The sequence below is a fragment of the Megascapheus bottae genome, unplaced genomic scaffold (genome assembly GCF_031878675.1).
Source record: "Megascapheus bottae isolate mThoBot1 unplaced genomic scaffold, mThoBot2.hap1 HAP1_SCAFFOLD_50, whole genome shotgun sequence".
In the NCBI taxonomy this organism is placed as follows: Eukaryota; Metazoa; Chordata; class Mammalia; order Rodentia; family Geomyidae; genus Megascapheus; species Megascapheus bottae.
This window is the reverse complement of record NW_028327837.1, coordinates 97,449-169,537: the sequence shown is the minus strand read 5'-3', so window position 1 is coordinate 169,537 and position 72,089 is coordinate 97,449. Positions and strand designations below refer to the sequence as shown.

Here is a 72,089-nt window from a genome sequence, read left to right as displayed (position 1 = left end):
GAAATGTAGGTGGTAGATCAGCTTGATTAATTCCATAGCAAGGGAAATGGAAGATAAGGAAACCCATAAAAACAGTGCTACCAGTGGTTTAGGAAAAGAATTTGTCAGTCTTGCATAAGTGGTTGTTTAGCACAGGTGAACATTTCATTGAAGTGAGAGGCCATATTTTTAGGAAAGCACACGAAATACCCCCTTGCATATACAGTATATGTAGAGTTAGTTTTCAGGCAGTTATAGCTATTTGGAGAGAAAAAGTAGGTTTTGGAATTCTCACAGTATTTGACTGTGTGCAATTTAATTATTGATGTTGATAATAACTAGCAGGATGCACATGGATGCACACAAGACAGCCCTAAGTGGTCAGATACCCAAATGTCGACAGACTTGTGTAGAAAGCTGTACAGAGACTAAGCACCATGTTTGTGGGAACCATTTGGAAGGTCAGGGAAGTGCAATTTTTTGTGCCATTCTTTTTGCAAATTGGGTGAAGGATTGAGACTCCAGAGGAGAGGGAGTTCTCTCTGTCCTGGGTAGCAGTGGAGAGTTCTCTGCTTCTGGCCTGCCACCCATTGGTACTCTCTGCAAGTAAGTCAGTAAAGACATCCACGATTGTTGAAAATAAGAAGGGAATAGAAGGAACAGAGGAAGCAGAATATTGGCTGTGATCTCCGGGTTGAGCTCCCTTGAATTGCATTGCATTGAAAGTCATACAAGATGGCATTATGTACTGTGGTAGGGGGAACAATTCTTCTATCTTGTGTGAAAACTTTACTTTTCTAAGTTCCATGTTTAAGTTCCTGAAGAGATTCAAATCCATTCTATTGTAAAATGGAAATACTGCTTTTCATTTAAGTACAGGTCTCCTACTTCACACCATAGTACCAGAGCAAATAGCTAGAGGGAACAGAAGAGCTGGAGATGGCGATGTAGCTCAAGTGGCAGAGCATGTTCCTCAGATGAACACAGTTATGGTTTTAGTACACAGCCTTGTAGAAACAGTTTGGTTTCTTCTAAATGTTCCAACTGATTTTCTGTGGCTGATTTTATATTATTTTATTTTTTAGAGATGACACAGCATTAACTGCCATTGCAGTTTGTGACCCAAGCATTAACATTTGGTGAGTTGAATTTTCTGTCATCTGAGTGTAAATTCACTTCTAGGGTGAGGTTAGTACCCAATCTATATGACAGCTGATCAGTGTCCTCATGTATCCTTCTCTTGTATTGAAACTAAATTGAAAATGATAGCGTCAGGCAGCAGATACTTGGTCATGGTATACTGTGAAGTAAAACATAGTAACCGTATCCTTATTTACCTATTCTCTACCTTATTTACCTATTTCCTGCAACTTGTACTGAGACAATGGAGGAGAGAGTCCCAGTCAGGAACAATGAGGTGGTCTCAGTGTTTCTGAGGTGAAAATGTTGGTGGGCCTCTTTCCTTCTCTAGAAATCTGGTACTTAGTAGACAGGCTCATTTTCAGGTATGATGAGAGTCCAGCTTTTAGGCTGTAGTTTCTTGTCTTTTGGTGAGAAGCAGTTAAGAAATCAGCCAAGTTAGTGACAGGAAGGAGAGAGAAGAGCAGACTTAGAAAGCTGAAAATCAGATTGTATAATGGATTGAGTTCTTCTGAAGTGAGTTGCATGTACAATTAAACTACATGATACCAATAATCAGTGTGTTAGGTTTAGTAAGAGAAAAATTCTTTGACCATGCATAAAAGCTTTCTTTTGAAGTGATAAATATGTAAACGTTTCCAGTTCTACAAATTTGTTAGTGTTAGGTTAACTTACTACCTTAAGTAAAAAAGTAAAACTATGATTGCACTTGGTATTTGACTGTATATAATTTAATGCTCTTTAGCTTGGATAAAAATGATCCAGCAGAATTTGGGACAGAAGAATTCAAGCAAAGGTCAGATATAGACATATAGGTCAACGTGTATAAGTATATGTTAGGAAACATATTGATCATTTCTGGGAAATTTCCAAGTATTGTCAGTGTATCTTCTGTCTGTCATATTATTCCTTTTTCATTTTGATGAATAAATGAGAAATGAGTTGCACAAAAGTGTTTTGCTATTGTAGGGAGCAGTGTATTAGGTTTACTAAGAGAGAAAAATTCTTTGACAATGCATAAAAGATTTCTTTTGAAATGATCAAATGTAACTCCCCTACCCCAAATTAAATTCCTTTGTTCATTTAGCTAAATATGTAAAAGTTTTGATTTCTACAAATTTGTTAGTCTTAGATTAACTTACTACACTGAGTGAAAACGTAAAACTATGATTGCACATGGTATTTGATTATCTATAATTTAATTCTCTTTAGCTTGGATAAAAATGACCCACCAGATCTTGGGACGGAAGAATTCAAGCAAAGGTCAGATATCTACAAGTAGATAAACATACATAAATATAAATGTTATGAAACAGATTGAGCATTTCTGGGTAGTTTCCAAATATTGTCAGTGTACCTTCTGCCTGTCAGATTGCCCCTTTTCCATTTTGATGAGTAAATGAGAAATGAGTTGCACAAAAGTGTTTTGCTATTGTAGGGAGCAGTGAAGGGAAACACCTAAAACCCCCCACATTGCCAGTGTATGAGATCCTACTACAAGTGGTTGTGTTCCTTTGGTCTGATGGCAAAGACACAGAATCCTATGCATTTATTTCCTGCCATAACAATTTCTTCACAGGTGAAGAAATACAAGTGTCAGATCGAAGTGGCTACATGTTTGTTCGGTCCTTTCCATATTCTGTTGGCTATGTCCAGTTCTTTGATGGTTATAGACTTTCTGTAGGCCTAGACCTTAAATTATACATATTATTTTCATTGTGCACTAATGCCAACTTTTCAAAACTGTGGTTGTAAGGTTTGTGACAGTGTGAGTACTTTATGGGCACCATTTCTATTGGATAGACAGATGGCTCCACAGCATTATGTCAAGCTCCTTACTGCTCACATCTGTGAATACAGGGTTTGTGAATAAATTTAGGTTTACAATGAAAGAGGTAGGAGACAGAGAGAGAGAGATCGATCATGTCCACACGTGTGTGGCAGAGTGGCAATATTCTGATACTATGGCTTCAAGTCAGGGCTCCAGGAATATTTTACTTTCTTGTTTATCACTGTATCTCTTCTTCCTCATTCACACATGCAATGCATTTTGCTCATTCAGTGGAGATGGACTTCTGCCAGAAGGAATACTCTGGAAGGCTTCATATTGCTATCCTCTGCTGTTCACTCCACTGTAGACAGAATCACACCTGTGAACCCAAGTCTACACATCCATCTACCATTCTGGTGAAATCCTAAGGGGAAGTGTTATTGAACAGGCAAGCCTTAGGTAGGAGGGATCACCATGCCATCACTACAGGAGTTGCAAGGACAGGGCTCTGAGTTCAGAGTTCAGTACTGGAGAGAAGTTTTGGCAGAGACAGAGGAGATAGAGGCATAGTACATTTGACAGAGCATCTGTGTAGCATGCACAAGCTATAGTTTTCTAACCTAATATTGTTATAAATACAACATTCCTTCCCACATTGTCCTACTTAGTTTTTATATGTTTCAATTTGTCCACAGCAAAGGCAGCAACTTAACCACGGTTGTTGTTCATTCAAACGAACATCAGTACTACGTGAGTTAATTTTTTTTTATTTGGGGGATCATGTATAGAGTGCTTATACTTATTTTCCCCAGATAGTAGGTGAATTTCTTCTCACACATTCATACGCCTATTTATGTTTTCATCCCATATGGCAAGGGACCTGGGAATCCTTTGCTGAAACCAAAAAGTAGGCCTAGCACCAGTAGCTAAGAGGTGATCCTTCCTTCTTTTGAATGCTTAAACCCTGAAAGGCCCACATTCATACTGAGGGGGAGCCTTACTTCTAGACTGCTTTTTCTTATTCCTATCTGAAGAGCAGGAGCAGCAGCAGGGAATATTAGATGATAATTAGATGATATGTAAGTCTTGAGTTCTTCTGAAGTGAGTTGAACGTGAACAAGAAGTCATTATCTACTAGAGTAGGTAGATTTGTTGGGTTATGGTATACTTTTCTTTCTCCCTCTCACTTTTTTTTTTTTTATTTTTTTTGGTAATTCATTGGCTTGAACTGGGTGCTGTCCCTAAGTTCTTCAGCTCAAGGCTATTAGTGCTCTACCGCTTGTGCCACAGCGCCACCTTTCGTTTTCTGGTGGTAAATTGGACAAAAGAGTCATGGATTTTCATGGCTGGGTTGGCTTTGAACCATGGTGCTCAGATCTCAGCCCCTGAGAGATTTGTGGATCACTTTCTTTTCTAATACCATTGAAGGGTTGGAGAAAGACTCAGTCATGACAATATGCTTCAAGTACATTGTTAACATTAGTAACATATTCCTCTAGAAAACATGACGTTTCCAACTTGTGAGTCTGTAATTGATTGGACCAAAGGAGCAGATCCGATGTGCAGAAAAGTAAAAGAAACAAAAATAGAGGTTACTGAGTCTGCACAGAACTGCATGTATAAGATCAAGATCATGCATGCATCCCTGATAGTTCAGAGCCCTGTCATTGTGAAATTAGTGTCTACAATGGCACTGTGTCTTGCTCTGCCACCATGCAAGACTTGTTCTTATCCAAGTCTGTTACACACTGAAAAGGCTCGACCTCGTGCCACACATAGTATTAGAGCAAGGTAGATATTTATAATGATGGCAATAAAAAGTTGGCACAAGGAGTGGAGAACCTGGAACTTAACTAGGAAGAAAGAGGAAATTTGGACTGAGAAAACAGAAGGCCATTAGGGAGAAAACACAAAAAGCTAAGAGCACTGCTTTCACTTAGTTGTAAGTCACGAACATAAAGATTTTGTTCTATCTAATTGTCTCAGATTAAATTTTTCCCTTCCCCTAATACTCACACTTATTTGCATGGAAAAGTGGTTGATAAGTTTCAAAGTGATGGATTGACATGGGAATAAATGTTCAATAGAGGGACTACACAAAAGTTCCTTGCTCCAACAGTCACTCTGATGATTTCCCCAGCATGTGAATGGAGGACACTGAAGTTTTCAGATCAGAAATGAGTCTGTAGCTACTTTTTCTCATCTAACTGTAGTTACTTGGAAAAACTGGAGGTTTTGATTAGATGTGAGGAAGGTCATGGATAGTCCACGAGCCCGCCTTCCCCTTAGTGATTTGAGGCCAAATTTCTTTGGTGGCTTGGTGAGTAATGTGGTTGTTTTCTCTTTTGGAGATGACCTTGCACCTGTCCTTCTTAATGACACACTGAACTAGAAACACACTCACTCCCAGAATGCCAGTCATGCTAACTGTCATTTTTGTGTCATCAAGTGTATTTCTTCATGGTCTGAAACTGTAAGGTTGCATTTATTTCAAATCAACGTGAGAAGAGAACCAGTTATAGGGAAAACAGTGCATGAATGTAGGACCTGCATCAGAATTTGACCCAGAATTTGAACTCTTCCGTATTCATGTGATATGTGACCATAGGTGTTTTTGTTACTTTAGCACAACTGCACATGATCCTTGTCCAGCACCTGATGATGGCAATGTGACAGAAAGGTAAGATATAAACCAAGACAAGTGTAGAGGTGGAAGTTTATGTTCATATTATATATATATATATATGTACAGACACATGTACTCATAAGGATGCACACACACATGGCTGGAGCTGAGCACTTGGACACAAAGAAACACCAACACCATGAAAGGACTGGTGGCAGGCGTGGTGCAGCGCATGGCAGAAAGTAAAGATCCTGTGTTGGAACACCAGTGCTGCTAGGAAAATGAAAGAAGCATACATCAGGAAGGGTCAGCCTGTCACACATGCCTCTCACATGGCTGTGTGGTGAGTGGAAGTTGGATGTGATCTCATTTAGAAGCCTGCTTGGGAAGGCACTTATCTCAAGCCGTATCATTTTTATTCTAATTAAATGGTGACCCAATTCACTTATCTTCTGATTTTAGCTACTAATATGTATGGTGTCATATGAAGTAGCAATATGACATGAGCAGTGAAAATCGATTGGTTCATATGTAATCAGTTTTTTGACTGAAAATTTATGCTAAAGAAAGAATCCTTTGTGGAGCAAAGTCAAGGATCACACATAAGCTCTTCTTTAACCAGTCCTAGGTCATCTTGTGAGCCTGTCTGCCTAATTCCACATTATGGTGAGATTTTTATGAATATGATGATACTTTTTCTTCCTATGGCATTTTGTCATCAGAGTCATGTAGTTTGGTTTCTCTTCACATTGTATAAATCTTTCACTTTTTAATAAAGATACTTTTATAATACTATTTTCTGAGGTCCTCATTGCTAGCCTATAAAGTCCTATTGTAGTAAAAATAAGAAGTTCAACAATACATCTTTCGGCATTTTGCTGCTGTTGTTAATCCATGGTCTCAAGGTACTCTGAGCTCTCCTGGAATGAACTTTCTTCTCCTGCGTTCAGTGTGTATTGATTACAGGCATGCAGAACTATAACCAGGTTGAAATCTTCTGTCTTCACAGGCCTGATATGATCAATTAGAATCATTTTCTAGAACAGATGACATGGTAGATTGCTACGTGTAAAGTTTAGAAGATCAGCTTGCTAGTTAAACATTAATTATAACTAACTTGACCCAAACTTACATGGTTTCTTTTGCATTCCTTTTTATTCTTTAGCAAAACTGAAGTAGAAACCAAAAGAGTACCTACAAGTGGATTACCAATTAAAATGTAAGATAGAAAGTACAGTGTGTGTGTGTGTGTGTGTGTGTGTGTGTGTGTGTGTGTGTGTGTGTGTGTGTTTAAAGAAGCAAACACGGAGATCACTGTATTGGCATCCAAGTGTCCACAGATTTCTTTCAACACTTTTCTTAAAGTCTTCTCACAATTAAGATTTTTTTTAAAGAATTATTCTTTATTTTTCAAAGAATTTTATTTTGAAAAGGTATACAGACTTGTTTATTTGCCTCATATTCAGAACAAAAAGAGCCAGGGCCCCACCCACTGATGCTGGTTGAGATGGAAGTGTAGCATTCCTGCCATTCTTACTGGCCCACAGCAATGGGAGAAAAGCCTGCTGTCAGGAGCAATAGCTCCTTAGTGTTCTGAGGCATGTAGTGGCATAGGCTTTCTCATGTTTTCTGGGGTTCTGTGTCTTCACACTTGGTTATTTTTAAATTAGCTGCACTGCTCCAGAAGCAATCAGAGGAACAATACTGGATCAAGTGTTGGGAGTCCTCATCCAATCCATCTGCTCATGTGATTCGGGTTCTACCAAACTATGTTATTGCTGTTCTTTTACTCTCAGAAACACATATGAGTCTGGATCTAGTTTGGTAACTGCCCTCTAGAGGTCCACCTTCTGTAAGTTGGGAGGCATGTGCTTTAAGGTGACATTTTTAAGATAAATGTCCTTGTGAGCCATGTGCCCTTTGGTGAAGGGCAATTCCTCTGGAGAAAGGCTGCAAGGTTCCCCTTCAGGATCCTGTCTTCTCCTTCTCTAGAATGTGAGGGAAAAACTTCTCTATCATTGTGAGTCAATACTGCAAGCAGCTGCTAAGGACATAACGGATTCTCTCCATCTCGATTTGACGTATACTAACTTTCAGATCTCCCTTTTTGGCTCTTTTGAGATTTTCTTCCATGTGATCCAGCTGTTCTGTGACGCATTCTACAATTTCACACTTGCTTTCCAGAAGTTCAGGAGCAAATTTTGCATCCTCCAGGCCTGCTCCAGCCTTTCCATGAGCTCTGCAAGAGTTAGGACCACCTCCTCACTGAGTCTTGCCCTATGAAATCCAGTTCCTCTGTCATCTTCTCTGAAACCAGGAACCTCACCTCCCGCCACCCAACTCCCGCACTCCTGCGGGAGATGGATGACAACCATGTTCGATCCTCTCTATAGAATCCACAACCGATTCAACCGATGACATATAGCCAATGGAAGCACATATCTGCCTAATATTCCACTCAACAGTCACAGAATAAGTATCATCCCAGTACTCCCCAAGCTTTCTCCAAAGGAAATAACATTTACAGCACAAAGGCAGAATTGTTCTTTTCCTTCTCTATTACAATGTAACTATACGAACGGTTTTCTTTGTAGAGTATAAAGGAAGTCTTAATAGATACACATAAGAAATGATTGGGGGAGCTCTGTTTAGTCTTTCGAAGAAATGCCATACTGCTTTCCATAGAGGTTGAAGGAATTTGAACTTCCACCAACAGTGGAGTAATGATCCCTCCTGTCCACATCCTCTCCAGCATCTGTTGTTATTAGATTTCTCAATCACGGCCATTCTAACTGGAGTGCGGTGGAACCTTAGAGTTGTTGTGATTTGCTTTTCTTTTATGGCCAGAGATGTCGAGCATTTCTTCATGTGTCCATAGGCCATTCATATTTCTTCTTCAGAGAAGACTCTTAAGTCTTTGGTTCGTCTGTTTACTAGATGGTTGTTTCTTTGGAGATTAGTTTTGAAGTGATTCATTTTTTTTGAGCTGTTAATACATTTTAGATGTGAGGCCTTTGTCTGTTGTATGGTTAGTGAAGATCTTCTTCCACTCTGTAGGTTGTCTAGTTAATTTTCTAGCTATGTCCTTTGCCATACAGAAGCTCTGCAGTTTAACGCAGTCCTACTTCTCTAGACATAGAGCTCCCCTATGATCCAGCAATTCCACTACTTGGCATCTACCCAAACATCCAGAAACAAAGACATACTAAAGCCACTAGCACAACGATGTTCATTGCAGCACTAGTTACCATAGCAAAGAGTGGAACCAACCCAGATGCCCCTCAGTTGATGAGTGGATCAACAAGATGTGGTATTTATACACAATGGAATTCTATGCTGCTGTCAGGAAGAACAACATCACCCCATTTGGAAGGAAATGGAAACACTTAGAAAAAATCATATTAAGTGAAGTAAGTCAGACTCAAAGAAACATAGGCTCTATGGTGTCCCTCATTTGTCATAATCAGTAGAAACCTTGAGCTCCCCTAGCAGAGATATACAATAGAACAAAACCTAGATACATAAGTCCATGTCATATGACACTAAATGAAAGGACCTCCAGGATATAGAAACAAAAGCCATATAATGAGTGATTGTTGTCCTTAATGTACTATGTTATGTCTCATCTCTTTTGCTGTCCCTTGGTTATCTCATATTGTTACAGTATTTCACCTTGTTATCTGATATATTGTATATACGTATATTTGGTTATTTGAAAACAGATAGGGAAGGGGGAAAACAAGATAATGTTCCGGGGGGAGGGGAGGGAAATGGGGACCAAGACATGAGAAAGGGTATCAATGTATGTGAAGTGATGCACCTTCAATCTGGTGAATATAATGTAACCCTTCTATTAATTACAAAAAATATATGGGAAAAAAGAAATGATTGTATTACTGCATGCTATCATCCCATGATGGAATTCCAGTAGAAATAGACAGCTAGATAAACTACAGAATATATTGAAATACATAGAAGTAGAACAAAACATTTTTGAACGGTTGGTTGATGGTTATTGGAGAAATATGGGGGGATATGTAATCAAGTCTAGAAGATACCTGGCAATGTGCTTTGTTTTCATCCTGTAGCGATATCTTGTCTGATACCACAACAAAACGTGATGAACTTAACAACAATGAAGGGTATGTTCTGAACATATATGCACCACTCACCTAGATATACTTATAGATATTAACATGAATGTAGGTACAGACACACATGAAAGTATAGTCAAAGAATGGAAAGTGATTTAGATTAGAGAACTTTCTTGTAAGTATTGATGACAATAAGGGATTTTTGATATTTTTCTAAGATGCATTGGATGTAATATCTGCAGCTACCTTTCTAAAACCTTAGCTGTCTTAAGAATAAATATCAAGAATTCTTCTTATTCCTAATCTATTGTGGTGGCCAAAGCCAATTCAGTGTTTTGATGGAAGCCCCAGCAGGGTAAGAAACTACTCTGCAGGTGCTCCATTATCTCCAGCTAGAGGATACAACACCAGCATTGATCCTCCTCCTCCTACACCACCACCTCCTCCTCCTCCTCCTCCTGCTCCTCCTCCTCCTCCTCTTCCTCCTTCTTCTTCCTCTTTCTCTCTCTCTCTTTCCCTCCCACCCTCCCTCCCCCTCTCTCTCTCCCTCCTCCCTCCCTTCCTCCCTCCCCCTTCTCTCTCTCCCTCCCTCCCTCCCCCCTCCCCCCTCTCTCTCTCCTTCCCTCCCTCCCTCCCTCCCCCCCCTCTCTCTCAGAATGAGAAAAGGCTAGTCCTTAGGGAAGTTTAAATTTGAAATATGTTTTCCTATAATGGCTCACCTCCAAGGTGTATTTCAAGCCTTAAACAAAATTCTGCCCAACTACGTGTCAGATGTGTATATCAAGAGATGATGAAGACACGAGAATCTTTTTGGGCCCGTGTTTATCCCCAATGTATCTCATTTCATTGCTCTGGGAATTGGGTTGGCCAATATATAATGACTTGACTTGGTTTCCAGTTGTTCATGGAGAACTGACAGCTGAGGACAGGCCCCTCTTATTGTATGTGCTTTATTTAGTGGATGAAAAGTCTTTTACCATCAAGTCAGGGTTAGAATTTTATGTGAAAGGTAAATATTACACTAAAGATTCAAAACTTGGTGTATGGTATATGTATGTTTGTTTCCTCATATATTCTGGATGTGAAGGTGAAAAACTCATGAAACATAAATGTAAATATTTTAGTTGTTTATTAAAAGCATTTCATTATAAAACTGGTGTAGAATATCCCTTTAAATTGATATTATATAGGACTTTGGTTTTGGTTAATCTTGTACAATGCATGCACTTTTGTTTGGATTTGCACCAAAGTTTCGGTTCCTAAGACCAACAGATTACAATTTTCCTAAAAAGGTAAAAAAGCCATATGAAGAGAGACAAAATGTGACTGATTTTATTTTTATTCACATTTTACAGCAACCACATGCAGAAAATTGCAAATAAAATTCTACTGTCTCTATCATTCAGGTGGGTAAGACTGTAGAAATACAAGCAATGAAGTATGTATATAAAATATAACATCAATATTTGAAGTGAAAAGAATCTAAGAAAGTCCAAACTGAGCAACAAGAGTTTCTACTGTTAAGATGTTGAAAAATAACCCGTGTGTGCCTTCATACTATAATCCAATTGATCTTGGAAAATTGTCTTAAGCTGGTCTTATAACTCAGAAAAAAATGGCATTTAAGCAAGTCTATGTAATGACATATGGCTATGTGTTTTTCTACTCATGAAAGTAAGTAAATATAAGTTGGGTGCTGGTGGCTCACATCTCTAATCCTTGCTGAAAGCTGAGGATTACCACTGGAAGCCAGCTTGGACAGGAAAGTTCTTGAGATTCTTATCTCAAATAAATGACCCAGAAAAAGCCAGAAGTGGCATTTTGGCTCAAGTGAGTTTGCTAGTCTTGAGCAAAAGCAGCTCAGGGACAGCACCTAGAGTACAAGGCTCAGGAATGGAAAAGGAAGAAGGAAAGACAGAAATACTGGAAGAATGAGAGGAGGGGTGTGAGGGAGAGGGAGATTGAGAGGGGGAGGGTGTGGGAGAGGGAGAGGGAGTGCAAGGAAGGAAGGAGGGAAGCAAGCAAGGAAGGAAAGTAGGAAAGAGGGAAAAGTATGGAGGGAGTGAGGAAAGAATGAAAGCAAAAAGAAAGGAAAGAATAACAAAGAAGTGTTAAACTTTTGGAAGTATAGGTTGTATTCTAATAACTCCCTTATTTATGTGATTCCTCCATTCTGGAAACACGTTCCTTAGGCTTCCACTCTACATATGAGAATAATTTTATACTGTGCCTTAGAGTACATAAAAATTAATAGTATTTTCATTTGAGTTTCAGTTTTAAAGACTTTGAAATCTTCTCAATTCATCGTCATAACGACATAAACGATACAATCAACCAATGGGTAGTTCGTTTAAAATATGTGACAGGAAGGCTTCAAAGCACTTAGAGTTCAATTCCATAAATATGTATGGAATTGAATTCTTTTTCATGTGTCCATAGCTGCGCAAGGAGCACCCCCAAATAAATAATCATATACATGTTAAAATCCTCAATAAAAATCTTAGGATCCAAGTGGGCATTAGTCATTTTAGGGCCTCATGCTTCCTGGACAGGCATTTTACTGACTGAACTAGACTTCTAGCCCTTCCTACTTTCTTATTTCTGAGGTAAGGTTTGGCTTTTTGCTGACTGGCCTGGACTTCAGTAGGAAGACTGAAGTTGCCTTATTGACCTGGCTGGGACAAGAGGCTCACATCATCACACCTAGCTTGTCTTGTTGAAGTGGGTTTGTGGAATTTCTTTGCTGGGGCTGGCCTTGACCTGGTATCCTCCTCAGTCTCATGAGTAGCTAATATCATAGCTATGAACCACCGCACACAGGCAGGTACTCCTTCAAGCGCTTAGGTCAGTTATGCCTTCACTGAGCTTTAACTATTACAGTCTGACAAAGATTCAGATTGATGACTTTTTATGTGCTAAAAGAAACTGATAGATTCATCTTCAGAATTTATCAATATTTAAAGAGTTTATACAGACAGACTAGTCGTTTCATTTCCATTTTTGTTCTAGCTTGCAGTTATTGTGTGGTTTCTACATACCCTCCAGTATACTGTTTAGGAGGGAATGTTGTTCACTATTCAGTGCTTCTATTGGATAAAAAACTGAACAATGTTTTTAGATAGGAATGCACTAATTCTTCATACCACTGGCCACGATAATCTTAAATAATGTCTTTTTAGCATCTGACATATAGTTTTAGGAATTGTTGAAATGTGGTGCCAAACTCTCATTGTCTTCATTTTAGGATTTTGGCAATACTACTGATTTCTGTCGATCTTGGTCTAATGGTAACAGATATTATAATTACGACCAGCAAACTACATATTCCATTAGAGTACAGAACAATTTCCCTTGTGATTGCTATATTTTTCCTTTTGGATGTTGTTCTACAAGTATTTGTGACAGGGTACTTTTTCTCTCTGAAGCCTAAATCTGAAGAACCCTACTGAGACTGGCTCCTCCACCAAGTAGCTCAGGCTCACTATTTCCCTTAACTGTGTGCTTGAAACTCCCATTTATCTCCTTGATTTACATAAAATAACATTTATTTGTCAGTCCTGGTGCTTGAACTCAGGGCCTGAGCGCTGTCCTTGGACATTTCTCAAGGCTAAAGAACTACCACTTGAGCCACAGCACCACTCCCAGTGTTTTTCTATGTATGTGGTGCCAAGGAATTGCACCAGGGACTTGGTGCATGATAGCAAACATTCTACTAGGACAAACTCCCAGCCAAATTTTTTTCAGGATACTAAATTAATTAGAAGATCAATCCAAACAAATGCGTGCCTCTTGAAAAGCATTCTTGAAACCAAAGCCCAAACCCAGATTTTCATTGAGTAGCTTTAATTAGTTTTATATTGCTTGAGACACTCTCATGGAGTAGTTGAGAAAAGTCTTTGAACAGATAAAGCTTAAAGGGATTTACCAAAAGGGACCAGGTAATTAATATGTCAATGTGTATGTTAAGAAGGAGAAGTATGAGTGCCAGGAGTCTGTCTTAATGGTGGAATGCCTGTCAAGCATGCAGAAAGACCCAAGTTCAATTCCTCGGTTCCACATATAGAAAAAGCCAGATGTGGTGCTGTGGCACAAGTAGTAAAGCTCTAACCTTGAGAAAGTCCAAGGACAGTGTTCAGGCCCTGAGTTGAAGCACCAGGACTTGAGAAAAAAAAGGAGAATAATCTGGGCCCAGTGTCTCATGCCTGTAATCCTAGCTACTCAGGAAACTGAGAACTGTGAATCACAGTTCCAAGCCATCCCAGGTGCTAAAGTCTGTGAGATTCCTATCTCCAGTTAACTACTAGAAAACCAGAAGTGTTTCTCTGGCTCAAGTGTTGCATGGTATCTTTGAGCTAAATAGCTCAGGGACAGTACCTAGTCCCAGAGTTCAAGCCCCATGACTGTTAAAAAATAGAAGGAGAAGTATATACTTGAGGTCTATAGATCAATACTTTGATTCTGACTGGAATTTCAAGTAATGATTGATAGTATGTGAAATACTAGATACTGCACTCTAAATAGTCCTGAGTTCATTGAAAGGAAAAGTTTCAATGAAAGCATCTGCAGGTGATGTGGAGATTGCTTATCATCTCATTAGTGAGATGTAGCAAGAAAGAAATAGATTGCTTCCCTCTCCTGCTTGCTGGTTTTCTGAAAAGTAGGATGGGTGAGGCAAGCCTTGGGGATGGGCTGCTGGGCGAGTCAGGCACTGGGTTTCCTAGCCTCCCTTTCTCCAAGTCATTTCAGAAGGCAGTGTATGTTCTTTCCTGAGGACTTGTTCTCCTTCTTCTCTTGAGCTAAGCAGAGTTATTCACTGCCAGGTTAGTCTGATCCTGACAGACTGCCTCAGAGTGTGAAGATGCTTTTCCTGGAGGACTAGTGCTCACTTCTGCAGGAGTCAGTGGTGGAAAGGAGTCTGGTAGATGGATGTCTGTCTTTGTCCTTTTAAGGACACAGCAGCCCCTTGGGATTCCATTGTGGGTGCAAGGACAGATTATGAGGTCAGAAGCGCAGTTCCTACCCATCTCATATGATACTCACATATTGATCTGGGGATAGTATGATGTACTGAAATTGTTGCTCAACAGAACTGTACACTTGCACTTGTCTTCTTCCAACTCCATTGGAGAAGGCAGTGCATACCTCTTGTCCAATGGCTGGGGTAGATGGCTTATCCATTAAGCTTTGATTGTCATCAGGTATGCAAGTATGTAATAATACAAATTTAGTACTTGAATACCTTCCACCAGTATTATGTTTTCTCTTTTCCAAATCCAGTCCATCCATTTCATAGAATCTATTACAATAACAATTTTAATGAAGTTGAGTCAAGTACTTTTTGCTCTAAAGATTTTCTTCTATCATCTTAAAGCAGATAACCATTTTTTTAAACTTTCTCTTAGAGGAAAAAGCATTATTTTTCAGATTTCCTCAATATTACAGATGCTGCCATCACTATCATTATTTTATTTATGGACATCACATACATATTCTTTAATGCTACATTTTTTAAAGATATCCAAAGGTAGGAAGCCCATGACTTAACTGTCACACTTTTCTTTCATTTGTTCCTTAATTTGTACTTATTCTTGTCTTAAATTGTGTATATTGAACTGATTTCTGTTTAAGTTCTGAACCTGATACTTTTTTTGAAAATAAAATATTAGGGATGATGACATGGATTGAGTGGTAGAGGCCTACTTAGCAAGTGTAAGAACCTGATTTCAAGGGACTGTAACACAAAAATGGAAGAACAAATGAAGGAAAAATGATACATTTTCATACCCTTGAGATCTAAAAAAAGACAGCATTTAAGGCCAGTTAAAGGTGTCTTCACTAAAGTACTTCCATTGGATATAGGAACTGGAACATCATTTTGAAATTCTCCCCTTGATGATCTACTAACCTGCTTTTCCTAATATTGCAAGTGTATTGACTTGAACATGTATGAAGTTTCAGTGGCTCTAGTTATACTTCTCTAAAAAATAGCCGATGGAAACCAGGAAATCCCGTATATGGCAACCCAGATAATGGATTTTTGCAATGGCAGTTTGGTAAAACGAAGAATGTTAAGGCAAAGTTAAAGCAGTAAGGGATTACTAAGTAATATGTGTATGGGTGTGGCTGTCTGTCTGTATCTGTGTCTGTGTCTGCCTCTGTCTCTATCTCCCTTTCCCTAAATGAGATAGAAAAATACCAATGTACACTGGAGGGCTAATGTTAGGAGGCTTTTAGCTATATTCATTAGAAGTCAACGAAATAGATACTTTCTTTACCAAAGTTTCTGAGAGGTCCAGTGTGATCCCCAAGTAAATATTGCTTTCACTAGGGTTTGGATCTGGAAAATAACCTCAATCCATATGGTCCTTCAATGGGCAACCTCAACACCACTTGAGACCTTGGTAGCAAGACAACACTTGAGGTAGCAGCTACAGCAGCTGAATCAAAATGGATCGGAGTCAGAGTCATGGTCATGGCCAGAGGTAGCATGAAGGATGATAAGGACAAGAAAAGGAAATATGAATTACCTGTACCAACTAGAGTGGAGAAATAGAAGAAGAAAACGAAGTGACCAGATGCTGCCAGCAAACTGCCACTGGTGACACCTTACACTCAGTGTCGCTTGAAATAACTGAAGTTAGAGATAATTAAAGATTATCTTCTCATGGAAGAAGAATTTCTTAGAAATCAGGAACAAATAAAGCTATTAGAAGCAAAGCAAGAGGAGGAAAGATGGAAGGTGGATGACCTGGGGGGGACCCTGATGTCGGTAGGCACCTTGGAAGAGGATCACTGATGACATTTGTGCCATGGTGTCCACATCTGTGGGCTCTGAGCACTGTGTCATCATCCTTTCCATCCTGGACAAGAACCTGCTGGAACCAGGCTGCTCAGTCTTGCTCAACCACAAAGTGCATGCGGTGATAGGGATGCTAATGGATGACACGGTCCCCCTGGTCACAGTGATGAAGGTGGAGAGGCTCCCCAGGAGACATATGCAGATATGGGTGGCTTAGACAACCAAATCCAGTATATTAAGGAATCTGAGGAATTGCCTCTCACTCATCCTGAATATTATGAAGAGATTGGTATAAAACATCCATCATTCTCTATAGGCCACCTGGCACAGGTAAAACTGTTGGCTAAAGCAGTAGGAAATGAAACATTGGCCACTTTCTTGAGAGAGGTGGGCTCACAACTTATTCAAAAGCACCTAGGCAACGGGCCCCTACTTGTATGGGAATTGTTTCGAGTTGCAGAAGAACACGAACCATCCATTGTGTTTATTGATTAAATTGATGTCATTGGCACCAGAATGTAAGATTTGGACTCTGGAGGTGAGAGAGAAGTTCAGAGAACCATGTTGGTGCTGTTAAGCCACTTGAATCGTTTTGATTCAAGGGGGGATGTGAAAGTGATCATGGCCCCAAACCAGATAGAAACTTTGGATCCAGCACTGATCACACCAGGCTTCATTGACAGAAAGATTGAGTTCCCCCTGCCAGATGAGAAAAAAAAATAAGCTCACCTTCCACATTCATAAAAGCATGACTGTCCTGGCAGACAACGTGACTCAAGATGACTTGATCAGGGCAAAGATGATCTCTCTGGGGCCAACAATAAGGCAATCTGTACGGAAGCTGGGCTGATGGCCTTGAGGGAACGCAGAATTAAAGTAACAAATGTAGACTTCAAAAAATCTAAAGAAAACCTTGTTTATTAAAAACAAGAAGGCACACCTGAGGGGCTCTATCTCTAGGAACCACAACTGCCTCAGGAAAGTGATGGGAGTTTTCCTGGCTCTCCATTGGGAAGCCATTAGTGCCTGCCCAGTGGAAACCATGGGTCAGATGATTTTACTAAAAATTCCCCTTTGTCTTAGGAAATGTGGCTTGTAGGTCTCACATCTGGCAATCTCTGTTGTCTATGCTGTGCAGCACTCTGCTTCCCAATAAAGTGCGTTTTTCAGAAAGAAAGATAGAAAGAAAGAAAGGAAAAAGAAAGGAGGAAGGAAAGAAGGAAGGAAGGAAGGAAGGAAAGAAGAAAGGAAGGAAGGACGGATGGACAGAAAGGAAGAAAGGAAGGAAGAAAAGAAGAAAGAAAGAGAGAGAGAGAAAGAAGAAAGAAAGAAAGGAAGAAAGAAAGAAGGAAAGAGAGAAAGAAAAGATGAAAGAAAGAAAGAACACATCAGCCTCCACCCTAGACCACTGAATTGGAAACTCTGGGATCTGTGAACCATGGTTGAAGCAGTTCTGCCAAATGAATCTTGTTGGACATGACCACACCTTTGTGTTTCTGAATGGAGGAGAAACACCAGCCAGTATGGTTGGGAAGTATTGCAACCTGTTCCCTGCCTGATATGCATGTACTAGCTGTAGGGAGCCTCTGTTACTAAAAGGAACAACACCAATGTACAAACAATCAGAGTCCATTTGGGGGGAAGATGAAAACTAAAATAGTCTATAAATCTGAATGAACTCATTACTGTTTGTCCAGACAGTAATTTCTCAATCTTAGCATTACTGATATTTTGAGAAGATAGTTATTACTTTGGTAGGGAAGAGAGGACAAAAACATCCTATCATTCTTCCTAGATTCATATTTATTGTAGGGTGTTTACTAGCAGTCCTAGATGTGATTAGCACCTGCATCCATTTGGTTGTGACCACCAAGTATGTCCATATGTTACCCAGTGTCCTCTGGGATGAGGGGTATAGCTGACTGTTAGAGCACTAGAGCAGAACGTGGAGGCCATGGGGGTGGTGCAGAGCAATGTAACATATGTACACAGATTTAAACGTATGTATTGATGAACTCTGCTCTTTCTGAACTAAAAGTATGTATCTATAAATTTTTAGAATGATTGTATTCTTTCGGCTTCTGAGGCTGATAACACTTATGAGGATCTTTTACCTTGCAACTCAGAAAAGACATCTAGAAAAATTAATCAGAAGACTGGTAAGTGGGCAGGACATGTTTGCTTCCCATCCTGGTAAAAGTTTTAGGTAACAATATCAAATTCTTTGTGGTTGACTTCTGTTTTACAGCTTCATCATTTTTGTTCCTCCCAGGTGTCTGGCAATAAGAGACGATATGCCAAGGATGGATTTGACCTAGATTTAACTTACATCACTGGTTTGTGAAACTTAACTGTTGATTGACTTCTCTTAATTATATTACTGTTTTTTGAAACTTGTCATGTGATTGACTTATGTTTAATCCACATTTTCCTTTGAAGTAAGAATATTCCCTTTGATTTTCCCAAACTACAATGTTTTTTATCTAAGGCACATTGGTTTGAGCTTTTTGTTTTTGATTTGTTACTACGTTGGCTTCTTTGGTGGTTCTGGGAAAAGAACTCAGTCTCTTGCTTGCTTGGGAGGCTCTCCTACTTCTGCCACACCACTAGCCCTTTTTATGTAATTGTTATTTTCAAGGTAGGCTCTTGCTTTCTGTCCCAGCTTTTCTGTGCTCCAGTTCTTCTACTTGTATACCATTGCACCAAGCCATTTATTGACATGAAGTCTTTCCATGTTCCTCAGATCTTTGCCTCCTGAATAGCTGATTTCCAAGATTGAGCCAAAAATGCCTAGCTTTTTTGCTTTCTCTCTCTTCTTTTTTGTTTCTCTTCTTTCTTCCTTTCTCTGTCTTGCTCACCTTCTCTTCTTTCTTCTTTCCTTCCTTCCTTTCCATACTCTCAAAGTATTTTTCTCAATGATTTCATAGGCTACTGTGTTATGGTAATATATTGGTAGATTACATCTGGGCACAGATAATCTCATTCATTTCAAACCAAGACTCCCTGGTGGTTAGACAGTAAATACGGTGCAATTTCAAGTGGCTCCATTAAAATTTCACTTATTATTTATTCAGTTTTGTTAGCTATCTAAGCATCCAAGGGAAAGAGACCTTAATCTTCTAAAATCCCAGAGAACAAGTACATTATCCATGAGGTCAGGTTTGCTAAGGGAAGAGGGCTTCAAACACTAAGTTCCAGTTGAGCCTAAGGGTATTATGATATTGCATAGCTTATTTATTTACTTTTGTAATGTATTGTCAGTCCTGGGGCTTGAACTCAGAACTTGGGAACTGTCCTTGAGCTTCTTTTGCTCAAGGCTAGCACTTTACCAGTAGAGCCACACTGCCACTTCTGGTGTTTTCTGTTTATGTTGTCCTGAGGAATCCAACTCAGAGTGTTTTTGCATGCAAGTCAAACGCTCTGCCACAAAATCACCTCCCTAGACCTCTATTGCTTTATCTTAATGCATCATCTTGGTTATGTCACTATCATATCAACTCTTCTTGTACGCTGAGAAAAGAACCTGGATAGATGTACAAATAATTTTTGTTATTGTTGTTCCCATCTGTACTGAATTTCCTAATAGGGATTCTTTTGCCAGGACAGTTCCTGGCACTGAATTCAAGCCCCAGGATTGGTAAAAAAAATATATATATATATATATATAGTTTAAGAGAAAATACAGAACCTCACGCATCATTAGAAAAATACAGGTGGAAACTACAATGTGATATCACTGCAACATTCCAACAAGCATGGCAATTATTGAATAGATAAGAGATAACACATGCTAGTAAACCTGTGGAGAAAGATGGCCTTTGACAAGCTATTGATGGGGATACCAATTAGCATAACCATTCTAGAAAACTGTGTGAAGATTCTCAAACAAATCACCCTTCAATGATCCTGGCATCCAATCATACCTCGACTGGGTATTGATGCGACTTTAAGAGATCATTATGTGGCAGAGACGTATGCACCCGTGGTTAATAGCTCACTGCCCAGCAGTGAATAGCCAAGGGATGAAATGCACCTCTTCAGTGTCCATCCAACGTGAATGGTGTGGCACCTCTAATGATAGCACATTGTTTACTCCTGCAAACAACTATCTTTGTCAGCAACACAAAAGGAGAAGTTATATGTTAAAAAAATAAGCCAAATGGCAAGTATGGAATATGCGAAATAGCAAAGCATTGATTTCAAAGAAGGTGAGCCTAGACTAGTGAATACCAGAAACTTGGGTGCGTCAGAAGGAGGAAGGTTTGGAAAAAGGTTGATCAATGAGCAAGAGATTATAATGACATAAGAGGTAACTTTTCACTCAGCTGTTGCACAGTAGATTGATTACATACAACAGCATTGTGTTATATATTAATGAAGAAGAAAGGATTTTAAAGTTTCACTATGATGTTATCTAATGCTTGACATAATAGTTGTATTTAACCTGATTTATGTACATACATGTGTGTGTTTTTGTGTGTGTATATGTATATACATGTGTGTGTCTCAAAATCTCATGTGGTACTTATTAATATGCATGATATTTATTCTTCTGTATGTATCAATAAATAACAACACGGTACCACATACCTAGAAAAAAGGCGGAAGTGGTAGTGAGGCTGAAGTGGTAGAGCTCTAGCCTTGAGAAAGTCCTAGGACAGTGCTCAGTCCCTGAGCTCAATCCCAGGACTGGCAAAAAACAACAACAGCAACAATAAAACAATGGGTGCTTAATTGAAAAACCATAATTATGTAATGCATGCTTATATAAATAAACCTTTACTGATGCAGACTCCACATTGCCCTCATGTTACATTTGCCTATTAATGCAATTATGTATGAGGGCGTGCAATGAACACAACTATCAAATTGTTGACAATGTTCTGGCATTTATATTCACTTTCCAAACACTGAAAGTGTTCTTTTGAGTATTCATTACCATAGACCAGTTTTAATGTTTCTTGAGTTTCTCATAGTAGAATCATATGGTAGCTCTTTTGTAACTGTGTTTCTATCAGCAAAATAAATTCTAGGTTTGTGCCCTGGTTGTTCTTTTAAAAATAGGATTAATATTTATAGATCTGTGGAAAATGCACACACAGAAAATATAGTGTTATATACTGCTCCAAAGAGTCATGAAATGCATTATATTCTGCAAATCCATTTGGTAGAAAGGAAAATGTGCAAATATGACAAAATAAACCTAGAGGAAGTGTAAATTTGGCAGCTGGAAGTTTTTGAGGGGACATTTTATAGCTCATATGACTTTAAATATTTGAGTTTGAAAACAATAAGGGTAAACATTGTACTTTGTGTTGATCTGTACATCATAAACATAACACTGAACAAACTTAATTCCTGAGGAGGCTAAGCAGGTCATATGCTCCTGCTTGTCCTTCAAAGGGAAGAAGGTTTCAGCATTGTATTTTGAACAACACTGAATATAGAAAGAAAAGGGTCAGAGTGCAGATGTGTGGGACACAACCACAGTTACTGGAGAAACAAACACAGTGAGGAAGCATCAACAAGTCTGGCCACTTCTGTATGCAGTCAGGCCATGTCCCTTTGCCTCTAAGTCAAGTAAAAGCTACTTTTGCTGGAAAATACAATGTGTTCTTGATCTTAGCCATGCTCTCTTGCAGTCACTTCATAGATATCTAGGGATCCAGGAAGAACAGGATTTATAAAACTGCAAAAGGCAGACTGCTTTCCAAACACAATGCCTTTTCTTGTCATCTTGAAGAGAAAAATCCAGAACTATAAACACTGGCCAGGCCCCAGAGACAAAGGCTAAGGGCAGGTCATTCAGACTGAGACTTGGACAGATTTAACATGCCTACCTTAATGCCTCCAGCACCTTCCTGTTTAATATGAGGGTCTATCTGGAGATAGACAAGAATTAGAAGGCATGAATGCTTGGCTGCTTTGTCCTTCAGAACAAGGGGGGAGCTAGTGTATACTCTTAGGTCAAAAGAAGCATTTCACAGACTTGAAGAAGAAGAAAATCAGAAGATTAAAGCTGTGACAAAAGCGTTTTCAAAAGTAGACAGCATGTTTTACTAGTATCTTTAAGTAGTTGTACAAAGGAGCCGCCTTCAACAATATAGTTTAGGAATGTATTTATCCTTTTTAGGAAGTGGCTCGTTTCTTCAACACCAGACATTATTTTGTATACAACCTTTGTAGTATGTATATCACTTTAATATATTTGCTACTGTAGATATGTAAGAAAGTCACCTTGGGCATCTTTCATTTCATCGTAAATATTACATAGTAAGAAGTCAGATCAGAAATCTCTGTATTGCGCTGGTGCTGTGTGGTAGGAAAAGTGAGCTTGGCAGCACAACATTCCCTAAGAGAGAGATGGGCCAGTGAGAGCGAAGAGGCAGACTTGCAGAGGAAGTGCTCAGGAAAGATCTGCTCGTGCTCTTATGCTCAATCAACTCTTCCTGCCTTTCATGCCAGATTGTATCACAGACAATTCAGCAAGTATGTTCTATGATCCACCAGAAAGGGTTGGTGATGAGAACAAGGCGCGTGATGAGAAACGACAAAAGAAAACAGAAGAAAGAGAAGAATGTGCCCCCAGTTTCTCTGCTGTGTCTGTCTTCAGTTTTTCTCCTGTCTAGACATTAACACCTGTCTAGATTTTTTTTATGGTGGTGTGGGGTTTTTTTGTACTTTATTTAGGGTTAATGTATAGAGGGGTTACAGTTAGATTTTTTTAGGTAATGGTTACATTACTTCTCAAACCGTGATACCCCTTCTCATGTTTTTGTCTCCCTTTCACTGCCCCCTGATTTCCCAATCATGATTTTTATGTACATTTTATTGTCAGAATAAACATTTAATGATGTTTTCAGGGACTGAGCATTTAGACAGCACCATTAACCTCTGCTTAGTGGTACCTATGTAGTATTGTCGATTAAGCAGTCTAGAAAATAGAATAAGCAGAATGCAGGATGATAGGATATGCAGTCTAGAAGATCGAATAATCACTCTGTTAGAAGGTTGAAGGTAAGGAATATGAAGCATGAGCTGATTTTAGATTACTTGGGATGAAAAAGTCTTTAAGGACAAGAATCTGTCCCTAACGTCCTTCATGTCTCTTTGGCTCTTTTGTCCACTGGTCTGCTTGTGTTCCTCTCTGGACCTTTGTGCTGGTGATGTTAAAAATCCTTTTAGAACAATGGAAAGGAGATAAGAATTCCTAAGAGAAATTTTAAACTTCGTTCCTAACTTTCATGTCAGTAGGTATACAGCTCTGTCACATATCTCATTTCTTCTAGGCGAACGGTCTTATGACCCCAAGTATTTTCATCACCGTGTGCATAGAATAATGATAGATGATCACAATGTCCCCACTCTTGAGTAAGTCTGATGCCACACTGATGGTCAGAAAAGCACTAAATTCACTGGGCTTGAAATTTGGGAATGAATTTTAATTAACTAAAAATCCTTATTAAACCAGAGAGATGGTCCCAAGCTCCTTGAGCTGATTCAAAACTTTGGAAGGGTAGCAGGGTATAAAATTAACCCTCAAAAATCAACTGCCTTCCTCTACGCCAACAGTGAGAAGAATGAGGCAACAATCAGGAAAGCAACTCCTTTTGCAATAGCCTCAATGAAAATAAAGTACCTAGGAATTACCTGAACTAAGAACGTAAAGGACCTTTTGGATGAAAACTTTAAAACTCTGAAAAAGGAAATTAATGCTTGAAGTCTTGAACTGTATCCCACATAGCAAGTGAACTAGAAAATAACCCACAAAACCACAGGAAACACTGGTGTAGATTCATAAGGCATGAACTCTTGTTCATCCTTTCATAAAACCTTTGTTTAGCAGAGGTGAACACTTAAATGGAGCAAGAAAACTCATTTCTAGGAAAAGGCAGGAAATTCAGCCTTGTAGAGTCAGTTTTTGGTGAATTATAGGCATTTGGGAAGGACAAGTAGGTGTAGAAATTCACATAGTATTTGACTGTGTAGAATTCAACAATTCAGTGCTGATAATAAGGAGCAGAGTACACATACATCCAGAGGAGTCAGCCAAAAAAGTTCAGACACCTGAATATAGATAGAATGTGTATAAAGATGCACTGAAAACAAGCACCAAGATTGTGAGGAACTAGTTTGAAGGCCACAGCAGTGCAGCTTTTGTCTGTGCCATTCTGCCCTTTGACAAGTTGGGTGAATGACTGAGACACCAGTGAGGAGATGCAGTTCTTCTTCTACTGAGCAGAGAAGAGAACTCTTAAAAAATCCTCATCAAACCACCTGTGTATGAAACCCAATTCGAGGGGTTGTATGCATTTTCTAGAGTACAAGAAGAAATAATCACCAAGTAAGTGCCTATGCACTAACAATTTACATCACAGCACTGGGGGATACGGGTCTCCAAGGAGTAATGTCCTCAGTTGGTGTCTGGACCTAAACACCCGATGAGTCCATGTCCTTGTCATCTCAGTGCTTTAGAATATTGTGACAATACCAGTATACAAGACAGAGTATTGGTATCACCATGTCCTCGTGTTCTATTTTGAAACTTAATTGGAAAGTTCAAGGCTCTGAGTTCATATCTCACCACCGGAGAGAAGTGGTAGAGGGGTAACCTAAGCTGGAGATGTCGCTCAACTGGCAGACCACATGCCTAGCATGCACACGGCCATGCCTTCAATACACAGCACTGTAGACAAAAAGTGTGATTTCTCTGATATTGTCCAAATTAACGTTTTGTGTATTTGCAATGTTGAAAATGTGGACAATATACTCACAAATATTATCATATACTGAACTGCCCAGCCAAATACCTGGCATATCCATGTACTTGTCCTCTGAGTGTTAAGCCATTCTGGAATATAACAATACATAGTATACTCGAAAGCCTGTCCATATCTTGCTCAGGGATGCAATTATGTTCAATTTTGAAATGAAACAGAAACAGTAGACAAAGTCAAAGACATTTTCCGTTGTGATGTCAAGTACTTGCAACCACAATGCTTAGTCAGATAATCACAGTCTGTGTATGCCACTCACAATAAGTCCTGGGACGTGACAAAGATTTCAGATGAGGAAGAGCTATTTGACCTTGCGTCAATCCCTCATACCCCAGGACTCTGCAGCTTGAAATGCTAAGCATCACTTTGGATGGAGTCCTGCATTCCACCTGCAGATGCTTTTATCCATCAGAGCGGCAGGACAGACAGCCAACACTAGAGCAAACAAGAAATAGAGAAGACATAGAAGCAGAAATTTAGATGTTATATCATATTGAACTCCTATTAGCACATGAAATGCAAAATACATAAAGCAACAAAAGCACAATGAACACTGAATTAGGTTAGCTAGGAAAGTAATATGTCTCAATCTTGCATAAAAGCTTTGTTTTGGAGAGTTTACATTTTAACTTTTGCTAGAAGAAGCTTCATTTCTAGACAAAAGCAGGAAATACCCTTTGCATTTACAGTATGTAAAGTTGGTATTAGGTGCACTATTGCTAACATCAATGAAAAACCAAGTCTATGAATTCACATGGTCCTTGACTGTGTATAGTTTAATCATGTAGCACAGATGAAAATGAACAGCCGGGCACTGATGGCTCATGATTGCACTCCTATCTACTCAGGAGCCTAAGCTCTGAGGATCAGAGTTCAAAACAACCAGGCAAGAAATCTGAGAGACTCTTTTCTCCAGTAAACCATCAGAAAACTTAAAATGATGCTGAGGTTCAAAGCAATAGAGTACTATCCTTGAGCTGATGAACTGAGACAACACCCAGGCCATGAGTTCAAGGCCCATGACTTAATCAAACAAAAATGAACCATACTTGTGAAGTCTTCCATCAAAGGCTAGATATCTGCATATAAATACACATGTGTATAAAGATATGTAGAGACCAAGGAGCTATTTTCAAAGTCATAGCAGTGCAGCTGTTGTGAATGAATGAGAAACAGTGAGCAGACACCTTCTCAGAGGAAGAGGTAAGAATGACAAAGAAAAAGAGGATGTGCAATCCACCATCCCTAGCCATAAAGGAAATGCAAATCAAAATGTCTCTAAGATTCCATCTTATTCCAGTTACATTGCCCAACATTAGGAGTTAGAACAACAAATGCTGGGGGGATTTGAGGGAAAAGGAATCCTATTTCACTGTAAACTAATACAACCGCTTTGGACAGCAGTCTAGAGGTTCCTCAAAAAAATCCCTTAACTGTGACCTAGCCATATCATTTCAGGGCATCTATCCAGAAAAACACAAGCCAGAACACTGTAAATACAGTTGCACCTCTATGTTCATTTTTGTAATATTCATAATAGCCCAGTTATGGGAACAGTCCAGATGGCCTACAGTGGTGAGTGGATCCAAGTGATGCAATACTGATACACAATGTAGTTTTACACTGCCATTAAAAATTATGTAATTTGGGGTCGGGTGTTTGGCCTAGTGGTAGAATGCTTGCCCAGGATGCACAAAGACCTGGGTTCAATTCCTTGGTACTACATATATGGAAAAGCCAGAAGTGGTGCTATGGCTCAAGTGTTAGAGCACTATCTTTGATTAAAAAGCCAAAGGACAATGCTCAGGCCCTGCGTTCAAACACAGAACTGACCAAAAAATAAAATAAAAGAATGTAATTTGGGAGCCTGGAGTGTGGCCTAGTGGTAGAGTGTTCACCTACCATGTACAAAGCCCTGAGTTCAATTCCTTAGTATCTCATATTAGAAAAAAGCTGGAAGTGGTGCTGTGGCTCTAGTGGTAGCGTGCTAGCCTCAAAAATCCCAAGGACACTGCCCAGGCTCTGAACTGAAGCTCCAGGAATGGCAAAAAAAAATCTGTCATTTGCGAGTTAATGGATGGGCCCAGAACAAATCATATTAAGTGAAGATAAGTCAAGTTCAGAAAGACAAATGACACATAGGCAGAGAATAAATCTAAAATACATGGTGACATGATAAGTCATAGAGGACTCTGGTCAATCATATATCGTTAGACCAAAGCAGGCGCTCTTGGAGGAGGAACAAAGAGCCTCTCTGCTTCTGTCTATGGGGAGGATAAGGGAGGTACACAAAAGTGGAAGGACAGAGAGTGAACAAATGAAGTAGTGATATTCAGTAGAAATCATGTAGAAAATGAACTATATAACTCGTGGAAGGGAACAGAGGTGAAATATGGGAGAGAATAAAGGAGGGGATGTCATTATCTAAAGACAAATATATTCATTACCTGACTTGTGATATGGTAACCCCTCTGTATATCACCTATATAATAAAAAGAAAATTGCAAAAGCAGCAAGAAAGCACAACACAAAAAGCTGCCACTCTAAACACTTAAACAGAAAGGTTCCATTGTTGAACTGATGTTGCAAAACTAAATGGGTCTATCACAAATCTGTCAAACACAAAGACATAGAAAAATGATGAAAAAATTATAAGCAACTACTTTATATGAGAACAAATCGCACTAATCATTTAGCTGTAGAGAAATACTAACCAGAATGTATGATCTAGGAAGTCATATAATGTCAAGAGTCATATGTACTTTTTAATTACATAACAATATTGCATTCTTATATTTTTGAATGGGAAAGATTGGATAGTAATATTCACAAAAGACATGTGGAAAATAATGATGGGCAAGTAGAAATCCATACTACCTGTAAAGAGGCTTGTGTGTGTATATGCATGTGTACATGCACATGTATATATGTTTATATGTATATATGTATATATGTACGTATATATGTGTATATATGTAGGCAAGTATGTCTGTGGCCCACTGAATACACACAAAGAAAGCCAGAAGTTGGCATGTAGGAAGATCATAATGAGGACTAATCTTACACAGAGTGTCACTGTCTATATTTCTGCATAGTCATATTGTAGTATATGCTTGCACTATTGTATCTTTAGGAGTTCTCTGAAAAAAAGTGTAAAAGGTTATTAGTCAAATCTTTACTTTTCCCAGTAAAATGAAAGGTTGGAGATAAATGAGCACCTAATATGCATAGATACAAGGGGGTTAATACTAATTTGTTGTAATCACATATATATGAAATATGTGTGGACATATGTATCTTGGTGTTTTTCTTTGGATATGTATGTACATTTTCATACATGAGCCTCTATCTATGTATATATTATACATATTATACCCACAACACAGATTACAGTATTATATAAGATATGCTATATGTAATACCTAATATAAACCAGATTTACTATATATACGGTACATATAAGCATATGTAGTATATATTCACACACAAAATACTCAGAATGTGGAATTTGCATTGGGGAAGTTCATATATAAAAACTGCAGTACAGATATCACTGTCCCCATTTTTGCATGTTCATTGTAGCATGAGATGTACCTTTCTGATTTATTTGGATAAATGTATAACATGTTAAAAGACAGCATTGTCTTTCTTCTAGTTTTTTAGCTACATTATGCTTTTTGACCATTGCAAATTAAGTGTAGTGATCTGAATGTATCGTTGGCATTTCTATGTGAGCTTAGTCACATGTCACTGATTGCTATTAAAAAACTTTCAGAATTATACCTACTTTCTGTTTCAAAATTATCTGATTAGTTCAAATAAGTTGCCTTACTTCTACTTCATTATTTTGTGGAAGCTGCTTTAAAGCATTAAGGGCTATTGCATCTGACGCAGCTTCCACAGAAAGTTAAAATATTTCAATTTCCAATATACTTATGGGGTCAAGAAACACAAAAATGTATCTTTTCTCATTGTACCTTTGTGCTTATATTAGCACTATTCAAAAGAGCTGAAGCTGGGCACTGGTGACTCACGCCTGCCATGCTAGCTACTCAGGAGACTGAGATCTGAGGATCACTATGCAAAGCCAGCCTAGGCAGGAAATCCATGAGACTCTGATCTCCAATTAATCACCAGAAAAACGGAAGTGGCACTGAAACTCAAAGTGATAGAGCCCTAGCCTTGAGCAGAACAGCTCAGGGAAAGAGCCCAGGCCCAGAGTTAAAACCCCATGACCCACAAAAAAACAAAAGCTACCTATTCACCAATGAGTACATATAAAACTGCTGTGTGTGGACGAAATGAGGAACGAGTCTGCTCTAAAAATGGAATGATATCATTATCAGGAAAATGGATAGGAGAACTCAGCATGCTAAGCCAAATACATCACACTGAGAGCTAAATGTCACATTTTTCTCTCCATTTGGTAAATTTAGATTTAAAGATGAATAATAGGAATGTACAAGAGGACCTTTTGGGGGAAGGACAGCAGTGGGGAGTGAGGACATGACAGGAGAAGGTATGGGACATATATAAAATGCTCTTTAGTATACTATCTGATAAAGTCAGAGCAACGGTTGAAATTATTCCGAGAGTGGAGAGCACATGTATGGAGGATACTGGAAGCACCACTGTAAACAACAAAGGTATTCCAATAAAAACAACCCCAAATCTGTAGACATTCAGAATGAGAGCTTGAAGTTTAAAAAAAATACCCAGATCTCCAATTCTATTATGAACACTGAATGATAGCAATATTAACTGAACACAAGGCAGTCAAACAAGTCAGGATGTCAAAAAATGAAGTGTAATCATTCAAACTTTGCAAACCAGTGGAACATATTGAAATGCAACTGACCCTGCTCAGGTACTACTGGTCCAGGCTCTCAACTGAAGTGTATGCATTTGAGGAAGAAGTCACATGGTTTTCTCCAGGAGGGAAACTTCCCTTCAATTCTTCATCATGTGGAAGTTTTTTCATAGAAGACCCCTCGCTGGTAGGATTTGTGACAGGAGTATGGGCAAGAGACTGAGAGTGTGCAATCACCAAGGAAATTCCTTCAATGGCCTCCTTCATGCTGTCCACAGTCCTGTGAAGTTTGCCAAGGACAAGTACCAGCATTTTCTTAGTCAATAAAGAACTCCTTAGAGGTATTCAGTGGTATTTTACATGGAGAAATGCTCATCATGAGGCAAGGCAGACTCCTCTGAGACCAATTCAGACAACTGAGAGAAGACATTAGAATCATCTGCTCCATTTACTTGATGTGTAATCTATAAATTAAATAACAGTATTTCAAAATGTATATGTATTTCAGAAAATACATTCAATCCCATACATCAAATTACATCTGGTAATTATTCATTACCAGACCTGGAGTTCTTTTTGCTTCTTAAAGGTTAGAGGAAAAATTAAAAAGCAAATGCATAAGATAAAGATGTAAAGATCCTATTTCAGCTATAATTCATGGCTACTATTCCTTAATTAGTATTCAAAATTAATTAAGTAAAAATGTTTGAATTCGTAAAAAATTAACTTTGTTGTTTTCAGTGTCTTTATCACTGAGCTCTTTTCTTCTGATTTTCATGTGAAACCACTGTTGTTGCGGCCATGGTTGTTGTCAGGTCATTGTTCATGTCATTCAAGCATGTGACTATAGAAAAACCTTACAAATATACAGAAGTACGGCTGGTGAGAATATTTCAGCAAGCAATTAACTCAAGAACACAGAAAGCAACCTTGCACATCCCATAATCTTTGGAGGATAGGGTATCAAATACATATTTTTAAAGTACAAATATTTTCACTAGGATAGTAATAAAATACAGAAACACTTTCCAGGAGAGAATTTGCTTATGTATCAAAAGATGATATTTGTATGATAAGAAGGATCCTAATACTGAATTAAGCAAAAGAAAAGGTAATGGTCAGCTGGGCTCTACTAGCTTGCATCTGTAATCTTAACTTCTCAGGAGGCTGAGATCTCAGAATCCATATTTGAAATCTGCTTAGGAATCAAAGTCTAACAGACATATCTCTAATAAACCTGCAAATATTCAGTAGTGGAGCTGTGGCTCAAATGGGTGAGTGGTAACCAAGAGCAAAAACACCTCAGTGGGCCGGAAGCATGGCCTAGTGGTAGAGTGTTTGTCCAGCATTCACGAAACCCTGGGTTCAATTCCTAGGTACCACATACATAGAAAAAGCTAAAAGTGGTGCTGTGCCTTAAGTGGTAGAGCACTAGCCTGTGAAAATGCAAGGACAATGCCTCTTTCCTTCTTTCTTTCTTTCTTTCTTTTTCTTTCTCTCTCTCTCTTTTTTTTTTTTTTGCTAGTCTTGGGGCCTGAGCTCGGGGCCCCAGTTATGAATACAAGCGTTGGAACTGGCACAGAAAAAAAGAAAGAAGAAAAAAAAAAGAAAAACATCTCAGTGCCCAGGCCCTCAATTGAAGTCCTAGGAACAACAGCAATAGAAAAAGAAAGAGTATTTTCCTAGATGCACAAGGACACAAGTGTATATTGATCTATGCGTTAAGAAAAAGCATTCACTAACAAGAAAACTCACTGGAATTATATTCAGTGTGTTAGTTTTAAATACTGAAAGTTTTACCACAATGTAAAATTCCCCTTAGGAAGAAAAAAGTATAATAAGCTTAAAGAAATTGAAAGGACAATTTCTTACTGCTTGTGCGCTCCCCCCCTCCCCCCCTCTCTCTCTATTTCAGATTCTGACCATGTCAACTTTTAAACTTAGGGCTTCTCTTAACTCTTGCTCAACTTTCTACACCATGTCTGGCTTCAACCTCATCTCATAAGGCACACTGCCTGCCTCCTTTAATGCTACTTATTGTGAACAGGGAGTCTCCCAGAATTTCGTGATGGGTTGGCTTTGAACATGGACCTACCAAATCCCATGCTTTTGATTACCTAAAGGAGAAGTTTCTGGTAAGAAGAGCTATTTCTTTTTTTTCATATACTTTTATTGTAATTATTAGAAATGTTACATTTTATTCACCAGATAGAAGGTGCATTACTTCACAAACATTGATACCCTTTCTAATGTCTTGGTCCCCATTTCCCTCCCTCCGCTCTGCCCCTCATCTTGTTTTTCCCCCTCTCTTAGCAGTAATGGGCCAGGAAAATGTGAGAAACATGTATATGACATGAAAGATCATGAATACAGGGGCTGATACACAACTTGTATGGCCAGTATGTCTTTTTAAGATGTAGAGCCATTGACCAGGAATCCAAACTCCTATGTCCAGTCACAACTTCCTGACACACAGAGTGATAGCTAGGGTGCATAGTTCCACCAGGATTTTATTGGGAATAAAAGCAGGAGGACAAGTCCTGAGTTCAAGCCCCAATTCCAATACCAGGAAGTACATAAATGACAGATAGAAAAGACAGACTTATAGATGATAGATTGTATACTCATATCTGCACATAGGTACTTGTATTCAGGGAGGAATTATCTGAACATATTAATATTCAAAAACATCAGCAAACTAAATGGTTATGGAAGTCTAGGAGATAATTTTGAAACATTTGTGTGGTGACAGTTTCTATGACTAGTTTTTATCTTTATATTCATCACTATTCATCGCTTCAGAATTTTTCTGTGAAATGCTGTGTAACAATTAAAAGAAAAAATAAATAGTTGACCTTTCTAACCCAGAGTCTATAAAACTAGCCTCATGTATCTTCAGCTAATCACAGTCTTTTTACTTATGATATTCAAATATCTATTGCTGAAGAAAGCACATAATCCTACATTCCTATACATGTTCTTTCTTATGATCTTTCCTTTTGTTCCAATTAATAGCACTGCTGAGAATTAGTCTCTTCACTAATAACACTTTTCTATGTTTTTAAATCTGCTTACTTAAGGCGAAAAAGCAGATTACATTGAAATGCAAACTGGCCTTCTCCTGTTTTTTAACACAGTACTAGAGCTTAAACATAGGGCCTAAATGTTATCCTTTCCCTTTTTTCAGTCAAGGCTAACGTTCTACCACTTGAGTCATAGCTCCACTTCTGATTCTTTGCTGCCACTACTGGCTTCAATCTGATCCTCAGATCTCAGCTTCCTGAGTAGCTAGGATTCCAGGCATGAGTCCCTGGTGCCTAGCTCAAAGAAAATCTTTATACATATGTCTTGTCATTGAGCAAAAGATCAACACAGAAAAAAAACAACTAGACTGAGCTTTTTACCTCAGTATCATAGTCCCAGTAATGTTCATAAATATATTAGATGGTGTGATTACATCTCTGGTGCCAAGGGCATTTTGTGCACCATCTGCACCTGTGGAAAAAATGGCAATGCAAACGTATTATTGGTATAAAAATGCTATTTTTCTTTTTGTCTTTAATTTGATGCTGAGACCTGAAGGCAAAGGCTCATACACACTATGTACATGATGAAGCTACATTTCTTTTGTCAAGGAGTAATCCTTAATTCAAATGCTATATCATTTACAATCTTTTGGACAGACTAATTCCCTGCTCCTACCTAGGAAAGCATTCTGCTCTCTGGATTTACCAGTTCTGAATATTTCATACTTTTTCGTTTCAGATTTTATGAACAAACTACTAACCCAATAGCTCCATGTAATATTCATAATATAATTACTATATATACAGGGCTTCATATGACTTGAATTTTGATGAAGCCCCGGAGGAAGTGTAGAATAAATGTACATCATCAACAATTAAAATGAAAGGCCAAAACCACTACACTGTTAGCCTGAGAAATTAAATTTAAGAAGCACAAAACACATGGGATCATCAAGGATACAGAACAATTTTTACACTTCTACATCATTTTAGATACATTATTGGGGAAAAATCTGACATTTTCATAAAATTTACACTTACGTTTTATGAGATAGCACTTATATTCCAGACATTTCCCTCAGAAAAATAAATGCATCTGAAGAAAGACTTCCATAGAATGTGTAGCCCAGGCTCAGTGGCTCACACCTCTAATTCTAGCGATTCAGGAGACTGGAATTGATAATATCATTGTCCAGGGCCAGACTAAGCCAAGTACTCACAATCCCTCATCTCAACAATAAAAAGCTGGACATGGTGATTCATGCTGTCATCCCAGTTCTGTGGGAAGCATAAATAGGGGGATAGAAGTCCAGGACGGCTTGGGATAAAGGAAGGCCCTATTCAGACAATCACAAGCACAAAGCTAACAAGAGGTATGGCTCAATGGTTAAAATAAAATCAACCCCAAACTACCTGGCAAGCACAAGCCTCTGAGTTCAAACTTCACTAAGTGTAACAAGGAAAAAAATAAAAACCAAGAAAATAATGCAGAGTGTTTATGTAATTAATGTAAGTATCTCAGGCTGAAACAAATTTTATATGAAATGGTGCGTTCTGCAGTGTTCCTAAAAATGCAAAAACTATACTATGGTAGGAAACAATAATATGTCAGCTATGGTGAAGCTTATGTGTAATAACAGCTCCCAGAGGGCTGAGACAGAAAGATCTGGAATTCAAGGCCAACTAGGCTCTCCTTGTCTCAGACCTTGTCCCAAAAGAAGAAGCACAGTAAATGGAAGGAAGGAAGAAGGACAAGAAGGAGAAACTGAGTGTGATGGTACATGCTTTTAATCTCAGCTACTCTGGAGGCAGAAGGATCATGAGTGTGACATTCCTATAGTAAGCAGATGCCATACAATTTGTATTTTATGGTGGCCTTTTGGGGGACTGTACTGGCACAGACACAACCTCAGTCTCTAAGTCTGCCTTGTAGCTTTTAGCTTAAAGGTTGTGCTGTACCATTTGAGCCATTCTCCTCCACTTTTCACTGGTTAATTATGGATGTTCCTCTATGGCCTGGCTTCAAACCACCATCCTCAGCTCTTAGTCTACTGACTAGCTAGAATTACAGGAATGAGGTGCCCAAGTACAGAGCTTAGATGCAAATGTTAATATTCTATACCTAAAACTGTAACAAACAAGGCTTGACTATCTTGAAAACATGGATAAATTTTCATCTTATCCAGCAATTTTAAACTTTTATGAGAGAAAAAGGTGATATATAAATTTCAGTGGTGACCTCTTCATCAACTTAACTTACAATTGCCAGATCAATGTTCTCTGTACTTCCTAACAACTTTTTGTAAGTTATTGTTTGAGTGAAACTGGAATATATGGAAAATGACAATGTTATTATTAAGAAAACTTTTAGTTGGTTGTTAGTGTCAAACATCTTTCACCGTAGCTACTCCGCAGGCTGAGATCTCAGGATGACCGTTTGGAGCCAACCTAGACAGGGAAGTCCAGGAGACTCTTATCTCCAGTTTACCACCAGAAAGCCATAAGTAGTGTGGCTCAAATGGTATAGCACTAACCGTGAGCAAGAAACCCAGACCTTTTCCCCAACCCAGTTCAGGACCCACTCCCCACGAAATAAACGAACAACTTCTTAATGATAAGTAAACTATACATAAAGAAACATCTAAATTATAACGGCAGTACCTATTTTAAGGTAAAGTCAATGTACGAGCAAACTCCAAATGCTCCTTTAGTAGGTCTACCAAGAGCCCCTGTCCCTTGGCCTCCAACTGTGCTTTCCACAGGGATTCCAGGCAAGCAGCTCCCATGGTCCTCTGGGCAGGAGGGGCGTGTCTAAGCGCGGGTGGGTGGGGCCGTGGGGCGGGGCTTGGATGGACTGCAGTCCACCTGCAGGCTGCCAGCCCAGCTGGTAGGGGCATCCTCACTGAGCTCTGAGGGAAGGTCAGTTGAGCAAGAGCCAGCCGAACTCTGCTAAACCATCTGGAAGAAGATGGGTGAAAACCAGCTGGTTGCCACGAAATAGCTCTTGCACCCGCAGCACTGATCTCACAAACTTGGCCAGGATTTCTGTTCTTTTTGGTTCTTTCCATCTTCTTGTTAACTGAAGATAAGAGCTTCATACCCTTTGCAAACCAAGTTCAATTTGCACTGCAATCCTCAGATCTCAGCTTTCTGGGCAGCTAGAATTACAGGTGTGAGCCATCAATGTCCTGCAAAGCCTCTCCTCTTTAGAAGTTCACTCTCAGGTATTTGTTTCACGAATGGAAACTTGATTTCCAACATCTACCATTGCAAAAGCATGTGTTAACTAATAAAAAAATTTATCAGGCACCGAAAACCTCTCACCTATTCTGTCTAACAAATCTAACTAAAAGTAGTGATTTCCTGTCAGATATTTACATTGTCATAATTCTTGGGCATGTATGCCAGGACTGAGACTTAAACTCAGGGCCTTGCATTGTCCCTGAAGTTTTTGCTCAAGACTAGTACACTAGTGGTTAATTGGAAATAAGGGTCTCATGGAATTTCATGCATAGACTGGCTTTGAACCTCGATCTTCAGATCTCGATCTCCTGAGTAGCTAGGATCACAAACATGAGCCACCAGTGTCAGGCAATTTGATTTCTCTATTTCAAATAAATGAGAGTAGCTGCTTTCTTGGGGTTAATAATTTATCAGTAATATTTTACAATCTTTTTGTACAAACTAGGACTACAATTAATTCTCAATGTGAAAACACAACAGTTGTTGATTCCAGTGACTCACAACTATAATCCTTGCTACTCTGGAGGCTGAGGATAGTGGTTCAAAGCCTACCTCAGCAGAAAAGTCCATGAGACTCACATCTCCAATTAACCAGAAGAAAAGCTAGGGGTGAAAATGTAACTCAATTAGTAGTGAACTAATGTTGAGTGAAAAAAGACAAACAAGTGCCTTAGGTCCTCAATTGGTGCCACATTAAGGAAAGAGTAGGAGGAGGGAAAGAATCAGGAGGAGAGAGAAGAAGACGGTGAGAGAGAGGGAAAGGGGGAGAGAGAGAAGGAGAAGGAGAGGGGAGAGATACAATTACTGAAATTCAAAGTCTTCTTTTCAGTTTCTCTTAGTCTGCTGCCAACCTGCACTAGCCATCTGGCTGCTTTACCTGAGTCTCCCTTCGGGAAGAACTATGTGAGAAAGAGAGTAAGAGGCCTGGGAGGTAGCTGAGTCATGCCCAGAGAAGCAATCCAGCTCATTCTTGTGGACTTTGGACACGATCTTTACATTCGAATTTGACATCTTCCTACCTTAACCCAAAATATCACTCACACTATCTGCCCATATGCGTAAAGTTTCTCACTTGCCATTTACAAAATAACTGGAGCCTACCAGTAAATTTTGATCTTATCTTTATAAAGACATTACTGTAAGTTGCCAAATGTAAAAGTCTTACATCTATTTAAACCATCAAACTACAGCTGCTAAGGAAATGTACTTAACATGTAAAACACAGGAGGCCTGAGGTGTTATAAGCTGTAAGCATACTATTACACATTCTAAAGCAGCATATGAAGGCAAGGACAGTTTTATTAAAGAATTTCTATATTAGGGGAAGCATTCACTGAAATCTAGCTGTTATTTTTACAGCACATCATTAGCCAAAGATGAGTTAGTGATAACCAAGAATCATTTATGAGAAGTGTGTGTGTGTGTGTGTGTGTGTGTGTGTGTGTGTGTGTGTGTGTGTGTGTGTTTCTTCCTGGGAATCAAAGTCCTGGCCTTGTCCTTGTTTACCATAGGGCTTCACCTACATTTCTATTCATGACATTTTTGGGGGGAGGGGTAGCAGTGCTGGCACTTGAGCTCAAGGCCTTTTTATTCACCTAACATGTCCATTTTTCCATGATTGCCTGAGTCAAGGATTAAAGCAGTTTTAGAATTTCAGATGTGAATTTTGTTTTTCAACTTGAAAGAGAAGCAGTAAAGGCTGGACTGTGGTTTGGAAAGAAATTGATAAGTCTTCCCCAATCCAATGTAAGTTCTGTAGTTAAGCACCCCCTGAAATTTTCATTTGATTTCAATGGAACTAATTGTACTCTGTCATGCTATCTGTGGCTGGTGGCTATTGTGTAAATGAATACAGATTGTACCACTTTCCCTATCTACCAGGGTAGCCTTCCTTCTCTCTTATGCATTTGCAAAATGTCCTCAACAAATGAATGGATAGAAAGATGGATGATGGATGGAGAAATGGATAATGAATGATTGTCTGTATGGGAGGATGGAGAGCTGAATGGACGGATGGGTGGTTATGAGGTATGAATGGATCAATAGGTCAGTGCGTGAATGAACAGCCTCAAATGTGCTTAACAAGGTTGCTAGTGCTGAAATTAGTATGCAATTTCTTTTCTTTTCTGATATTTAGTTCAATTTTTGGTAGGGCCTCTGTGTGCTAGGGAGTCTTTACCACACAGCTGTGCCCTCAGCCCAAAGCACTGCTTCCTGTCATCAAATTCCTTTGTATAATATCTTGTTGCATGTAGCAATTTGAGCATTCTTGGTGGGTGCTGAACAGCAGACATTATTCTTGGCTTGGAAATACCTACCCATTTCTTTCCAAATCCTTTCAGTCCTTACTGATCCTACTTTCAAATGGAAAAGCGAAATTCACATCTATGATCCCCAAACCAACTGAATTCCTGACTGAAGGGAGCAGGAAAAAAAATGGACATATCAAGTGAGGCAATATGACTTTTTTTTATTAAAAAATAATTTTATTTAACAGGAATTAAACAATGTACAGAAAGAAAAGGTGCTGGTATCAAGATCTGTTTGTGTTCCTTCCCACGGCTTTCTGGTCTTCTTCAGCCATCGTGAGGCGCTTCTGAGCCCCTTCATCAGCCTCCTTGCCTGAGCGCTCCAGGACATGGCGAGACCGAGCCTTGTCCCACTGACGCATTTGCTCCGCAAAGGCATCGCGTCCCGAAGGCGCTCTCGTTCTCTCCACCCGTCCTCTGATTCTGCTTTCGGTGTCCGTTCTTCATGCTCCCCTGTCTTCCTTTTCCTTTTTTTAGAAATGTCTTCCTCTTCTTCCTCCTCCTCATCACAGTGCTTCTTCCTGGGATGTTTCCGTTTTTTACGCTTTTTTCTGGAGGCTGCTCTTACTCAGAATCCCACTTTCCTCACTGCTCTCTTCACTCTCTTCCAACAACTTGTAAGATCTGTTCTTCTCTAGCAGGGCTCGAGCCTCCCCTCTGCGACCCTAGCTGGCTTTTCTACCACCGGCTTCCCTGGTACCTTGTGCCACAGCTGGATGGCGAAGTCCCGCGCGGGCGCGCTCAGGTCCAGCGCATCTTCCAGGTGCTGCAGGAACTCCTCCGCCGAGGCCTAGCGCTGCATCTTGGCCATGAGGAACCCCTGGAGGTGCCGCTGGCTCAGCCCCAGCACCAAGTGCAGCACCTCCTGCAACCTGTGCTCCTGCTCAGTCGGCTCCTCCATGGCCACACACGCTCTTGGCTCCCAGCCGCGCAGCCCGCAGAGCCCAGGCTGAAGCTCCAAGCTTTGGCTCTGCAGCCAAGCTGCCTCACAGGTGGGATTTAAACCGTCTCACTAACCGAACCGTCTTCTGGCACCGCCCGAGTCCAGACAGGATTTCAGAGTTATATTCTGATCCTGGATTAATTCCACCCTAAACGGGGTGGGAGCCTGGGGGTAGACTAAGGATTATGCAAATTGTCAGCGGTTTACTGTTTAGCTTTAGTTTGGTAGGGGATGCAGAGTACCTGGCTTCTTGGTGATTAAGAGTCCATCATTATGGTACCAAGTGAATAAGAAAAAATAGAGAAAGCTATTCCCTTACTGGCATGCTATCCAAGGTATTAGATTACTATGTTGGGTGTAAATCCTGAATTTGTTACTTTACTAATTTTTTGATATATCTAATTGTCCAAACTTCTAATTTCCCAGGAAAATAGAAGTAATGATAGCACTTGAATTATGAGGACTAAATGAATTTACTATTGAAGAGCTTCTAGGCAGTGCGATTTATTATGATTGGGCTCCATAAATGTTACTATTTTTAGAATTATCATGAATAACTCTCTAAAGTAGCTACCGAAGTATACTAATAACTTTGCTCTTCTATGATATTGAAAAGTCTATTTTCCTTTTTAAAATTTGTGTGTGCATGTGTGCATATGTATGTATGTGTGTGTGTGTGTGAGAGAGAGAGAGAGAGAGAGAGAGCAAAAGAGAGAGAGAGAGAGGGAGACAGAGAGAGAGAGAGAGGGAGGGAGAGAGAGGGGGAGAGCCCATACATGCGGGAATGTACCTGGGTATGTGCCCATTATGTGCTTGAACTCAGGGCCAGGGCACTATCATGAGCTTTTTGGCTCTAGTGTAGTGTTCTACCACTTAATCCACTTCTTACTTTTTTGGGGACGTGATTAACTGGACATCTGAATCACATACATTCCTGACCAGGCAGTCTTTGAACTGGGATCCTCAAATCTTAGCCTTCTGAGTAGCTAGGATTACAGGCATGAGGCATTATCTCCCAGTTGAAACATCTTTGGAAAATCTTTTGTGCATTACATTTAATTAGTACATTATATTTAATTAGTGGTTTCAATCGAACATGTCACTTTCTGAGTGCAATGCATGTTGATCCATGCCACGCCTTCAATCATTTTTCCCAATTTCTCCCAATCTTTTCCATTTCTCAAGTTACCTAGGTCCATTTTGATATAAAATTCCTCACTCTTCCTCTCTCTCTGGATCAATCTGATGTAGGGCATCTGAGCTGTTTCCTTAACATGGTTGTATAGTAATTAGTGCATCAATGAACATGGAGGTATATATATATATATATATATATATATATATATATATATATATATATATATATATATCTTTATTGTATACTGACTTTCAGTCTTTTGGATAAATTCCCAAGAGGGTTACTGCTGGAACGTAAGTAGTTCTAAATACCTATCTTACCTGAAAACTCTTTTTAAAATTTAAAGAGCTTGTAACATAGTGTATTGGAAATAAATTATTTTCACTATAGACTATTAGAGGTAGAATGATGTAAATTATATGCATATTTTTCTAGCAGTACTTTTTTATTTTTCTACTGGTCATGGGGTTTGAACTCTGGGCCTGGGCACAATCCCTTTGCTCTTCAGCTCAAGGCTATTGCCCTGGCCCTTGAGCCAGGGGCCACTTCCGGTTTTCCTAGTGGTTAATTGGAGATAACAGTCTCATGGTATTTAGTACCCTGGCTGGCTTTGAACCCAGATCCTCAGATCTCATCCTCTTGTGTAGCTAGGATTACAGGAGTGAGCCACCACTCCTGGCTTTTTTGTAGCAATTCTGAAAAATGGATACACAGGGAAGAAAGAAAATGAGTTGAGAGAAGAAGGCCAGTAGTTGTGGAGACATACAATTGGTAAATTCATAAACTAGCCAATTCAAGATTATGATGTATGTACATATGTATACATGCATTGATGAGTTCATAGAAACATACACACTCTGAAGACAGGTTACTATTACCAATATATAATTTATTTAATAAACATACAGAAAATTTAAACAGTGATGGGTATAAAGATAGTGTGTTTGTCACTGAAAGACTTCTTCAAAGAATATATCTACAGCAAAGTCTGGACGATATATGTTCCATGTCTTTTCTTTATGTGGATTGTCCAGGTCAGCTCGTGTTAAATAAAGTCTAAGGACAGGAAAAAAAGTCATTACATTTTCTTTTAGGGCTTACAGTATGTGATTGTAGTTCTTAATGTACTATGTTATTTCTCTTCTCGTTTTTTTGCCCTTATGGTTTTTCTCATGTTGTTACTGTGTGTGACTTGCTACCTGGTATATTGTATACACATTTATTTGTTTATTTGAAACAGGGAAGGGAAGGGGGAAAAGAGAGGACTGGGAGGTGGAGGAGGGGACAAAAGCATGAGAAGGGGTACAATTATATGAGAAGTAATGCACCTACTACCTGACGAATATAACTATAATCCATCTTTACATTCTCCCGACATTAAAAAAAGAACAATAAAACCAAAACAGAATAGTCATCCAATAGCACACCCTTGTTTACAAAGAGACTTGCTGGCTGCAACCAGGATTTAAGTCCTACTTGTCTTCATTACTTAGCCCATTCTGCCTCTTTGGAATGACATAAAAGACCTTAATCTTCAGAAACAAATTGATCAGTCACAACATGCCTGTTAGAGAATTACTGACACCCACATTGAGCATATTATCTAAGTGTTTTGTAAAACTTTTTAAATTTCATTTGTCAGGTAGTAGGAGGTGCAGGTCTTCTCACACATTAATACACCTTCTCATGTGTTTCTCCCTGTTTCCCTCCACCCACCCCCTTCCAATCATGTTGTTTCGCCCCTTTCCCTACTTCAAATAAACAAACAAACATATATTCTAAGTGTTTATAATTAACAAAAGTTACTAAGGGGCTGGGAGTTTGGCCTAGTGTAAGAGTGTTTGCCTAGCATGCATGAAGACCCAGGATCAATGACTCAGTACCACATACATAGGAAAAGCTGACAGTGGTGCTGTGGATCAAGTGGTAGGACTCTAGCCTTGAGAAGGCCAAAGAACAGTGCAGAAGCCATGAGTTCAAGCCCCAGGACTGTCACAATAATTACCAAGACATAATTGGGTGTATAATGAAACCTCGTAATTAAATAGTGTTCTGGGTTTTTTTTTTTGTATTTGTCTTTGTTTACATTAATGTCAGTAGTGGGGTTTCTACTCACGACCTTGAGTTCTCAATAAACTTTCTCTGCTCAAGCTGACCCTCTCTTACTTGAGCTCCAGTTGCATTTCTGATTTTTCAAGGACTCATTGGAGATAAGTGTGACATAGACATAGCCTGCCCAGGCTAGCTTCAAACTGTTCCTCAGATCTCAGCCTCCTGTGTAGCTAGAATGACAGGTCACTGAGCCACCAGTGCCCAGCTATATCGCCCTGAATCGGTGAAATGATGTTTTTGTCTAAGCCACAATCTCATCAGTGTAAAAAAGATTTATCAAGGGCCGGGAGTTTGGCCTAGTGGTTAAAGTGCTTGCCTAGCATGTATGAAGACCCGGGTTTGATTCCTCGGTACCACATACATAGAAAAAAGCCGGAATTGGGCGGGGAGTTTGGCCTAGTGGTTAAAGTGCTTGCCTAGCATGCATGAAGACCCAGGTTCGATTCCTTGGTACCACATACGTACAAAAAAGCCAGAAATGGTGCTGAGGCTCAAGTGGTAGAGCTCTAGCCTTGAGAAAGTCCAAGGACAGTGCTCAGGCCCTGAGCTCAAGCCCAGGACTGGCAAAAAAAAAAAAAAAGAAAAAAGCCGGAAGTGGTGCTGAGGCTCAAGTGGTAGAGCTCTAGCCTTGAGAAAGTCCAAGGACAGTGCTCAGGCCCTGAGCTCAAGCCCAGGACTGGCAAAAAAAAAAGATTTATCAAGCAAGGAAAAAATGATACCAATTTTCCAGAAATGACTACAAAAAGGAGGATCCAATGTTCTTATAATCTCCAATGAGATGATGGTGCTGGAAAGGACAAAGCTATCCTTTAGCAAGAACCAGTTTGACAAGAAGCAACAAGTAAACACCCTGCCTTTGTCGAGGACTTTGCTCAAGAGACAGCTGGACACGTAGGAAAATTGATAGAATTTTTCCTTTAAATGTAGAGTTTACTCTTTCCAAAATCAAATTGTATGTGAGTTACAAATCTGTAGAAATGAGGCTTTCTTGCTGCTGTCTTAATAGATTTGAGGTATTATCAGGCCCAGTTCAGATTTCAAGAGAAGTCTGGCACTGGATGTAACCAGTACTATCCAGCACCTCTTCTGGCTTTTTCTATGTATGTGGTACCGAGGAATCAAACCTGGGTCTTTGTGCATGTTAGACAAGCACTCTACCACTAGGACAAACTCATGGCCCAAGGTCTTCATTCTCCTCCCCGCCCCCCCTCTCTCTCTCCCTCTTTCCTCTCTCTCTCTCTCTCTCTCTCTCTCTCTCTCTCTCTCTCTCTCTCTCTCTCTCTCTCTCCCTCTTGGTGGGTCATGGGGCCTGAGTGTTGTCCCTGAGCTCTACAATCCAAGAATAACACCCTACCCTTAACCCAACCCCTATTTCCCTTTTCTAGAGGTTAATTGGAGATAAGAGTCTCAGGTCCTTTAGTGCCCAGGGTGGCTTTGAGCCTTAATCTTTTGATCAGGCTCTTGAGTAGCTAGGATAATAGGCCTGAGCCACCTCCCCCAGCTCCAAGGTCTTCATATCTATCCTCACACTTTTATGAGGACATGGCAACAGTCATTTCTGCCTTGATGTGAATGATCTAGAAAGTGTTTTTCTTTTTACCACCACAGGTCAATACTCCTGAAAACTGAGTCTTTGTAGGTTCAGGAATGAGTTTCTAGATAAAGTAGTAGGTTCTTAGCAATAATACATCATTCAGTCATGAGGAAACCTTTTCAAAGGGGAGGTTAACCAAACAATGCTTTTGAAATTGTTAATACTTCTCAGGCCTTAAAACTTCTGTCCTACATGGAAATGTGCCTACAGCAGAAGAAAGCCAGCTAAAGCCTCCCTAGACTAATCCCACAATCATGACCCAATAAAGTGACATCCACTTAGACCTTTTATATTCCAGGAACCGGGTAGATGTACACTTCGTGAGAGAACTTGATCATTATTATGATCTGGGTAATTGCCTCTTCACTGACACATTGCCTTATGGTAGGGGATAGGAAATGTTTGCTTAAGCAATTCTTTATTTTTGTAGAAAATGAGCTTAGTATAGTAGGCAAAGGAATTGCCAATCTGTCTTACAATCTGTCCTTACCTGTTTTTCTCTATGAGAGATGTATGGAACCACATGAAGAATGCGCAGTCATCATAATAGTTTGGAAGCTTCTAAAAACACATGATTAAAGAAAGAGGTGATTTGTATAATAAAATGGATACCAAAAACTAATAATTGCATTGGGGTTGACGTTCCTTCCTTCTGCCTTTTTGTGTACATCAATTGCAACATCCTATCTATTACAATGTACTCAGAGGCTTGAAGAGAATACTTTTTCATTAAAAATATAAAGGATCAAAATTACTACAATGAAATAGAAAACAAGTGTTCAGTTGGATTTCATTAAAAGACATAATCAGGGTGAAAAAATATTGCACCAAAATAGAGGGAAACATAGGCATATTTTGTATCTGGATGGGATCTTGTATTCACAATATTTTTAATTCAAAAACTAATGTCTGAAAAACAAAAGCAGATGCAACAAACACCAAGGGTTTGAGCATATACTTCAGTTAGTCAGAGAGTATACCCCAAAGGTGGCAAGCACATGCAGAGCAGAGCTGGACTTCTACTGTCTCACCCACTAGGATCACCAACAAAATTCAGCAAAACCACAGACCACTGGAGTCCTCAGACCTTGCTGACACAAATGCCAAATGGGAAAGCAATGGTAGAAAAGCGTCTGTGGGTTTCTCAATAAGTTAAACATAGAATGACCATTTGGCACCAATTCAACTTCAGGGATGTTTTTATATGATTAATATAGACAATGATCTCTCAATCTGATTAGAACACCACTAAAGAATCAACTAAAGACCTATGTTTACACACACACACACACACACACACACACACACACACACACACACACACACACACACCACAAACATAGTGTGGTGAATTCTTCATCCTTTCTGTTTGCTCTGCTTTCATTTTGACTCTGTTAGGCTGGAATACCAGAAGCAGGGCACAGCCACCCCCAACAGTTTCCAGTCTCTGCTACCTCTCAGTTCCTCAGTGGGAATGAGCTAGACACTTGTCTCATGCACCCATTTTCTAGTGATCACCTGTCTATGTGAAAGCAGGTACAATGCACTTGACCTAGTGACTCCATACTACCAGGGACCTCTGAAGATATGTCATAGTGACTACTTGTGTTACAGCACCTTGGACCACAATGAAACCTCCCATGGAAAACCTGCTAAGGTCACACCTGGCACCCAGGAGAATGTTATTTGCTTCTAAGGTTGCCTTGTGTCCCTCCACTGGTCAGGTATCAGTTTCCCCTGGATGGCTCCCCTCCATCCACTGGCCCTGCAAGATGTGCTGCCTTTCCCTTCTCTGTCATAAACTGCTTCTCTTATTCACTGTGTTGTGTTTTCATGCTTTGTTGGTGACTTATGTAATAAGCATATACAACCTGCTCTATTCAGGGTTTTCCTAGAGTGATTAATTTGGTAGAAAGTCAGACAGCAGATATAGGTCATCTGTGAGTACAAACAAGCTTCCTGTGAGGAGCATCCATGGTCACCAGTGGGCCAATTAGACATGAAGCCACTCCCCACCAGGGTAAACAATCATCCTGTGAAAGACACACTGTACAGCATCCACAGCCATTTCACCTGGAGCTCCATCACAACAAAGCTGGAATGTATGGTCCTGTCCAGAGACAGAGTCCTTGAGAGTCAGCCCAAAGACCTAGTACTCACATCTATTTCCATAACTGACAGCTAGTTTGAATAATTAGGCATCAATATTGGTGATGGCTAGCTACACAAGAAGCTGAGATCTGGAGGATCAAAGTCAGCCATGGCAAAAAGTAAAGTATTGTTTCCACGTTAACCAGCAAACAAACAGGCTGGAGGCATGACTCGAGTGATAGATGTTTAGCCAAGCAAGTAAACCAAGCAAAAATCCAAACCAAAGTATGGCCAAAAACAAAACAAACCAGTAATCAATAATTTCCTCATTTTTCACAAGCATGCCATCCCATCTTAACCCTTAATAATCACAAAACTAGCTCTCATCAAGACCCCCTGCACCAGGGAAAAAAACCACAGTGTTTGTTTAGAGACACTAGCTAAGCAAGAATTCACAGTGGTTCTGTTATCCAAGGGGAAACATTGAAATGGAGAGACTTCCCAGGTGGTCACTTGCTTCAACATTCACATTCATATCTCAGAACCTAAGACTGCTCAGCAGTGAGCAAGCAGGTAATGAAGGAGAGCATACAGAACACATGGAAATTCTTACTGAGAGTAGGAATAGATGATTTCATAGAAAATCATTATAGTCATATATGACACTCAGACATGACATGTACGGCTGATCCATTAAAATTACACAGTCATACTAATGATAGCAAGTCAATAGATAATTATGGACAGGAAAGTAAAATCTCCCTCACATTTGGTAAACACACTGATCACGACGTGTTTAAAAGATAGACAACATAACTGTAATTACTCTTATGGAAAGCCAACAATGTCGGGTTCTTTTTAGCATCTTTGCTTTCATACTTTTCTCATTTGATAAGTAACAGATATCAAGTGCTTACAATTCAGAAGAAAGTGATCAGAAATATTTTAAATATATACAAGAAATCCTGATGACTTTGTTTTGTGTTTTCCTCCCCTTCCCGAGACATGCATTTTTATCTGTCCTTTATATTTTAGGGAACTGCAGCAAAGGAAATCGCAAACCCAGACCAAACAAAAGAGCATACAATCATGCAGGATACTTGAGGACTCACCGAAGAAGAAAATTTTACTTTTATATCATCACATAAGTCCGGACAGTTGGGCACCAAAAAGATTGCTCTATTGGTATCAATATCATGGACAACCTGTTAATGAACACATGGAATTAGGAACTCAAAGTGTTGCCAGCGATTAGTATTCTTTTTCACTCATGAAATCATCCTTAATTCATTATATACTCATAATTTCATAGCTCAGTAATTTCATATAGAAAATAGCAGTATTTTTTTTTTCTGAAGTGGTAAAGGTACTGGGCTCCAAATGTTTGATAGCTATCTTAAGACTACACTTGAGAAGCAAAGTATTCATTTTTGACAAGTGTCTTTTTGTTTATTGTAATGTATAGAGGGATTACAGTTATATTCACCAGATAGTAGGTGTCTTACTTCTCACACATTGATACCACCTCTCATGGTTTTGTCCCCATTTTCCTCTCCCAACACCTCTCCCAATCATATGGTTTCCCCACTTCTCTTTCCTATTTTAAATAATCAAATAAACATACATACAATATACCAGGTCACAAAGTCAGATACAGTAACAATATGAGATTAACCAGAAGGAAACTAAACAGAAGAGGAATAACGGAGTGCATTAAGAGCCACAATCACACAAGATAAAGCTCTTGTTTCAATATCCTAGAGATCCTTTCATTTAGTCTCATCCTATATGACCAGGAATTTCTAATGTAATACACATGACTGTTCTATGTGAATCATCCGATTTTTATATTCTTTTAAGGATGCACTTTAACTTCAGTCTGAAACAGTATATTGATGTTCAAGAAGCAATGAATAATTGACCCCACTTTCATGACAAATATTATGTTGCTGATGAGGTCAATGAGCCATTCCAGTGAATGGAATGACCACAAACAGGTCAAGTTTGGGGATTAACAACTATGAAATCATCCCATGTATTACTCTGATATTCATATACCATCATAGAATAAGAAGAAAGCTATGCTAGGCTTCAAGAAACATACCCACAGAAGACTCTCACATGATTTTCAAGTTTTCAGGAAGTTTTCTACATACAGAACAATATGAAAATAATATATTGTTTTCAAGCTTTATAAGGAAGTGTGCAAGTGTGTCCTATGGGAGGGCAGTATACAGCAGAAAGTTTGAATAACAAAGCATATTCTAGAAAGTAGAATTTCAGTTGGTCATTGGAGGATTTTAATAAAGGAGGAATAATATAGGCCTGAGAAGAGAAACCAGCAAAAATATCACTGAAACTGAGAATTTTATTCCATGTGCCAAACAGATGAGTCAGTCTTCTCTAATGGGAATTTGTAGGTCCAGATATTGATGGAAATAGCTTGGCTACACTAGGGTTGTTACGGATTCAGAGCTTAAAATCCAGGAAAATAAGAATAAATGTGGGCTAAGAATTGATGGGATCAGTGTCCCATGTGACAAAGTGGTTTGAAAATGGTCACTTTTTACACTGATTTGATAACTCATAGATTAGAGATTAAATTCAAATATATTACCTAAACCTCACAACACACTACACTTGTGTGCATGTACAGAAGTTACAACAGGAACCTGGGAATCATTCTGAAAGCTTCCTTTGGGATTAAAAAGGAAATTAGCCAATTTCTCCTGGAAAAGGTGCACAGTCTTGAGAATTTCTTGAACATTTCAGAAATGGCTGTGGGTAAAGAGGCATCTCCTCAGATATGCTGTCTCTACTGCTCTCAAGGTGACATCCAACAAAACGTCTCAATGACAGTCACTGAGCCCATTGCTGAGTGGACAGATTCTGCATCACTCTTTGAACCTATGACTTTCCACTTCCACAAGTGCCAAGGTGACCTTCAAGAACACTGCATTTGAGAATGAGAGCTTTGTAATAAATGATCAAAATGATCAAAAGGAAGATCATATGGCAAATACTGACATGATGTATGCATTTAAAGCCTCGAGTAATTCCTGGGGACATTCTTAGCATTTGTGGGCACAAGTGAATTCGAAGCAGCACTAAACTGAAGCACAGTTTGACAATATCTTTCAGAAACTGTTTGGAACAAGGCTCTGCTTTGCATCTGAACTAAGCAATGCCAACTGGAATGGTGACAGAGGGCAAGAGCTGTCTCTTTTTGGTGAATGTTACTTTGGGGAAGACCATCATGCCACTTGACTGGGAGCTTTGACACAAACATGAGAATTCTCATTCATGAGCTTTGGCTCACCGTGCAGGTTTGGCGAGTACAAGTAAATACAGTCTTGTGCTGCATTATTATTTCAATTTTCAGGTCTGCTCCATTACCTTCTCCTACTCCTGCATAAAAGTGAAAAAGAAAACGTGTATGTTTGTTAGAGTACAGAGCAAAATGTCTTGCCAGTTAACTCAATGGAGAATAAAGAGAGAAAATATTGGCCTACTAAGGTTGTGGGTTTAGTTAATCATTTGATCTTGCATAGAATTTGTCCTTTACAAATGGTTTCTGCCTCTTAAAGCAGTTCACAATATTGCAAAGAAAGAGAAAAATCATTATATCTTAATCTTCTACAAGATAAATTCTTACTACATCACCATTCCAGGAAAAAAAAACATTGGGAGCTTCCAGAATTTCTTGCTTATGAAATGCTACCTTTAGAGTTCTATAATAATAATCTAAATTTAATTTTCTCTAAGTCAAATTTATAAATCAATATCAAGGATAATATTGGTGAGGTATACCCAAACATTAGAGAGAAATAGTTCTATGCCATTTTAGCTTATACTTTTAGTATCTTAGGTGGTTACACAAGTGGGTTTATATTAACCAATCAGTTTATAAGTACAATATATCTTGATGGATATATCAACCCCTATCCTATCTTCTCCATTTCCCTAGGTTCATAGGATATATGTTGTTAAATATTATGGCTGCATTCCCCTATTCTCTCCACATTAATCTAAATTCCTCCTCTATATAGACATAAAAACCTATGACTCTATAGACATAGTTTTATTTCATAAATTAATGTGTTTCTATGACATACAAACCTTAGCTTCATTGTGATTAAGTTCTAAATACTAAGTCCCAGTGATTGTAAATAGAGATTGCCTCCTTGAACACTTGTATGTTAAACTTGTCATTTAAAAGATGATGTAAAAATCAACGTTAATAAATTCTTTTTTTAAAAAAAGAAAAGGTTAAAAAAAAACTAATGGGTTGTCAGCCTGACAAAATGAGTGTGCTCAGGAAAACAACCAGGGAATCATTGGGAGAATTCACCAAAGTCAGGCCTTAGGTTTAGCTTCTTTAACCAGTTTGTGCAGAAATTTGCTGGCAACCCAGCAGGAGGTGTGACATTCCATTGGAGTTACTGAGAGATGAAACTGCTGCCACATATTCTGTTCTGCCTGATTCTACCACCACCCCACAGCCGTTTCCTGAGAGGACTGGAACCAAAAACTCTTGGTGATGGGACATTCTGTGCTAAACTCAAAGTCCCCTAGTTGGTTCCAGCCATTATGGTGACTCTGGATGGGTGAATTTTCCATCCAGTGCTGAACAGCCTAGATGAGGGAAAGGCTAAATGGGTATGAGGACTATGGGGCCCCCAGAGGAACCGTAATCCCCACTCGAGGGATATGCATCTACCGTTGACCGGTGTAGAGCATTTGCATGAGGTGCAGCTAAGACTGCGAGGAGACAGCCTAAACAGCCCTCAGTCTCGGGGTCTCCTGAGGGACACGCCCAATAGCATGGAGGTTGGCATCTATGAAAACCATTCCCCCGCAAAAAGATGCTTGGCCTCAGCAGAAAGACAGATACATGAGCCAGTGGGTCTTGCTTCTTCCTCAACATGGCCTCCATTCTAGGAATCAGGGCCTCTGTCCCCCCTCTCAGGTTAACACCTACCATAATTCAGATATTGCCTAAATCCTTGCCCCTCACTTATTTCAAGATGACGGGAGGAGATCGGGGACATTCTCCCCCTCCCTGAATTCTTACTGTAAGAATGTGCTTGCATCTTGTAAGTAGGTCACTAAGCAACACATGCCTGCTTGCGTTGATATGCAAACATCCTACTACCTGGCCTCTACCCCAAGCAAACATCCTACTACCGGACCCCCTCCCCCGAGCAGTTCCTATACCCCAATCCCTCTCCTGAAGAGGCATATAAACCCTTGTGTGAAAAATAAATTGGCAGCTTGATCAGGATGCTTGTCTTGCTGCCTTCTTCATGTCTCCTGTCCCTTTCATTCCTCCCTCTAGGTTCTTGGCCCTAGTTGATGTCCCGCTGGATGGGACACCCTTTCACTTTGGAATATTTATAATTAATTGGGGATAAGTGTTTTCTATCTGGGTTGGCTTCAAACCACAATCCTCAGTTCTCAGCCTCCTAAGTAGCTAGGATAACCAACGTGACCCCAGGGTGTGTGACCTTTTCCTCAGTTCAAATGGCCCCTCTTCCTTTAGCCTTTCCTCCAAGATCTGGTTTCAGAGTCCACAATGAAGATTTTCCTTTCAACCTTGCCTATTTCACATTAACATGAAGCATGTCTGATTGGGTTTTCATCTTGCCTTGTTTTGGTGTCTCTTAATTTCATGGATCAAACACTGTCATCAGAAAGATTTCTGATGGAAACATGGCTTTTGCTGCACTCTCCTCTCCCTTGTTCCAGTTGTCCAACTGCTTTCTACTGATATCCTCTAGCAATAAGCCACTGAAATGCACAAGTACAATGTGCTAAGCCTTTATTTTCCTCACATTTAAACAATTTACATCACACAAAGGAATTTCATCCTTGAAAAATACAGACAAAGCTGGGCTCAGTGGCTTCCATAGTAACCATAGCCCTTAGTGTCTGAGATCTGAGGATCAAGGTTCAAAGCCAGCCTGGGCACAAAAGGACCCGAGACTCTTATCTCCATCTAACCTCCAGAAAACAGGAAGTGGGGCTTGGCTCAAGGGTACTGCAGAGCTTAGGGACAACACCGAGGAACAGGGGTAGGGTCATAGCCTTGAGCTGAAGAGTTCAGGTACAACTCACAGGTTGGGCTGGAAACCCATGATCCCCCCATGCACCCACCGACAAAATACAGACAAAATGAAGTGAAAATTCTCTGTCTCACCTTCTTCTACATGTTTAGGTTTCTAGCTCTAAATAAATAACCTCTTTCACTATTTTTCTAGGCCAGCCTGGGTAAAGAGAGACTTCATCTAGGAAAAGAGTAGAGTGGCCCAAGCCTGTAGTCCCAGTTGTGGGAAGACTGAGATGGAGACCCCAGGGGAAAACTTTGGAGAACTGGGTGGTCTGTGCCAGTCTTTCCAGCAATATTGGGAAGTCTAAAGCAGACAGTCTGATTTCTTGGAAACAGCACCAACTTGGCAGTTGCTAGAGGAGTCTAGTAGAAGAACAAGTTCTCCAAACCTGTTCTATGTCCATGGAGATTCAGGTGTGAGTGTCAAACAAGGGCAGTCAGGGGAATCCAAGTGCTGCCCTCTAGGAACCTTGTCTGTACTACCTAAACCTGGCCTGCAACAGAGTCTAACTTTTGTATTTGCAAGTAGCAGAGTTTGAAGTCTGGGTCTTGAACCTGCTCAGCTTGTCTAGCTGACACTCTATCACTTGAGGCATGCCCCCATTTTGCTTTTTTTGGTTGCAATTGGAGACTCAGAGTGGCTTGGGATGGCTTCAAACTGTGGTCCTCCACATGTCAGCCTTCTCAGTAAGGAGGCTTTTAGGTAAAGAGCCTTGAGAACCCCTGCATTGTAGTTGGTTTTTTAAAATCTAAGCACTTATTTGTCTTTTCTGCTCACAACCCAGCTGAATGCTAGCATATGACCTGGCCAAAGGTGGCAACAAATAAAATAAGGCATCCTGATGGAGAAGATAGTGAGGAGATGCTTAGAGGAGGAGGAAAGAGAGAAAAGACTATAGTTCTGAGAAGAAAGGGCCGCTGGAAGGACTGGCCAAGAAAATGAGGCAGGGCCAGCAATGCTGAGATGAACCATGAAGGAGAAATGAGTCTGAGAAAGAAGGACTCTACTGGGTTCTTTAATCTTCTCTTCTCCTATGGAAAAAAAAATCTATCCTAGGTTGAGACAAGAACATCGAGAACAGAACGCAAGGGGTAGAACCTCCCCTCAAGTGGAAATGGGTAAGGGAATAAGAGAGGCATCTAAGGAGAGCTCAAGAGGAAGAAGGTCACATGCATTGGCACTTAGCTGTGATGTAGGATCATTTGCATAACATAAGCAAAACCCTCCCAAATAGTGGATCGCACATCCTCTTGTCTTCTCCTTCCTTTCTAAAGCACTTACCTTGGATGGAGTAAATCACAAACTTCACAATTTTAAGAGGTTTTTTCCCTGGCATTTCCTAGTTCAACACATTCTTCAAGATGTCAAAGTAGTGGACATAGCGACTCTGTAAAGCAACAAAAGCCTCCACTTTAGTGGGAATGCCAGATGTAAAGTCAGTATCCTAATTTCCTTCTCTTTTTCAGCTTGTGAACAGCAGTAAGAAAGGAAGACAACATTTAGAATGAGCCCTTACATTATCAACATTCTTATGTGTTTTCCTCATTGTGGAAAAAGAGCCCAGCTGAGACTTGCAGACAGTAACATGGAAAGAACAAGCCCTTGCTTCTAGGCTTGCTTATGACCATGAGAACAGTGAAGGTGCTGAAACAGCGATGACACAATCTGTTGTCATGCACTAGAGAAAGGACTATGGTTTGGGAGATAGTTCCTCATCAGGAGGAATGACATCTCCACATAGCTGCACTAGATGATTCTGTACCATTAGTGAGGGGTCCTCTACAGAGAAGAGATTCTTTATCTGCCTTTTTCTCCAATATGTTTTTTTTTGGTAAGGGAACCTTTCAATACTCTTTGGCTCCTAGCAAGTTGCTCAAACAGGATTTCTTAGAATTCTCTTTGAGAAACTCCAGATGTCTGATGATGAACCAACTGAGAAGAGTTCATAAAGTGAACTGCCACATTTCCAATTAGCAAAAGCACTTGTACTGCATGCGAGTGGCTGATGTCTGTAATCCAAGCTACTCAGGAGGCAGAAGCTGAGAGGACTGAAGAATAATGCCAGCCAGGGCTGAAAACTTTGAGATAATCCATCTCTATATACTTAGCCAGAAGTTGAGCTAGAGATCTAGCTCACTTGGTAAAGTGCCACTTGTGAAGAGTTCAAGCCTACTGAGCACCAGGCCACTGAGTTTAAGCCCCAGGGTGGGCAAACAATGAAAGGGCAATAGTGAGAAAGATGCCTGAAAATGCAATAGGGCAATGCAAGATGCAATAGGGCAGTGCTGTACCACTTCGCATCTCCAACTCAGGCTGTTTTGGTTCTTCATTAGAACTAAGAATGAAAGGATTTCCTGCTAGGGCTGGCTTTGAAACACCATTCTCAAATCTCAGCCTGTATCTAGAAATACAGACAGGTGCCAGTCATCAGTGTCGGGTAGATGCTTTGCAGTTGTTGGATTTTTTTTTAGAGTGCATATGTTGGGTGTCATGCCAAACTTCTTGTGAGGTAAAAGGACCTGATGAATAGAATTTCCTTCAAAGTAATCCTGGTTGAGGAAAGAAGAGTAGGAAGGGTGACCCAGGGTTTGAGAAGAGTGGGGAAGGAATAAACAAAGCATGACTGTAGGTTGGGATGATGATTGTAGAATGCACTGTATGGTTCCATCTTTGTGTGTTAGAATTTGGATATGAAATGTGCACTTAAAAGGCTCATAGATGGAAGGCTTGATCCCCAGTATACCAGCAGCGTTCAGAGGTGGGTATGGGGAAGTAATTATATTATGAGGCTTTTGACTTTATCCACAGATTCATTCAGTGAGGGCTTCCTAAATTTAAAGCATTAGTAGGAGGTGGGGAAAATGTTAGGAGTTGGGGCCTCATGAAACCAAAGAAGTCACTGGAAGGATGGATCATGTCGAAAACCCTTCCTTCTCCTCAGCTTCCTGGGAACCTTGAAGTGAGCAATCCTTCTCCACAATACCCGCCTCCTTGACATGATTGTTCAGTGTCAGTGTAGGCCCAAAGCAATGGGATCAAGTGGCCTTAAAGTAAATCCTGAAACTGTGAGCCCAAATGAATCTTTCCCCACTTTAAGTTCTTTGGTCAGTTATTTTTTTTATAGTGACCAACACTCCAATCCAATATAATTGGGATTTTTCATATTTTCATAATAAAGTATTATCAGAGGAAAATAGGACAACAGTGGATAGTTTAAACAATGTTAAAAATATGGAATGAAAGTATATGATAATGTCTGCTAGAACAAGATTTGTAAAATACTTATTTTCCCAGTTCATTCTGTTTTCTTCTTTCATACTCCCACTATCTCTGTGTGCCTTTATCTCTCATTCTTGGTCTGAGGCTCTCTCATTCTTTCTCTTCTCTGCACTCTTCTTTCCCCTACACTGGGGTCATCACAAAACCATCCTGGCAGTGTTCTAAAGACCTTGAATTGCTCATTGCCTTAGCAAAAACTGGTGAAGGATCCAATCTCTCTTTCTAGGGAAACCAATGGCTAGTAGATCATCTACTAGCCAGAGATCATCTTCAGGCATCAGAAAACCTCAGATATTTGACCTTCCTTTTTGGGAGGGGACTCAATTCTAGAAGCTGTAGGGAATAAAGAATAAGAAATGGAATGTGTGATGCTCTGTTGAGAACTGTTGGGAGCCAGAGTGGAATCAAACTGTACCTTGATTTGCATCAGACAATTGCTTTATTGTCTTATGGTTTTCTGGCCTTATTCTGTTTAAATGACCTGAGATTTACCATATGAATGTAACACCTGGAAGTTCCCTGGTTTCAAGAAGGGATAGAAGCCTTGAGTTGAGGATAAACGGGGCTGCAGTCTTTACCTGGGCTGCAGACCTACCAACCCCATGTGTTTGTCTCTTCTATTTTTTCCAGTCCCTGCCCCATATTTCAGGAACCCCAATTTGCTGCCGGTAGGCCCCGGCAGAGAACCAGGCCAAGTAGCCTATGAGGCTACAGATGTGGGCCTCCAAAGATCAGGAAATGGTTAGGAGTCACAAGTCCTCTGCCATCATTGATTGTTAAAGAAGGGTTACAGATGCGACCAGGCTAAATGTGCCACTAACATCTCCCCATAAATAACTTTGTGACAAGAGAAACTTACTTGGGAAGGAGTTTCTACTCCTTGAAACTGACTGCTCACATTCCTGTCAGTTCTGCGCTCCCCGAAGTATTCAAGGCTGTCCTACAGAAAAGGGGTTAATACAATCACAGTGCTTATCTGTCCTCTTTGGACAGAGCTACTTATGAACTTTCTTAGTTCCTAGCTTTTTAAGTGGCTAAGATTACAGGCACAAGTCTACAATGCCCACCTTTCCTTTGATTCTTTTAAAAATTACTTTATTATTTTTTGAAAGGTCTTTCTAGCTCCTTTGCCAAATTACTGATTAGCTCATTAGTTTTGGGGAGATGTTAATTTTTGAGCTTCTTGAATATTTTGGAAATTAGGACTTTGTCAGATATATTGTTGGTAAAGATCTACCAGTCTGTTGGCTGTGTTTTTAGTTTAGCACCTATGTTCTTTGCTGTGCAGAAAATTTTTATTTTGATATAATCACATTTGTCAAGTCTCTCCTACTTTCTGTGGCCTTGCCACTATTTCAAAAAAGTTCCTGCCTATGCCTATCAGTTCTAATATTTCTCCTACTCCAAATTGCAATAGTTTCAATGTTTCAGGCCTGACTTTGAGGTCTTTAAATTCATTTGAGTTGATATTGGTGCATGGTGATAAACAAGGATCCAATTTTAATTTTCTACATATGGAAGTCCTAATACCAATAATTGAAAAGACTATATTTTTCCATCACACATTTTTATTGTGCCTAATTTCTTTATATATATATATATTTTTTTTTTATTAAGATGCTGGAGGGGATGTGGCCAGGAGGGATCATTATTACACAGTTGGTGGGAGTGCAAACTCATTCAAGCATTATGGCAGCTCCTCAAAAGACTAAACATAGAGTTCCCTTATGACCCAGCAATTCCACTACTTGGCATTTACCCAACCGTCCAGAAACAAGGACATACTAAAGCCACTAGCACAAAGATGTTCACTGCAGCACTATTTACCATAGCAAAGATATGGAACCAACTCTGGTACCCTTCGATTGATGAGTGGATCAACAAGATGTGGTATTTTTACACAATAGAATTCTATGCTGCTGTCAGAAAGAATGACATCACTCCATTTGGAAGGAAATGGAAAGACTTAGAAAAAATCATATTAAGTGAAGTAAGTCAGACTCAAAGAAACATATACTCAATGGTTTCACCTATTTGTCATAATCAGTAGAAACCTTGGGCTCTCCTAGCAGCGATTTGCAATAGAGCAAAACCTAGATACATAAGGACATACAGTATGTCGCTAAATGAAAGGACTTATAGGAAATAGAAACAAAAGCCATAAAATGAGTGATTTTTGTCCTTAATGTACTATGTTATCTCCCATTTCTTTTGCTGTCCCTTGGTTATCTCATATTTTTATAGTATTTCACTTTGTTATCTGATATATTGTATATATGCGTATTTGGTTATTTGAAATTGGATAGGAAAGGGGCAAAAACAAGATGAGGGTGGGAGTGGGGGGAGGGAAATGGGGACCAAGACTTGAGAAAGGGTATCAATGTATGTGAAGTAGTGCACCTTCTATCTGGCAAAAGTAATGTAACCCTCCTATTAATTACAATAAAAAATATTTTTAAAACTCATTATAAAGGTGTTGTACAGAGAGGCTACAATTACATAAGTCAGTTAATGAGGATACAGCTTTTTAGAAAACGTTGATTCTTATTTCTTAAATACGGAATTACAAAGTCATGTGTATATCCTACAACATTAAAGAAATGGTAGGAAGGAAGTAGTGGGTTGAGATGGAGGGAGGAGAATGATGAATGAGTGACCTTACTCACAATGCACTGAATTCTCAAACTGCTTTTTTGAATGGCAACTACTTATAGATGGTAAAAAAATATACCTTAAAATGCTGTTTTTCTTAGTAATTCTGAATTTGGACATTCCCTCGCATTTGTGTCTCACTGCTCTCACTATAGGCTTGGCCCAGAACAAGAATACAAGGGTACAAGTCCAGTAAATAACTGCATATTAAACAAGGCTGCATTAATCCAGGCTTTCACTTTCACTTAATCACCATGAGCTAAGCATTTCCTTAATATTTTACCATGAATGCTTCAGAACTTGCAAATTCAGTACATATAAAAGGCTAAGTATCAAAACTTTTTCCTACCTTTGCGGTTAAAAACGTGCCAGTGGCAAGAAGTAGAATAGATATCATTGTGCCTGTTCGTCCTAGAAAAGAGCAGAAATGAGCTCAAGAAACCTTTGTTCCAGTGTAAAAATACACTCACAAATACTCATTTGGTATTGGTACTGTTTCTTCTGAAGTGTTGCTGTCTCAAAATTTCCAATTGAGAAATATTAAGACTTTATTTTTCATTAATGTAATGAAAAGAACGCTGGTCCTCATGTATAATTCCAGATTCCCAGGTGGGAAGATCAGGATGGTTGTGATTCCAACCAGCTTAGGCAAAATAAACAGGACCTCATTCTCAACCAGCAAGATGGGCCGGGTGCTTCTCATCTACAGCCCTCATTGGGTGGGAGACATAGAAATGGGTTTCAGACTGATGCCAGCTCAGGAAAATGTAGGAGGTACTTTATCTAAAAAAAGCATTGAAGCAAAACAGAGCTGAGCATATACCTGAAGTGGGAGAATGCTGGCCAAGCACGTGCCAGGTGCTGAGTGCAAATGCAAGCAGGAACCCACATTACCAACTAGAATTGTAGTCCCTATGTAATTGTATTATTTGAATTGTATTGTGAACATTTGCAAACATAAGAATGTAGAGAGACAAGCATAATGAATACGCATATTCCTATTCCTCAGATTATGTAATTCTAAGTATTTTGCTGTAGTGTTCTTGCTTACTTTCTACCTCAGCTTACATGCCTGCTTTTCTCTCTTCTCCCTCTCTCTTTGCCTCTGCCTGTGTGTGTGTGTGTGTGTGTGATAATGTTTTGTAGCAAATACTTTGACAATTATAGCAAATCCTTGACTTCTTCCTGCTTCAAATCAGTCATCCTCTAAGTCTCTTCTGTTACCTTCTACTTATATCTTAGTTTTGTCCTACAAAATTTAAGTTTGAAAATATGTTCTTTTCTCTTTCTATATTCATCCTTATAATCTAATTTTTAACATACCCTTTCACCTGAAAAGTACACATTTTTCATCTATTCTTTAAACATTTTTTTCCACTGGAGGAAGAACAGATTTATTATCTTCATGTACAGAGAAATCAACATTGCACATCTAAACCAGCTTAGTAGCCAGTTCCTTAGCCTTTGCCTTTTCCAGCTTGCCAATTTGAGTCACATATTTTGGACTGAGGACGTGCCTTCCCACTGAGGATGGATCTCATCGTGAGCATATGTCTTGGGAGCTTCAACTCATGAACTCCTTTGGCTTCTTTTGATCAAGAGAAGGTACTCTACCAATTCAGTCATATTATCTCTACTTCTATCCTTTTGTTTGTTAAACAGAGACAACCATCTTAGGGATATTTTTTTTGCCTGGGTTGCCACAAATCTCACATTGCTGAGTAGCATGGGTTACCAGTGCCTGGGTGAAACTTTCACAAGGGCAAAAACAAAGTATCTTAAATGCCAAGTGAGAAGTCATTCATGTTGAGGTCTGGTTCTCAGAAGAAATGCAAATGGCTAATTGATACCTAAAGAAATGTTCAACTTCTTTAACCATAAAGGAAATACAAATAGAATCTGTGCTGATTTCATCACACCAAGGCAGAATGGAAGTCATAAAAATACAATAGCAAAGGCTGGCAAGTATGGAGCAGAAAGGTGAGAATGAACTATATTAGTATACTGTTGGTTGGTTTGAAATTAGTCTATCCACTAGAGAAATCAGTATGGAGGGTCTTCTTCAAAACACTAATCATAGACTTTTTGTTAGTTTTATAGGTCTTATAAGTTACAAGGTAACTTCTCATTTTATAGAATATCTTGTTTGTGACTTTGGATGTGGTGAGCTCTGTGTGTGTGTGCTGTGTGTGTGTGCTGTGTGTGTGTGTGTGTGTGTATGTGTGTTTCATACGTTTTACTACAGAAACATCTCAAACCAACAATTTAATGGTACAACTTAAAATGCTGGAAAAAGAGTACCAAACCCAACCAAAATCTAGTAGAAGGAAACAAATTATTAAAAGTAAAGCAGAATCAAATGAATTAAGAATCCAAAAAACCCCAGAATCCACAAACAAGGAGTTGGTTCTTGGAAAAAATTAACAAAACTGACAGACCCTTACCAAATCAGATCAAAAAATGAAGGGAGAACACCTAAATAAACAAAATTATAGACAAGAAGGGCAATATAACAACAGAAATTACCAATATCCAGAGCATCCCAAGGGATTACTTGTCAAATCTTCATGCCAACAAATTTGAAAATCTAGAAGAGATGGACGAATTTCCAGCAAATATTGAAATAACCAAACTGAACCATGAAGATCTAAATCTACTAAACAGACCCACTTCAAGTAATGAAATAGAAAAAGCAATAAGAGTCTATAGGATTCTTTAAATACAGAATCATGTCATCTGCAAAGTGGGATAGACTATACTCCCAAGCTCCTTGAGCTGATTCAAAACTTAGGAAGAGTAGGAGGCTATAAAATCAACCCTCAAAAATCAACTGCCTTCCTTTATGCCAACAGTGAGAGGAACGAGGCAATAATCAGGAAAGAAACTCCTTTCACAATAGCTTCAAAAAAAATAAAGTACCTATGTTGTCTCTCATCTCCTTTGCTGTCCCTTGGTTATCTCATATTGGTATAGTATCTCACTTTGTTATCTGATATATTGAATTTATTTGTATTTGGGTATTTGAAATTTGATAGGGAAGGAGGGAAAACCAAGACGGGTGGGGGGTGTGGGGTGGGAGGGAAACGGGTACCAAGACATGTGAAAGGGTATCAATGTATGTGAATTAATGCACCTTCTATCTGGCAAATATCATGTAACCCTTTTACTAATTACAATAAAAAAAATAAAAAATAAAAAAATAAAGTACCTAGGAATTAGCTTAACTAAGAATGTAAAGGACCTTTTTGACGAAAACTTTAAAACCCTAAAAAAGGAAATTAAAGCAGAACTAAGGAAATGGAAAAACCTCCCATGCTCCTGGATTGGAAGAATCAACATTGTGAAAATGACAATCTTGCCAAGAGCTATCTACAAATTCAACACAATACCCATCAATAACCCAATGTTATTCTTTAAAGAAATAGAAAACGCAATCCAAAATTGCATATGGAATAATAAAAGACCCCGTATAGCAAAAACACTTCTTAGCAGAAAGAACAGCGCTGGAGGAATTTCATTTCCAAACTTTAGACTCTATTACAGAGCTATAATTCTCAAAACAGCTTGGTACTGGCACAGGAACAGGCCTGAAGACCAATGGAATAGAACTGAGGACCCAGATATTAAACCACAGACCTATGGCCACCTAATCTTTGACAAGGGAGCCAAAAAAATAGAATGGAAGAAAGACAGCCTCTTCAACAAGTTGTGCTGGCAGAACTGGTTAAGCACCTGCAGAAAACTAAAGCTGGATCCTTCGTTGTCACCTTGCACTAGAATTAACTCCAAATGGATCAAAGACCTGGAGGAAAAGCTGACACACTGAAAACATTACAGGAAGGAATAGGAGATACACTAGGCCTCCTTGGCACAGGTCGAAACTTTCTTAATAAGGACCAAGAATCACAATAAATCAGAGAAAGGCTGGATAAGTGGGACTGCATTAAACTGCAGAGCTTTTGTATGGCAAAGGACATAGCTAGTAAACTAATCAGGAAGCCTACAGAGTGGGAGAAGATCTTCACCAACCAAACAACGGACAAAGGCCTCATATCTAAAATATATCAACAACTCAAAAAATTGAATCACTCCAAAACTAATCTCCAAAGTAACAACCATCCCATTAAAAAAAAATGGGCCAAAGACTTAAAGAGAGTCTTCTCTGAAGAAGAAACAAAAATGGCCTATAGATACATGAAGAAATGCTCAACATCTCTGGTCATAAAAGAAATGCAAATCAAAACAACTCTAAGATTCCACCTCACTCCAGTTAGAATGCCCAGGATCAGGAAAACAAATAACAACAGATGCTGGAGGGGATGTGGCCAGGAGGGATCACTACTACACTGTTGGTGGGAGTGCAAACTCGTTCAACCACTATGGAAAGCAGTGTGGCAGTGCCTCAAAAGGCTAAACATAGAACTCCCCTTTGACCCAGCAATTCCACTACTTGGCATTTACCCAACCATCCAGAAACAAGGACATACTAAATCCACTAGCACAACAATGTTCATTGCAGCACTATTCACCATAGCAAAGATATGGAACCAACCCAGATGTCCCTCAGTTGATGAGTGGATCAACAAGTTGTGGTATTTGTACACAATGGAATTCTATGCTGCTGTCAGAAAGAATGACAACACCCCATTTGTTAGGAAATGGAAAGACTTAGAAAAAGTCATATTAAGTGAAGTAAGCCAGACTCAAAGGAACTTAGGCTCAATGGTTTCCCTCATTGTCTTAACCAGTAGAAACCTTGGGCTCTACTAGCAGAGATCTGCAATAGAGCAAAATCTTGATACATAAGGCCATATAATGTGAAGCTAATTGAAAGGACCTCCAGGATATTGAAACAAAAGCCATATAATGAATGATTGTTGTCCTTAATGTACTATGTTGTCTCTCATCTCCTTTGCTATCCCTTGGTTATCTCATATTGGTATAGTATCTCACTTTGTTATCTGATATATTGAATTTATTTGTATTTGGATATTTGAAATTTGATAGGGAAGGGGGGAAAACCAAGACCGGAGGGGGTGTGGGGGGGAGGGAAATGGGTACCAAGACATGTGAAAGGGTATCAATGTATGTGAATTAATGCACCTTCTATCTGGCAAATATCATGTAACCCTTTTACTAATTGCAATAAAAAACAACAACAAAAAAAGCAATAAGAGACCTCTCATCCAAGAATAGCCCAGGACCTGAAGGATTCATAGCTGAAATCTATAAGGCCTTCAAAGAAGAGCTCACACCAATACTCCCCAAAATCTTCAATGAAGTTAAAAGTGAAGGCTCTCTACCAAACCCATTCTATGAAACCAGCTTAACCCTCATGTCAAAATGAGACAGGAACTCATCAAAGAAAGAGAACCAGAGACCCAGTTCTTTAATAAAATTGATGCAAAACTGCTCAACAAAATATTGGCCGATCAACTTCAACAACTCATCAAAAAATTATACACTGTGATCAAACAGGACTGATCACCGGGATCCAAAGCTGGTTCAATACATGCTAGTGGGTTAATATAATTCATCACATCAAAAGTAGCAAGGACAACAATCACATGATCATCTAAATAGATGTAGACAAGGCATTTAACAAGATCCAACACCCCTTGATGCAAAAAGTTCTGGAGAAAGTAGGAATCATGGAACATTCCTCAGTATAATCTTACACGACCACCCTACAAACTAGCATAAAAGTAAATGGAGAAAAGGTAAAGCCATTTCCTCTGAAATCAGGAATGATACAAGGATGCCCACTTTCTCCACTCCTGTTCAATACAGTATTAGAATTCCTAGCCAGAGCAATAAGGCAAGAGCCAAACATAAAGGAAGTTGAAATAGGGAAGGAGGAAGTGAAACTTTCTCTCTTTGCAGATGACATGATTCTTTTTTTCCATACATCTTTTATTGTAATTGATAGAAGGGTTACATTATATTTATCAGATAAAAAGTGCATTACTTCACAAACTTTGATACCATTCTCATGTCATGGTCCCCATTTCCCTCCCCCATTCCCCCATTCATCTTGATTTCCTCCCTTCCCTATCCAATTTCAAATGACCAGTTAAGTATATATAAAATATATCAGATAACAAGGTGAAATATTGTAATAATATGAGATAACCAAGGGACAGCAAAAGAGATGAGACATAACATGGTACATTAAGGACAACAATCACTCATTATATGGCTTTTGTTTCTACATCCTGGAGGTGCTTACTAGATTTTGTTCTATTGTAAATCTCTGCTAGGAGAGCCCAAGGTTTCTACTGATTATGACAAATGAGGGAAACCATTGAGCATATGTTCCTTTGAGTCTGGCTTACTTCACTTAATATGATTTTTTCTAAGCCTTTCCATTACCTTACAAGTGGGACAATGTCATTATGTCTGACCTCAGCATAGAATTCCATTGTGTATAAACACCACATCATCTTGTTGATCCACTCATCAACTGAGGGACATCTGGTTTGGTTCCATATCTTTGCTATGGTAAATAGTGCTGCGATGAACATTGTTGGGTTCGTGGATTTAGTATGTCCTTGTTTCTGGACAATTGGGTAAATGCCAAGTGGTGGAATTGCTGGATCATGGGGTGATCTATGTTTAGTCTTTTGAGGAGCTGTCAAACTGCTTTCCATAGTGGTTGAACAAGTTTGCACTCCCAATAACAGTGTAGTAGTGATCCCTCCTGGCCACATCCCCTCCAGCATCAGTTGTTATTAGATTTCTTGATCCTGGCCATTGTAACTAGAGTGAGGTAGAATTTTAGAATTGTTTTGATTTGCATTTCTTTTATGACCAGAGATATTGAGCATTTCTTCATGTGTCTATAGGCCATTGTTATTTCTTCTTCAGAGAAGACTCTCTTTAAGTCTTTGGCCCATTTTTTAATGGGATGGTTGTTAATTTGGAGATTAGTTTTGGAGTCATTCAATTTTTTGAGCTGCTGATATATTTTAGATTTGAGGTCCCCAAAATACAAAACAAAACAAAACAAAATTAAACTAAATCATAGACAAGAATGCAAATATCACAGCAGAAATTACCAAGGTACAGAACATCATAATGGAATACATTTCTAACTTTATGCCAACAAGTTTGAGGATCTAGAAGAGATGAATGAATTTCTCGCCAATATTAGCATACCCAAGCTGAACCAAGAAGACCTAGTCCAAATAAACGGACCTATGTCAAGTCCCGAAATAGAAATGGCAATAAGAGACCTCCCATCCAAGAAAAGCCCAGGGCCACATGAATTCACAGCTGAATTCTATGAGGCCAGCAGAACAGAGCTCACACCAATACTCCTCAAGCTCTTCAAGGAAATTGAAAGTGAACACTCTTCTGCCAAACTCATTGTACAAAGCCCCCCTAACCCTCATCCCAAAACCAGATAGGGACTCATCAAAGAAAGACTCATCTCTTTGATGAATATTGATGCAAAACTGCTCAACAAAATACTGGCCAACCATCTTCAGCAACTCCTCAAAGAATTATACACTACGAAAAAAAATTATACACTATGCTCAAACAGGATTCAGCACAGGGGTGCAAAGCTGGTTCAATAGACGCAAGTAAATTCCTATAATTCAACACATCAACAGGAGCAAGGGCAATAATTCCATGATTGTCTCAACAGATGCAGAAGAGGCATTTGACAAGATCCAACACCCCTTTATGCTAGAAGCTCTGGAGAAACTAGGAATCCATGGAACATTCCTCAGTATAATAAAGGCTGTGTATGACAAACCCACAGCTAGCATTATACTTAGTGGTGAAAAGCTAAAGCCATTTCCACTAAATTCAGGAATGAGACAAGGATGCCCACTCTCTCCACTTCTCTTTAACATAGTATAGAATTCCTAGCCAGAGCAATAAGAAAAGAAGCAAGTAGAAAGGGGATCCAAACAGGGAAAGAGGAAGTGAAACTTGCCCTCTTTGCAAATGACATGATTCTTTATTTAAAGAAATCTATAGATTCTACTTGCAAGTTGCTTGAGCTGATTTGAAACTTTGGCAAGGTAGCAGGGTATAAAATTAACCCTCAAAAATTAACAACCTTCCTGTATACCAGCAATGAGGGGATTGGGGCAGCAATCAGGAAAGCAACTCCATTTGCAATAGCCTCAAGGAAAATAAAATACATAGGAATTAATTAACTAAGAATGTAAAGGACATTTATGATGCAAACTTTAAAAACCTGAAAAATGAAATTTAAGCAGATCTGAAGAAATGGATAAACTTCCCAGGCTCCTGAATTGGAAGAATTAACAACATGAAAATGGCATTCCTGCCAAGGGCTATGTACAAATTCAATGCAATAATCATCAATAGCCCAATGTCATTCTTTAATGAAATTGACGAAGAAATCCACAATATCATATGGAATAATAAAAGACCCTATATAGCAGAAAGAGCAACTCTGAAGGAATATCCATATCAAATTTCAGACTCTATTACAAAGTTACAGTAATCAAAACAACTTGGTACAGGCACAAGAATAGGGCAGAGGACCAATGGAATCAAATTGAAGGCCCAAAAATCAACGCACAAACCTATGGCCACTTAATCTTTGATAAGGGAGCCCAAAAAATAGAATGGAAGAAAGACAGCCTCTTCAACAAGTGATGCTGGCAGAACTGGTTAAGCACCTCCAGAAAATTAAAGTTGGTACCTTCTATGTCACCGTACACTAGGATTAGTTCCAAATGGATCTTAAAAACTTTACAAGAAGGAATGGGAGATACACTAAGTCCCCCTGGCACAGGTCGAAACTTTCTTAATAAAGACCAAACAAGCACAAAAAATTAAATATAGCTAGGACAGAGGGGAATGCATTAAATTGTAGAGCTTCTGTACGTCAAAGGACATAGGTAGCAGGTTAAATAGAAAGCTCACAGAGTAAGAGAAGATCTTCACTAATCATACAACAGACAAAGGCCTCATATCTAAAATATACCTATAGCTAAAAAAAAGGAATCATTCCAAAATTAAGCTCCAAAGAAATAACCATCCTATAAAAAGATTGGCCAAGACTTAGAGTCTTCTCGGAAGAAGAAATAAGAATGGCCTATAGACACATGAAGAAATGCTCAACCTCTCTAACCATGAAAGAAATGCAAATCAAAACAACTTTGAGATTCCACCACACTCCAGTTAGAATGGCCATGATCAAGAAATGCAATAACTACAGATGCTGGCTGGGATGTGGCCAGAAGGGATCATTACTACACTGTTGGTGGGAGTGCAAACTCGTTCAACCACTATGGAAGGCAGTGTGGCAGTTCCTCAAAAGGCTAAACATAGGTCACCCCATGACCCAGCAATTCCACGACTTGGCATTTACCTAATAGTCCAGAAACAAGGACATACTAAAGCCACTAGCACAACAATGTTCATTGCCACAATATTTACCATAGCAAAGGTATGCAATCAACCCATATGCTCCTCAGTAGAGATTGAAACACCAAGATGTGGTATGTATACACAATGGAATTCTATGCCACCATCAGAAAGAACGATATTACACGATTTGTAAGGAAATGCAAAAACTTGGAAAAAATCATATTAAGTGAAGTACTGAAAGAAACATAGGCTCAATGGATTCCCATTTGTAATAATTAGTACACATCTACTTTGCCCCTAGCTGAGGAACACAGTAGCTCAAATCCTACACACATAATGCCATATAGGATGAGGCCAAATTAATGGACTACCAGGGCATGGAAACAAGAGCTTAATTATAAGTGACTGTTATTGTAATGTATCATGTTCTTCTCTCTACTCTTGTGTTGCCCTTTGGTTAATCTCATATTGTTACAGTATCCCACTTTGTTACCTGGTATATTATCTAGATGTTTACTTGTGTATTTGATATAGGAGGGGAAAAATCAGGGGAGGGGTTGGGCAGAGGGAAATGGGGACAAAAACATGAGACGGGATATAGATGTGTGAGAAGTTTGGCACCTTCTATCTGGCAAATATAACTGTAACCCCTCTATACACTAAATTTTTAAAAATAAAGTAGATAATCAGCTGAGCAAAGAGGTATATGCTATGGAACCAGAGAATCTCCAAAATGGGTTAAGAAACAACACAAATAGCAAGACAATACATTAACCTTTCCTAAAGCAGGACAAAGAGGGAGGTATGGTGGCCATTTCTGCCATTCAGCACACAGAGGCAAGGGCAGGAAGATAACAAGCTTGAGACTATATAGGGAAATCCTGACTCAATCAAAACCAAACAAATGCTCACAAAACACAAAGCCAGCCAGCCGTAGTGGCTGTATTACTAGCTATTCAGATATAGACAATGGGGAGGTTTGTCATTCAAGGCAAGCCCAAATCTATACAAGAATTCTTCTCAAGTAAAAAGTAGAGCATCACAGTATGTATCCATGAACCCAAGTGTGTGAAAAAGTTAAAGAGGGTCACAGTCTAGGCCTTTCTGGATTCAGGATGAAAAGTGAGAACCAATGTGAATAATGACTAAAGCAAACAGATATGAGGAATGTAAGTGGCTCCAGTAGTAAAGGGCCCCAGGACGTGTGAGGCCTTGGGTTCCGACCATATTAATGCCAAGAAACAATACAAAATCACCCCACACTCCCAAGAATCAAAAGGCAGTGTGGTAGGACACAGTACTTGGAAAGACATTTCTGAAAACGAAACCTTAAAGTGGCCAACAGATTTGTGAAACAATTCTCAATGTCACTAGGTAACAGGGAAGAGCATCTTAAAAGCCCAAGGTGAGAATGCATTTGTTAACTAGCTTCATTCAGCATTCCACATTGTATATAAATAGGAAAGTATTACGTTTACATGATACATAAGTGCAGCACTGTCAGCTAAAGAAGAAAAAGGCATCGCTGCAAATGAGATACAAATGCAATACCATCCTGAAGTTGAACACTGTTTGGGGGAGGCAGGTATACATGGGTAAACCAAAATGGAAGAAACCCATATAATCAGCAATTAAGGGAAGTAGCTCATTGTCCTCCCTTCTTTACATTAGTTTTTCCTTTGTTCTTCCCTCCCCTTCTCTATTTTCCTTTTAGTATTCTTTGCTTCTTTCATCCTTTAAACACAATATTAATATGTTAGCAATGATGAATCTATCTGAGGAGTAGCAGTAGGTATCTTCCTACTGCCTGTCAATATTTATTCTCAACTATCTTTTTACAAAGGAGACAGAAAGGAAAGCATCATTACCTTTTCCACCTTTGCAGTGAATTATGATGATGTTGTGAGGATCCTTGGATAACCAGGCAATGACTTCTTTAGCAAATGAAACCATCTCTCTGGTTTAACAAAAATTTTTAGTTAATTAAAATTCATTCCCAAATTTCAAGCCCAGTGAATTTAGTGCTTTTCTGACCATCCGTGTGGCATCAGACTTACTCAAGAGTGGGGACATTATGATCTTCTATCATTATTCTATGAACACGGTGATGAAAATATTTAGGGTCATAAGACCGTTCGCCTGAAAGAAATGAGATATGTGTCAGAGCTGTATGCCTACTGACATGAAAGTTAGGAACGAAGTTTAAAATTTCTCTTAGGAATTCTTATCTCCTTTCCATTGTTCTAAACGGATTTTTAACATCACCAGCACAAAGGTCCTGAGAGGAACACAGGCAGACCAGTGGACAAAAGAGCCAAAGAGACATGAAGGACATTAGGGACAGATTCTTGTCCTTAAAGACTTTTTCATCCCAAGTAATTTAAAATCAACTCATGCTTCATATTCCTTACCTTTAACCTTCTAACAGAGTGATTATTCGATCTTCTAGACTGCATATCCTATCATCCTGCATTCTGCTTATTCTATCTTCTAGACTGCTTATTCTATCATACTACATAGGTACCACTAAGTAGAGGTTAATGGTGCTGTCTAAATGCTCAGTCCCTGAAAATATCATTAAATGTTTATTCTGACAAGAAAATGCAATAAAAATGTACATAAAAATCATGATTGGGAAATCAGGGGACAGTGAAAGGCAGACAAAAACATGAGAAGGGGTATCACGGTTTGAGAAGTAATGTAACCATTACCTAAAAAAATCTAACTGCAACCCTTCTATACATTAACCCTAAATAAAGTACAAAAAAAACCCCACACCACCATAAAAAAATCTAGACAGGTGTTAATGTCTAGACAGGAGAAAAACTGAAGACAGACACAGCAGAGAAACTGGGGGCACATTCTTCTCCTTCTTCTGTTTTCTTTTGTCGTTTCTCATCACGCGCCTTGTTCTCATCACCAACTCTTTCTGGTGGATCATAGAACATACTTGCTGAATTGTCTGTGATACAATCTGGCATTAAAGGCAGGAAGAGTTGATTGAGCATAAGAGCAGATCTTTCCTGAGCATTTCCTCTGTAAGTCTGCCTCTTCGCTCTCACTGGCCCATCTCTTTCTTAGGGAATGTTGTGCTGCCAAGCTCACTTTTCCTACTACACAGCACCAGCGCAATACAGAGATTTCTGATCTGACTTCTTACTACGTAATATTTACAATTAAATGAAAGATACCCAAGGTGACTTTCTTACATATCTACAGTAGCAAATATATTAAAGTGATATACATACTACAAAGGTTGTATACAAAATAATGCTCAGGATGTCTGGTGTTGAAGAAACGAGCCTCTTCCTAAAAAAGATAAATACATTCATAAACTATATTGTTGAAGGCGGCTCCTTTGTACAACTACTTAAAGATACTAGTAAAACATGCTGTCTACTTTTGAAAACGCTTTTGTCACAGCTTTAATCTTCGGATTTTCTTCTTCTTCAAGTCTGCGAAATGCTTCTTTTGACCTAAGAGTATACACTAGCTCCCCCCTTGTTCTGAAGGACAAAGCAGCCAAACATTCATGCCTTCTAATCCTTGTCTATCTCCAGATAGACCCTCAGATTAAACAGGAAGGTGCTGGAGGCATTAAGGTAGGCATGTTAAATCTGTCCAAGTCTCAGTCTGAATGACCTGCCCTTAGCCTTTGTCTCTGGAGGCCTGGCCAGTGTTTATAGTTCTGGATTTTTCTCTTCAAGATGACAAGAAAAGGCATTGTGTTTGGAAAGCAGTCTGCCTTTTGCAGTTTTATAAATCCTGTTCTTCCTGGATCCCTAGATATCTATGAAGTGACTACAAGAGAGCATGGCTAAGATCAAGAACACATTGTATTTTCCAGCAAAAGTAGCTTTTACTTGACTTAGGGGCAAAGGGACATGGTCTGACTGCATACAGAAGTGGCCAGACGTGTTGATGCTTCCTCACTGTGTTTGTTTCTCCAGTAACTGTGGCTGTGTCCCACGCATCTGCACTCTGACCCTTTTCTTTCTATATTCAGTGTTGTTCAAAATACAATGCTGAAACCTTCTTCCCTTTGAAGGACAAGCAGGAGCATATGACCTGCTTAGCCTCCTCAGGAATTAAGTTTGTTCAGTGTTATGTTTATGATGTACAGATCAACACAAAGTACAATGCTTACCCTCATTGTTTTCAAACTCAAATATTTAAAGTCATATGAGCTATAAAATGTCCACTCAAAAACTTCCAGCTGCCAAATTTACATCTCTTCCT

General features: G+C 39.3%; 1 protein-coding gene, 2 long non-coding RNA genes and 2 pseudogenes across 3 annotated transcripts in view; 2 read left to right on the top strand and 3 right to left on the bottom strand.

Moving 5' to 3' along the window:
- LOC150039040 (uncharacterized) overlaps window positions 1-1,897 on the top strand; it is an 8,134-nt gene extending 6,237 nt beyond the window's left edge. Inside the window, exons 3-4 of the long non-coding RNA XR_016534543.1 lie at window positions 1,065-1,118; window positions 1,865-1,897. This is a non-coding gene — a long non-coding RNA (uncharacterized LOC150039040). The remainder of the gene's footprint in view (window positions 1-1,064; window positions 1,119-1,864) is intronic.
- A 5,328-nt stretch (window positions 1,898-7,225) lies between these two features.
- On the bottom strand, window positions 7,226-7,818 carry LOC150039039 (DNA replication complex GINS protein SLD5 pseudogene; annotated as a pseudogene).
- Window positions 7,819-16,057: 8,239 nt separating this feature from the next.
- On the top strand, window positions 16,058-17,369 carry LOC150039038 (26S proteasome regulatory subunit 4 pseudogene; annotated as a pseudogene).
- A 7,993-nt stretch (window positions 17,370-25,362) lies between these two features.
- On the bottom strand, window positions 25,363-30,456 carry LOC150039037 (uncharacterized). Its single transcript, XR_016534545.1, has 2 exons — window positions 30,045-30,456; window positions 25,363-25,621 (listed from the first exon to the last, which is right to left on the bottom strand). It is a non-coding gene; the product is annotated as an uncharacterized LOC150039037 (long non-coding RNA).
- An 11,067-nt stretch (window positions 30,457-41,523) lies between these two features.
- On the bottom strand, window positions 41,524-71,146 carry LOC150039036 (phosphatidylinositol 3,4,5-trisphosphate 3-phosphatase TPTE2-like). Its single transcript, XM_090328057.1, has 10 exons — window positions 71,099-71,146; window positions 69,908-69,989; window positions 69,719-69,807; window positions 58,843-58,904; window positions 56,701-56,781; window positions 53,844-53,949; window positions 49,772-49,860; window positions 47,565-47,657; window positions 44,852-44,922; window positions 41,524-41,711 (listed from the first exon to the last, which is right to left on the bottom strand). The coding sequence occupies exons 2-6, from the start codon at window positions 69,937-69,939 to the stop codon at window positions 53,902-53,904; spliced, it is 312 nt and encodes a 103-aa protein (XP_090184183.1). The 5' UTR covers window positions 69,940-69,989; window positions 71,099-71,146; the 3' UTR covers window positions 41,524-41,711; window positions 44,852-44,922; window positions 47,565-47,657; window positions 49,772-49,860; window positions 53,844-53,901.
- Window positions 71,147-72,089: the final 943 nt, after the last annotated feature.

Excerpts from the sequence above, each read along its gene's own strand:
- LOC150039036 (XM_090328057.1), bottom strand. The coding sequence starts at position 69,939 with ATGATAGAAGATCATAATGTCCCCACTCTTGA. Across the intron at positions 56,782-58,842 it reads GCACGTTTTTAACCGCAAAG|GACAGCCTTGAATACTTCGG; the intron begins GTAGGAAAAAGT and ends CCTTTTCTGTAG. Across the intron at positions 53,950-56,700 it reads GAGTAGAAACTCCTTCCCAA|AGTCGCTATGTCCACTACTT; the intron begins GTAAGTTTCTCT and ends GTTGCTTTACAG.